Source organism: Phyllopteryx taeniolatus, chromosome 1 (assembly GCF_024500385.1).
Source record: "Phyllopteryx taeniolatus isolate TA_2022b chromosome 1, UOR_Ptae_1.2, whole genome shotgun sequence".
Lineage (NCBI taxonomy): Eukaryota > Metazoa > Chordata > Actinopteri > Syngnathiformes > Syngnathidae > Phyllopteryx > Phyllopteryx taeniolatus.
In genome coordinates this window covers 31996601-32063676 of record NC_084502.1, presented here as the reverse complement: position 1 = coordinate 32063676, position 67076 = coordinate 31996601, and the positions used below count along the sequence as shown (strand labels likewise).

At 42.9% G+C, this 67076-nt stretch overlaps 1 protein-coding gene across 1 annotated transcript; it reads left to right on the top strand.

The window, feature by feature from the left end:
* The first annotated feature begins 6492 nt into the window (after positions 1 to 6492).
* Positions 6493 to 63336, top strand: ntsr1 (neurotensin receptor 1 (high affinity)). The gene is made up of 4 exons (XM_061789428.1): positions 6493 to 7229; positions 38788 to 38989; positions 46493 to 46577; positions 59794 to 63336. The coding sequence occupies exons 1-4, from the start codon at positions 6498 to 6500 to the stop codon at positions 60047 to 60049; spliced, it is 1275 nt and encodes a 424-aa protein (XP_061645412.1). The 5' UTR covers positions 6493 to 6497; the 3' UTR covers positions 60050 to 63336.
* The last annotated feature ends 3740 nt before the right edge of the window (positions 63337 to 67076 follow it).

The window sequence follows — 67076 nt, the reverse complement described above, 5'->3', positions numbered from 1 at the left end:
TTGTTCATCTACTCTGCCTGTGTGCCTGCCGCTTGGCTCCTCCCCTTCCTTGTTGAGTCCACACACACTCACACACACAGACACACCTCACCGATCGTGCGGCATTCTCAATAACGTTCGTCAGGCAGAAATGAATTAAGTTCAGCTCACATTCGCCCAAAATATGAACTAGTTCATGAACTTTTGTTCATTGAACTCATTCAGGTACAACACTGCTGTCAGCATCCATGTACGCCATTATACAACATAATGCAGCGTTTTAAAGTTATGTAAATTGCATCTTTGTGACAGAAAGATACTGCAAATGCTCCACATGAAAATCAGTCCATGAGTGATGCCTTCACTTACAAGCTGTGCACATCAAAATTAGACAATACAACATGAAACCTAAAGTATGTGAGGTGACTGTGAACAAATAATATTCTAACAACTCTTTTATGAACAGTACGACCATAACAATTTCTGAACAGTCATGTCTCTCACATAACACCACTCCACAATTAATCCAAGATTTATATACAGCATGCCACTTTACTTCATATTGCCATGCAGGATTTGATGGGGCCCATAAATTCACAATGCCTTCATAAAAAAAAAATAATAATTGTTCCCACTAATGTATTTAGTAGTAATTTGAATTATTGTATATTTTGAAAGCAGTTACACTATTAAAATCTATAGTCCCGTGTATTTAGTCAAATAACCTGATGCATGTTTTGATTATTTAAAAAAAAAAAAAAAAAAAAAAAGTCAACTCTTACACTTTTTAATGCTTGCTTTAGCATTTACTTTGTAGTTGTTTGCAAATACCCAGCGGCTACAAATGGAACTTTTCAATAGTTGGACTGGTTAGGACTGGTTATTTCATCTCGCTTTAATCATCCATCCAGCCATTCTCTGCACCGCTTATCCGTCTGACGGGTCACTTGAGGATGTGCTGGAGCCTATTGCAGCTGACTTTGGGCGAGAGGCAGGACACACCCTGAACTGGTCACCAGCCAATCGCAGGGCACATATACTGTAAAAACAAACAACCATTCCCACTCACTTTCACACGGGTAATTTAGAGTCTTCAATGAAGCTACGTTGCATGTTTTTTTTTAACATGGGAGGAAACCGGAGTACTTTTAATCATTTTAAACATGATTATCAAACAAAAATTTGCGACTACTAAAAATGCCGAGTGGCTAGTGACTCTGGGAAGCCACAATGGCTGGTGAGCAAAAAAGTTAGTGTCAAGCCCTGGTGCTGGAGCACACTCGGTCTTGACTGCAAATGAGGTTACCGCTGGAAATGTAAGTTTCAGTTGTTGCTGCGCACAAGCTCCAGCCACAGTTTAACCTGGGTGAGGTGAGATTATTGGTACTAGGGGAGGAAGACACATTTGAGCAACAGGGCTGATAAAATGTGGACAATGGCGAGACGACTGATGATCACGATCACCACTTGGGCTCTATGTGCCACCGCAATCTGGGCCCATATAAAAGGCCCAACAGAAACCTGAATAAGAGTTTGACTAAAATGGCTGAGACTGTGACATATGCGGATGGGGGAAAAACAGCCTAGAATAAATGGTGTAATAGAGGGAACAATCTGGAGACTAAATATGTGTCTGAAGAGAACTGATATCAAGAGTCACTTACTTAGCCCATCCATTTTCTATAACGCTATAACGGGTTTGAGTCTATCTCAGCTGACCATGGACTGTTTGTTTAAGTATTGGTTTTTTTTCGGTGCAATTAGTGTGTTTGCACACGCAGTTAGTTTTGTTTGTTGAGTGTGAATCTTGAATGTGAACACAACCATATCGGATATGTGTCACTTGAATGGACCTTCAAATAAATAAATAAAGGCATTAAATCGTACTTGGACCGGCGGCGTAAATCCAACCTCAGTAAAAACCTCACGTTTACACGACACTGTTACTAACTTCAAAATGATTAAAGCAACAGTTGTTTGTGTCATAATCTGTGTTTTTGTGGTTTAGATTATATTTCGTTTTGTTTCATTTTGTCTCTTCTTGTAACCTGTTCATGTCTTGTTTTGCTCGTTAGGTTTTCATTGCCAGCTGTACTCATTACCCCGTTCCTTGTGTCTCCCAATCAGCTCCCTTCAACCACTCGTCTCTTGTCCAGGTGTGGCTCGTTGTCTCGTCAGTTAGCCTGTATTTAGTTCCCTAATTTCTTTTAGCTTGTTTCTGTTCATTGATGTTGCTGTCATGTATCCCTGGTTTAGTCATGTATTATGTAGTGATCTTTTGTTTATTAGTGTTTCTTTGGTATAATGAGTCTTGATTTTTCCGAGACTTTGTTAATTTAGTATATAAATTTTTCTGTGATCCTTGTTTTTTTGTTTTTTTTTGCCTTCTTTGTTTTTGTAAATAGATACTTTAAAGACTCATGAACTCCCGCCTTGCCTCCCTGCCTCCCTGCTTCCCTGCACTTGGATCCACAACCTTTTGCTACCAACCGCCATGCAAACCTGCTGACTCTGACACTGTTAGTTGTGTCAACCAATCAGCTCCCTCCAGCCACTCATCATCCAGGTGTGCCTCATTGTCTCGTCAGTTTGTTTTTATTTATTTCCCTGGTATGCATATTGAAGGTCAGTTTTGTCACATTCTCATTCGAGAAACTTTTTAAAATGCGAAGAAAAAAATGTTTCTACTAAATTGAGGTTTAAGTGTTTATGATATACCACTTACCCTGTTCGGTGTTGTCCAGAGCTGAAGCCTATCCCAGCTGACTTTGAGCGAAAGGCGCACTACGCTGGACTGATCGCCAGTCAGTCAGAGGGCAAGAATAGAGACAGACGAGCATTCACACGCACATTTACACCATCACTGGGTGAGAAGCATCAGTGACTTCAATCAGCATTTTGATGAATGCAATCATCCAACCCATCATGGCATAGACATAAACATAAAGCACCCGTGACACTTTTGTAATTACATGCCCAGTATCAATTAAACATGAGTCGCAGCCCACGCTTGTAAAGTCCATAACTCTCCTCACATCAGTTAAAAGGCTGACAAATATAGACGCTGAGCAAAGATGTAAGAAACAATGCTCATTAACACACGCAATGGAAGTTGTGTCGCTTAAAGGGAAACGTTGTCTAGATGGTGAGCTTCCCCGGACACTCAAGGGGCAACTAATGACAGCCATCTACAGTGCAGGAGTGATTATTTTGTTTAGCAGTTTAACCTCAAGGATCAACACTGGTACTCATGTCTGAAGAACATTTGAGGAACACACACAGTTACCTCACAACTGTGTACCTGTAGATTGGTCAGTTAAGTAATTGGCAGGTATAAGACGTACTGCGAACAAAACATGCCAGTGAGCTTATGAGGTCCATACAGTGTTTGGCGCACACACCAGAGCCACCAATCTAATGCATGTGCAGTGGAACCTTTTCACCAACATCTGGTTTTCAGCGCTGATCTTTGGAACAAATAACAATTATGGTGGAACATCTAAAGCCAAATGCCCCCGAAGATGTGCAATTAGGAATTCTGCCAGAAAGCTAAAGTACAATACTCCAGAGAGCACAAAGTCAAACAAGGCCTCAGCAAAATATCGCAATAGTTTTGGCCAATCTCGAAAGACAGGACAATTTTTGTTTGGCTTTTGTGTGATGTCATCACAGGTGGGGTACCAGTGAGGGCAAAGAGTAAAAGTTTAATGATAATCATAGAACAGGAACCTTTTGTGATAAAGGAATCTATCCTCATTTGCTAGACCGGGTCATCTAGTGACCGAAGGGTCGGTGGTTAGAACCCCGACTCCTACTGTCTGCTGTTAAAGTGTCCTTGGGCAAGACAGTGAACCCTAAATTGCTCCCACTAAGCCTGGCAGAGCCTTGTATGGCAGCAGCCGCCAATTGGCGTATGAGAGGACGGGTAAATGTGAGTCTCTGTAAACCAGTTTGGGCACCATGATGGTGTAGATAAAGCGCTATATAAGTGCACTCCATTTATCACATTTGCTATTTTTGTAATAGGGTCAAAGGCATGTCTAATATAAAGACATTTCTTTGGCGCCATCTGGTGTCATCTTAGTGCAATGCAGCTTAGATGTACTGAAGGGAGGAGCCTTATTTAGTCAAAAACCGACATCAATAAGTAAACGATATCATCACATGGGCTCAGAAACACTTCAGAAAACCAATGTCAGTAAATATAGTTCCCTGTAAGTGCAACTTAAAACTCCACTATGCAAAGCAAAAGCCATTTATCAACAGCACCCAGAAACGCCGCTGGCTTCTCTGTGCCCGAGCTCATCTCAGATGGACTGATGCAAAGTGGAAAAGTGTTCTGTGGTCCGACGAGTCCACATTTCAAATTGTTTTGGGAAATTGTGGACGTCGTGTCCTCCGGGCCAAAGAGGAAAAGAACCATCCGGACTGATATGGACGCAAAGTTCAAAAGCCAGCATCTGTGATGGTATGGGGCTGTGTTCGTGCCAATGTCATGGGTAACTTACACATCTGTGAAGGCACCATTAATGCTGAAAGGTTCATACAGGTTTTGGTAAAACATATGCTGTCATCCAAGCAATGTCTTTTTCATGGACGCCCCTGCTTATTTCAGCAAGGCAATGCCAAACCACATTCTGCCTGTGTTACAACAGCGTGGCTTCGTAGTAAAAGAGTGCGGGCACTAGACTGGCCTGCCTGCAGTCCAGACCCGTCTCCCATTGAAAATGTGTGGCGCATTATGAAGCGTAAAATATGACAATGGAGACCCCGGACTGTTGAACAACTGAAGCTGTACCTCAAGCAAGAATGGGAACGAATTCCACCTACAAAGCTTCAACAATTAGTGTCCTCAGTTCCCAAACGTTTATTGATTGTTGTTAAAAGAAAAGGTGATGTAACACAGTGGTATGCCTCTGTCCCATGTCCCTGTCCCAGAACGTGTTGCAGCCATAAATTTCTAAGTTAATGATTATTTGCTAAAAACAATAAAGTTCATCAGTTTGAACATTAAATATTTTGTCTTTGTAGTGTCCATCCATCCATTTTATGAGCCGCTTCTCCTCACTAGGGTCGCGGGAGTGCTGGAGCCTTTCCCAGCTATCTTCGGGCCGGAGGCGGGGTACACCCTGGACTGGTTGCCAGCCAATCACAGGGCACATATAAAAAAACAACCATTCACACTCACATGCACTCCTACGGGCAATTTAGAGTTTTACAATCAACCTACCACGCAAGTCTCAAATTAATTATTTAAATAGACCACAACAAGACAACGATTTATTTTGAAGATTTTCTGTTCACAAATTCTGCACAAACAATATTTAAAGAACTATGGGTGGTCTCGCACACCCTGCCATTCAAGCTAGGACCGCCACTGCACACACGCACTGCTTTTTTAAAAAATAAATTATTTTCTGCTTGCTGAATACTGCCTGACTTTTTGAACTTTGAAGTCATGATGACTAGCTCAGTTCAACTGGTGACTGTTTTGTCCGCTTCTGGACATACCTGGCTGTGTGTCGTCACGGACGTTTCGTTTTAGGGTCGCCCAGTATCAACATTGTTGACCACGAGGACTTGGGAAGAAGCATGAGTTTGCTGAGTTATAGCCCATGGGAATTACCGAGATGTACCTACCTTTCCCATTTTGTCTGCATGTTTACAATCTGCGGCGCACATTTTATTATCATAGTGCTTTATGACGCCTGGTAATGTCTCTTTTATAAGCGTCTCGCAAAGATGCTTGCTTGATTTTATGTTTTGCTTCTAAACTGACATTAGATAGAAAAGTATGAGTTTGTAAGATTTTTTTTTTTCTCAAGTTTGAAACCGTCGATAACCTCTTATGAGTTTTTGGATCCTCGGGCTAAGATAGGCTCAACTTTGCAAGTTTCCATGCATTCTGCCTCTCTTTGTTTTTTGTGTTTGTTTTTTCTTTGGTTCAAATGAAAAGAAATTAGATCAAAACGTAAGTTCACACGTTGAAAGAATATCACGTATCAACATGCTCACTCAATGCACGTTTGACATCCAAATTATATTTTATTTATATGCATTTGAGGAACACTTCAAATATTTTGGAGCATCTTTTTAATTTTCGGTTTATTATGTCTAAATATACTTTGTTGCTGCAATATTCTTATTTCTTTATAATTAAGTGCATTTTAATGTAGCTCACGCTAGTATGTGTGCTTTTTCTCAGTGTGCGCGCGCGTGTTTGTGAAGGAGGGGGTCTGGCATATGGTACCAGTTAAGATTGGACCGCCACTGCTACATAATATAATCACGTATACACGTATGACATCGAGGGGGGGAAAAAACACCTCCATTACAAGTAAATGTTTTATGATTTTGGTTTGAAATGTGTACTAAGTTGATGGAGAAAAAAACGCAAATCAAAAGGCTTGACTTTTGCGTCATAGCAGCAGCGCCAATTGCATACGGTGCACGCCTCCTGGTTGCAAAATATAAAAGCTGATCGCCTCTGTCGTCCCCACACAGATCGTGTCCATCTGATGTTCAGGTCAAACGTTGTTCGGACGTCCATGTTCCTGAATAAAAGTGTGCGTCTGCATGCGCGTAGAGGCGACATGGATTTCAACTTGACACGTTTTGGGCGCGACGCGCACGGCCACGGCGCACTGGCGCAGCTACTTTTGGGGAATCACTCTTTCCTTTACAACAGCACAGCCGACCTCGACCAGGAGGACTTGGAAGTGAACACGGACGCGTACTCCAAAGTGATCGTGACCATCATCTACCTGCTTCTGTTCACCGTGGGCTTGCTGGGCAACTCCATCACCTTGTACGCCCTCCTGAGCAAAAAGAGTCTGCAGAACCTGCAAAGCACCGTCCACTACCACCTGGCCAGCCTGGCCGTGTCCGACCTGCTCATCCTGGTCCTCTCCATGCCCATCGAGCTGTACAACTTCATCTGGTTCCACCACCCGTGGGTGTTCGGGGACGCAGTGTGCCGCGGCTACTACTTCCTCCGGGACAGTTGCTCGTACGCCACCGCTTTCAACATCGCCTCGCTGAGCGTGGAGCGCTACATGGCCATCTGCCATCCGTTCAAAGCCAAGAGCATCATGTCCCGCAGCCGCACCAAGAAGCTGATCAGCGGCATGTGGCTCGCTTCCTTCGCGCTGGCCACGCCAATGCTCTTCATCATGGGCCAGGAGGCGCGTCAGGGCGAGAACATCTGCACCGCCACCGTGGCCCCTGTCACCATGAAGACGGTGCTCCAGGTGGGTGACGCTCGCTCTCTTTGTTTTTCAACTAGACTTTGACAGTTAGGCATTCCATTATTTGGCATTTGATGGCAAGATGAAGACAATTTGCTCATAAATGTTCGTTGCCCCCCCCCCCCCCCCCCCCCCAAAAAAAAAGTTTATTCTCTCCTACTTTTGAAAGGATTCTCCCTGCTTAGTTTTGCTGCTGGACTGGCGTGCAGAACAGGAAACCTCTGCATTCAAAAAGCAAGCTTTGTGATTGGTTTTCACCAGTGGCCCAAAATAAATGTACTTCAGTCGACCTATCTGGTATTGACTTGAGTATATATTTTTCTGACCACTCTTTGCTTCTCCTCCTTATATTTGAAAACAGTTATCTTTACTTTTTACTCCATGTCAAAATAAGCTTGTTACTTTTTTCAACCTCTGGATGATGACACATTGTTATAAAATAAATAGAGAAAAAAAAGAGAAAGAGGTCAAGTCAAGAACGGTTCAGATCTTGAGTGATTAAGATCTTGGGGTCTTGTAAAGCAGAAATCAGGGACACCAGCGACACAAACCCACAACAGATTCAGAGAAGCAAGATATTCCCCATCCATGACCTTTTTCAGGAGAATTGTTTGTTGTTGTCGGAAACAAGAATGATTCATGGCATAGGTGTTTCTCGCCCATTTTGGGGAATGACGAAGCACCCTTAAAATTAGAGAAATATATTTTTTAAACTGTCATTTTTAACCTAGAGTAGTGGAAAACCATGGAACTTGGGTGTAACGTAATATATTAACAACCTATTGCCTCAAAAACGGTTTGCTCCACCCGCTCCCTCCCACAGTCCCACCTCTCTCCGTCTGGGGTCTGTCCTGGTCCCTTTGCAGAAAAACAGCCCCAAAGCATGTTTCCACCCCCATGCTTCACAGTAGGTATGGTGTTCTTTGGATGAAACTCAGCATTCTTTCTCCTCCAAACACGACAAGTTGAGTTTTTTACCAAAAAGCTCTATTTTGGTTTCATCTGACCATATGACATTCTCCCAATCCTCTTCTGGATCATCCAAATGTGCTCTAGCAAACTTCAGACTGGCCTGGACATGTACTGACTTAAGCAGGGGGACACGTCTGGCACTGCGGGATTTGAGTCCCTGACGGCGTAGTGTCTTACTGATGGTAGCCTTTGTTACTTTGGTCCCAGCTCTCTGCAGGTTATTCACTAGGTCCCCCTGTGTGGTTCTGGGATTTTCGCTCACCGTTCTTGTGATCATTTTGTGAGATCTTGCGTGGAGATTATCAGTGGTCTTGCATATCTTCCATTTTCTAATAATTGCTCCCACAGTTGATTTCTTCACACCAAGCTGCTTACCTATTGCAGATTCAGTCTTCCCAGCCTGGTGCAGGTCTAAAATGTTGTTTCTGGTGTACTTTGACAGCTCTTTGGTCTTGGCCATAGTGGAGTTTGGAGTGTGACTGCTTGAGGTTGTCGAGAGGTGTTTTTTATACTGATGAGTTCAAACAGGTGCCATTAATACAGGTAACAAGTGGAGGACACAGGTGCCTCTTAAAGAAGAGGTAACAGGTCTGTGAGAGCGAGAAATCTTGCTTATTTTTAGGTGACCAAATACTTATTTTCCACCATAATTTGCGAAGAAATTCTTTAAAAATCAGACAGTAATTTTCTGGATCCCCCCTCCCCCTCACTTTGTCTCTCATAGATGAGGTATACCTATCGTGAAAATTACAGGGCTCTCTCATCTTTTTAAGTGGGAGAACTTGCACAATTGGTGGCTGACTAAATACTTTTGTGTGTGTGTTGCTAAAGTGCTTTAGTGACTCATTATCCACTAAAAGTACGAGTCCTGTCTTGGTGCTAGCCAATCAGAGGAAAAATATGGCGGGTTATTGTTCCATAAAGGCAATGGACACAAGACTTTTTCCGGACTCGATAAATTTGCATTGTTGTGGTGACACCTGGCGCCCCACTCACAACCCAGCAAGCTGCTGGCGGAACGGTGTTGGCTCCGTAGATTCAAACAACTGGGACATTTTAGGAAAAGTTAACTATTTATTCCAGTCGGTAGCCCACAACTTAAGTAGCCAGTGTGCTGAGGAGCTAAACGACTTGCCGTGGCTCGCTCGATTGTGGCGACATCTGTTAAAATAGAGATCACTAGCTGGCAGACCCAAACGGAACCACACCATAGCCAAAAAAGGTTATGATTCAAGACATACGGGGTGCTTCGATTTGAAGCGGTGCGACATATTTCAGGCTTTACGGTAGTGATGAACTGTACCGACCAATCACATGCGAGTTCCGCCACCCTTTCGGCCAATCAAATCTGCATCGCAGGGGGTAATCACTGAAATGACTGACTGCGCGCAGAGCAGACAGCGACAAGGAGAGAGCGAAAGAGAGAGAGAGAATGCGTAAGTTGATTTAAAGATGGAGTAAGATCAGAAAATGAGTGACAAAGGAAGACAAAATGGGGAACAAATGGTGCTTAAAATGGAACAGGCTGAGTCATTTTTGTTTGTACTTTCCAGTGGGAAATTCCCACTAGGAGGACTTAATAAAAATGCATTTATGTGAAACGCCATTTTGAAACAAAACTAAGGTATTGAACATACATATCGTATAAAATGGTTCAGTTAAGATATCCTTCCATCCATTTTCTTTACCGCTTCTCCTCACTAGGGTCGCGTGCTGCTCGAACCTATCCCAGCTATCTTCGGGCGGGAGGCGGGGTACACCCTGAACCGGTCGACAGCCAATCGCAGGGCACATAGAAACAAACAACTATTCGCACTCACATTCACACCTACGGGTAATTTAGAGTCTTCAATTAACCTACCACGCATGTTTTTGGGATGTGGGAGGAAACCGGAGTACGCGGAGAAAACCCTCGAGGCACGGGGAGAACATGAAAACTCCACACAGGCGGGGCCGGGATTTGAACCCCTGTCCTCAGAACTGTGAGGCAGATGTGCTAACCAGTCATCTACTGTGCCGCCTTAGAAGGAAATATTTTCCCAAAAACTTTTACAATATTGTTTGTTTGTTTAATGCCACTGATATAATGATATTTGAGCATAGTAAAGAATTGTATACATCTTACAAATTCTGCCCTGGTAATCAAATGAACACAACTGTGTAATACAGTGTCATTTATGAAATAAAAGTCGGGTTGTTTCTTTATGTGTGCCCTGCGATTGGCTGGCAACCAGTTCAGGGTGTACCCCGCCTCCTGCCCGATGATAGCTGGGATAGGCTCCAGCACTCCCGCAACCCTAGTGAGGCTAAGCGGCTCAGGAAATGGATGGATGGATAGGTTAAATAACTAACAAACTAACTATATATCACCCAGTACAGCACAGACCTCTGCCAAGGCCGAATTTGCCCTAATTTGGACCATCAATGTGCTGCACACTTTCATAGATATCCAGCTCCTGCCTACAGTTGAATTTTGGTCATGAAATGCATGAATTACTCCATCCATTTTCCGTACCACTTATCCTCACTAGGGCTGCAGGTGTGCTGGTGCCTATCCCAGCTGACTGGGCGAGAGGCAGGGGAAAACACTGAACTGGTCGCCAGCCAAACACATGGCACATATTGAGAAAAACAACCATTAACACCTACGGACAATTTAGACCAGTGGTCCCCAAACTACGGGCTGCGGGCCGGATACGGCCCGCCTCCACATTTTGGCCCGGCCCCCTGAACAATACCAGAGACGAGATTTTTTTTTCAGTCAGGCCACGCAATTGAGACTAATACACGAATAGTACGTGTTATTATATTCCACCCTTCTACAGTCTGTGCCCCTATCTGAAACGCCCCCCCAGAAAAAAAAATCCTAGACTCCCCCCTATCACATAGAACAGAATAATGGCGAAAAGGTTTGGAAAGAGAAAAATTTATTCAGAATGCAGAGTATTTAACCTGCAGTGGATAAATTATTTGTTCAATGCAATGAAAAGGCTGTTTGTCTCATCTGTCGAGAGGCGGTGGCAGTATTCAAAGAATACAGTCTGCGCCGACACTATGAATCCTGTCACAAAGACAAGTATGATAGCTTGCAAGGCCAAATGCAAGCAGACAAACTCTCAAAGCTAAAAAGTGGACTGTTAGCTCAGCAGAATACATTTGTACGTATTTCCTGACTTTTTTTTTCTGTGAAGATCCCGGAAAGGATTATTAATATTTGGTTATGTGTTGCTTTCTGGAGAACAATAATTGTTTATGTTTAGGCACCGCTGCGATCGTCACACTTTTTCTGTTACAAACTGGCCCCCCATCAGAGAAGGGAAAAGTTATGTGAAAAAAGTTTGGGGAACCCTAATTTAGAGTCTTCAATTAACCTAACATGCATGTTTTGGAATGCGGGAGGAAACTGGTGTACCCGGAGAAAACTCATGTACACAAGGAAGAACATGCTAAGTCCACACTGGAAGAACATGCTAAGTCCACACTGGAATTCCAGAGCCCGGATTTGAACTCTGAACTGTGAGGTGGATGTGCTAACCTGTCGGCCACAGGGCTGCCACATGAATATGTCATTAAAAAAATTAATCCAACTACCAGTTTGAAAAATGCAGTCACGGATCAGTATCAGTAATGAATGAGCTCATGTCACCCTACATTACACTTAATCCTTTATTCGATAAAAAGCCTTAATATTGTCACTTCTTCAGAGGGTTTCAGGAAATCAATTGGAGGCTTAATTACTACCAACGAAACACTGCACATTTTACATGCTACATAGAATATGCATGCTAAAATAACAGTGTGAATGAATTTTATTTACCCCTCTCTGGCTCACATAACACAGTACAATAGCTCTCTTTATAGCAAAACAAAACAATATTTCTGAAGAACATTCTGTCATTCTGTGTCCTTGATATAAGTTGAAGTTGTGTAGAAATGATAGCTCCAACTTCCCTGATATTGTTTCCAATGCACACAGTTGGCATTGACTCAGTAGCCCAACAAGATTTGTGATAATCGAGGAAATAATGATGTGACTTGTTCTACGGATGCTTTGTCACCCAGTTGGAGCCTTGGAATGAGGCGAGAGAGTCAGGGATGGGACATTAACTCCCAGGCTCGCTGCCAAATGGTTTGTTGGGGCAATTTTCATCACTAGCGTCTGCTGCAGGTTTCCTGCTATCGTAAGTTTTTTATTTTATTTATTTTTTAAATGTATTTGAATTTTTTTTTACATCCATCCATCCATTTTCTGAGCCGCTTCTAGGGTCGCGGCCGTGCTGGAGCCTATCCCAGCTATCATCGGGCAGGATGCGGGATACACCCTGAACTGGTTGCCAGCCAATCGCAGGGTACATACAAACAAACAACCATTCGCACTCACATTCACACCTACGGGCAATTTAGAGTTGTCAATTAACCTACCATGCATGTTTTTGGGATGTGGGAGGAAACCTGAGTGCCCGCAGAAAACCCACGCAGGCACGGAGAGAACATGCAAACTCCACACAGGTGGGGCCGGGGATTGAACCCCGGACCTCAGAACTGTGAAGCAGACGCTCTAACCAGTCAACTGAAGAAGTAAAATACTATCTGAATGTTGGTAGAGCAAACCTTACAGATTATAACAGATTATTCATATTTCAATTACAGTGGTACCTTGATTTGAGTGCCCCAATTCACAAGTTTTTTAAGTTACAAGCTGTCGCTTGGTCAATATTTTTGGCTTCGTTATTTGATCCAAAATTTAAATTAAGAGTGAGCTTCAGCTATGCAGTTGCTCGAGTGAAAAATGAGAAAAGAAAGCAAGAGTCGCCGATGCAACATCAGACACATACATTCAAATACACAAATACAAAATGAAAACACTTGCAAGGAGCATGGAGAAGAAGGTAACACTGAACAATCACATGCTAAATTGCCAACCGGAGCTGGAGTCAGAGCTCCAGTTTACTTCGTATGGAAAAAGCCAATGAAATTTTTTCATGTCAGCCATGCCCACTACACGGTTTGAATGACGAACTAGGGACTGCTGGGAATAGGGAGACAAACAGACATATACTGAGCACAGTATTGCAAAAATCCCACCATGAGGGTGATGAGACGTTTTGTGATGCACATTCATTTCACAATGAAATCCATACTCTTAGAAAAGCTACAAGCTTTTTTTTTTCCACACAATCGACCCCAATTTGAACTCGCCACTGCTCATCACTCAACTGGCGCAGTATACTGGCTAACAATTTGTATCCTCTGATGCTTTTTAGGAAGGCCATTGGCTTCAGCAAATACTGTAGCCAGTATCTGAGGGGAGGCATTTTTGACCACACAAGACTGTTTCATGCAATTGAAATAATTATAGATGTTATGTCCCCAACTCTTTATAAAATCTCTTGGGCTTCATTCCAGTCTGGGGACAGTCGGGCATCGGACCATGGTGGCAAGCAGGAAATGATCAAATCGGTGCAATAACATTTTAGAAGCGAGTCAGAGAAAGGAAGCTGTGTAAGCTGGTGTACGTCCCCCAAAAACTCCAAGCATGTTTTGTCAACCTCGAGGGACACTGGGGGAAGATTGAACTACTGAGGAGTGAAAAGGCAGCGGCTAACATAAATAATTGGAAAACCTTGTCAAAAGACCATTAACTTTTGCTCCCATAACGCAATAGATGTGCTCAGAAAGTCTTTTATCGTAATTTATAAAATTTTCCTCAAAGCAGGAATAAAGTATAAGGTGTGTCCGAAAAGTTCCAGCAGTAGTGTCACAAAATATTTATTTTAAATCCATCCATAAATACAAGTTTTCCCCTTTGAAGTAATCCCCCTGGAGTTGAACGGCATTCCCAGCCTTATCTGGCACGTCCTTACGCACTCCTGGAAGGATTCTTCTAGGAACCTCCGCTGCTCCGTCATCACGGCCATGTTGATGTCATCCACATCGACAAAACAGGTCCCGTGATGACCACCATGACCTTGGGAAGAGGAAAAAAATCACTCTGAGCCAGATCAGGGGAGTAGTGACTCAAGGTTGCTCCAGAATGGCGATGTTCTTGGCCAGGAACTGTCGCATCCTCAGGATATTGTGAGCAGGTGCGAGTGGTCCTGCCACAACACTTGCCTCTTCCCGCGGACTGAACGAAGCAAACGGGGCACAATCTCTTTGTCGACGTGCTGGTTGATCATCTGACACACACTGAAGGGGGAAACTTGTTTGTTTTTTCAGTTTGAAATAGAATATTTGGTGGAACAGTGGACGACTGGTTAGCACATACATCTCCCTCGCAGTTCTGAGGACCTGGGTTCAAATCCGGCCAAGACTGTGTGGCGTTTGCATGTTCTCTCCGTGCCTGCGTGGGTTTTCTCTGGGTACTCCGGTTTCCATCCCCAAAACACGCATGCTAGGTTAATCGAAGACTAAATTGCCCTGCGATTGGCTGGCGACCAGTTCCGGGCGTACCCCGCCTCTCGCCCGCAGCTAGGTGGGATAGGCTCCAGCATATTATTATCTATTGTTTTGGGAAAATCTTTTTCTGACAGAATAAGTAAGGAAGCAATCTTGTCTTTGTGGGTTTTTATTACAAAAAAGAAAATCCTTGCAAAAACAGGAAAAGGTACATGTCTTACATGTTGTTGCTCCTTACTGAAGCCCAGACTAAAATCCCCCTTGTTATATCGAAGTGAGACAGACAGAGAAAGAAAACAAAACAATTATGTCGATCGATCGATCAACTTGTGCTTCTGCCAAAGGAAGTATACCTGTGATCAGTTTTAAAGGATGAGATTCTTTATAGAACATATCGCAAAAAAAATACACAGTAGTGTGTAAAGCTCTTAGCTACCGTATGTTGTTTACCTTTATCCACATAGTTTTGACAAAATAAAACAGGATAGTAGGACAAACACAGACGAAGGTTAGCAATGACTAATTATTCCTTTGCATTTACATTTTACTATTGTAAATGTGTGTGTGATTTTTTTATTTTTTTATTATTATTATTGTTATTTTATTATTATTATTATTATTTTTCTTTAGTGGAATGTCTGAGGTCGAACACAATCCATTCTGGGACACAAGTCGCCCTCTAAACAATTTTCCTCATTGGAAAGGACACTTTTTTCTTTTTTTTAGTCTACAGGTAAAAGTAACATTTCAATATTCTTCTCATACAAGGTTAAGAATAGGTTTACCACTGCTCATATTAATAAAAACAATAAAACATAGTCTAATTACTAATGCACAGATGATTTCTATCACATTTAACAGATCTTACTTTTCAACATTTTTAACTGTCACACAAATGAAAATAGAAGTAAACCACTGTAAAACATTAAAAAAAACACAACAAGTGAAGACACATGGTGTTGATGGAAACTTACAGCTATAAAAGTGAGTCTGCTCACTACATGTAACTTCATGTTTATTATTTTCTCCGCTTTTGGCAAAGTTGATGCAAAAAAAGCCAAAGAAAAGCAAAATATTCATCTGTCGCTCCTCGTTGTACTGTGGTGTCGTGAAGTACGTTTTCAACTCTAAAGCCTTCAGCAGCATGCTTTTCCCAATAATTTTGTTTTAATTCGACATGCTACAAAATGAGGTGTGCTCCACTTTGGAGGTTCCTTTATAAATATTAACCTTTTCATTTTACAGTCTTATTGGAATGCATGAGGTATTTGTATGTATATGATGAATAAAAGTGCAAAATTAGGGGAGATCACACTGAATACTTGTCTTTGGCCATTTATAGATGTCTTTTGTTTTTTATGGTATTCTAATTAACAGAATGAGTCATCATTAGGATATAATAACCATTTTATGATTTTTTTGGGGGTGTTGTTTGTCTTTTATTTTTTAACTTAACTCTAGTTTATGGCGATACAGTTCCCTGATTAAATTAATTCATCCATCCATTTACTGTGTCAGAGCCTATCCCAGCTGCCTCTGGGCGAGAGGTGGGGTACACCCGGAACTGGCCGGCAGCCAATCAGAATGCACAAATAAACAAACAACCATTCATACTCATATTTACACCTACGGACAGATTAGAGTCTTCAATTAACCTACCATGCATGTTTTTGGGAGGAAACCGGAGTACCCGGAGAAAACCCACGCAGGCTCGGGGAGAACATGCAAACATCACACAGGTGAGGTCGGATTTGAACCCGAGTCCTCAAAACTGTGAGCCAGATGTGCTAACCAGTTGTACACAGGCCGCCCATGACCGAAGTCTTTAAAGATATAGTAACAACCCCAAAAAATTTCCGACAGGGCGGCTGTTAATATTTTCCTCTTTTCATAATGACTGAGATGACTTCCCAGAAGATGGAAGACATAAACCAAACTGGGGGAAGAAGGCTGCAAGGGGGCTAATTGAATTCCTGAGCTAGAGCAAATCTTTGTTTTTTTTCTGCAGGCTACAGGATGTGGAGAAACTATAATGGAATTTAACTCAGTGCTGTTGACTCTGCTAAATTAATTCCAATAGATTTACATGTTGTCACTGATGGTGTGGTGGTTCACTAGCCTGAATTTGGTGCTGACAGAGTGGGTTCAGTTCACACTCAGTGACTGTGTGCATGTGCGCGTGAGTGGTTGTCTGTCACCATACAGTATGGCTGATCGGCTTTAATGTCATAATTTGCCGATCCGATCAATGACGTCATTGATCGGCTCCGCAAAAGACATTTACTCCGCGTCGCCATCGTGCACAGTATATTTGACTCCAAAAGCTAGTTTATTTTTTAGCCTTGTCGCGTGTCTTTTGACGTAGTACTGTAAATATCTGACGGCCAATTAATTTATTTCAAAAAAACAACCAAAAAACATGTTGGCGGTGTGGAACAGACAACACGTCGGAGACAGGAAACACGTAATGCACGGATTAGACTACAAGACAAATTTGCTCTTTCACGATTGCACTGTCAGACTACTGCAATAAAATCTTGTATTCCGATTCCACCGAATCCCGTTTTTTACGATCATTGGGCTTTATCTTGTCCACTCAAATGCGACCGGATACACTCGTTACCGTGGCGACGACAACAAGAGTGGAGCGAGGCGGCTCGACTGTATTATAAGGACAAAAAGGGACAAAACATTTGTTGGTGGTCACCGGTGCTCAGGACAGGAGAGGACGTTCGTTTAAGGCATGTTCACTTGAGGTATGTTCACTTACTTTTAATACGATACGGCTCGCAAGCAGGCAACAAAATGTAGCCTAGCAAGCTAGTAGTAACATGAACGGATGGACGTAAACATGCCGCCGTTCTGTCGAATCATGCTCTAAAGTTGCGGTGTGGGTGAAGTAATTTAATTAAAAATAAAGTAATTACAGTAAGTTAGCACCCATTATTTCTGTCATGTGATGTTGGTTTGACCTGACTGATTAGAATACACGATCTGACGAGAGCGGTGATCTCCAACCTTTATGGAGCCAAGGAAAATATTTTACAATTGAAAAATCTCAGGGAACACCAACAAACAAAAATGTCACAAAATGTGGCTACATTAATTACTCCATTTACTTCCTGCTATCTAATAGAAGACCATTTATCATTTGTTCTGTCTGTCACTATGCCTCACTGGCATAAATAGAGGAACAAAGATACATTATTTATTTAAAATAAATTTTTTCGAGCAATTAAGTACACAAGTATATACAGTAAATGAACAGGTCATTAAAATAGACACATTCCTCCATCTTGTGATTGGATCGGTTATCGTTTTTTTAAACTCGCTGATCGGCGATCAGCCCCAAAAATCCTGATCGTGTAAAGTCTATTGGCAACCAGTCCAGGGTGTAATCTGCTTTACATCTGTGATCATTTGGGATAGGCTCCAGCTCCTTCTGATCCTGAACAGGATAAGTGCTATATAAAATGGATGGATGAATATTTACATTTTGCAAGCGAGGGTTGCTGTGTGCACTAATGGCCTAGCTGTCCACCTTCAGGCAGGTTTGTTGTCATTGCACAAAGTGGACTCCTGCTGTGTCTACACTTCACTTTGTAAAAGTATGAATTTCAATTGCAAAACATTTTTAGATGTTGCTTATACTGCTTGCTGAACGTCTATTTTGTTTTTATTCACACATATGTGAACTTTAGGAGTATGCAGTTTAGTACAAAGTTTTGTTTAGTTCCCAGTTTTAGATAACGTTCTCGGAACATTTTCACGACTTGTCATCTGTCTCTGACATTAAGCGCATTTAAGACCCTCTTAAGACCCATGAAAGTTTCTCAGCAACTCACTGCCTTGTTGCAGGCTCTCTGAATCAGGTCAACAGTCCAATTTTCCAAGTTCCATTCCGTGATGGTTTGCTCTCAGCTCACGTTGGCGATCCGCGATGAACCTCATGAGGTGATAAATGTGTGACCCAACTCACAAGAAGAATCAGTGGCAGTAATTGGTATGTGCAAAGTGTGCAGCATGGCTGGGGGAGCAGCAACGATGACCCCTGCCCAAATAAAATGCTATGGGTAATGCCATGACATATCTGTAAAATATGTACATATTTGTAAATAACTAGAGCCCAATTAGTACACTATGATACAATCCCACAGTCACAGTACGGCAAGCGAGCAGGGACACTCTTGGAAAAGTGAATCCACAATACATTGCAATGCCACTCATTGCGTTCGTATTGTGGAATCACCCATGAACTGGTCTCAGAATTGCTCTCATGCTTCCTGCCACAGTGGATCAACAAGCTTTATGTCTCATCATACATCTGCTTTTTGTCTATTGACTGAGAATCTAGAAATGTCAGTTTGTAGACATAAGGCTGTATTTTCGTAGACGCCGCATCTGTGGTGGGGCGCAAATGACTGCATATCCTGATTTTTGGCTCCCTGTGCATGTTTGGCAATTTGGCAGACAAGTCTGTGCCAAGCTGGGCATTCTGGAGCAGCAGAGAGAGTGTCCTTGGACATGTGCTTGGTTGAATGACAATTTGGTGGCAGAAAGTCGATGTAAATGTAGCCCAACTCAGACCATGTCTAAATCTTGGCGCAAGGGAGACCGCTGTGTAAGACTATTTTGGTAAACTGAATTACGCTGTTCACGAAAATAGAGGCCATACGTCCTATTAATTGTTTGCACATTTGATGTATTATGACCTTATAACCATTTTTATTTATTTTTTGGGGATTTATTGCATGCACTTTGTGTTGTATTAGTCTAGGTCACAGGTGGTGCACAGCCTGTACATACTGTACATACCCATAGCAATAGACACATTGTATATTATTCCATACCTTGCATTCTGTGTATACCTGTATACCAGTATAGATACTTATTATACAGTGGGTACGGAAAGTATTTAGACCCCCTTAAATTGTTCATTTTGTTATATTGCAGCCATTTGCTAAAGTCATTGTTCATTTTTTCCATATTAATGTACACACAGCTCCCCATATTGACAGAAAAAAACGGAATTGTTGAAATTTTTGCAGATTTATTAAAAAAGAAAAACTGAAATATCACACAGCCATAAGTATTCACTATTTAGTAGAAGCACCCTTTTGAGCTAATACACCCACAAGTCTTTTTGGGAATGTTTTTCACACCTGGATTTGGGGATCATCTGCCATTCCTCCTTGCAGATCCTCTCCAGTTCTGTCAGGTTGCATGGTGAACGTTGGTGGGCAGCCATTTTCACGTCTTTCCAGAGATGCCTAATTGGGTTTAAGTCAGGGCTCTGGCTGGGCCATTCAAAAACAGTCATGGAGTTGTTCTGAAGCCACTCCTTCGGTATTTTAGCTGTATGCTTACGGTCATTGTCTTTTTTGAAGGTGAACCTTGGGCCCAGTCTGAGGTTCTGAGCACTCTGGAGAAGATTTTTGTCCAGGATCCCACATCCCAAAAACATGCATGGTAGGTTAATTGACAACTCTAAATTGCCCGTAGGTGTGAATGTGAGTGCGGATGGTTGTTTGTTTGTATGTGCCCTGCGATTGGCTGGCAACCAGTTCAGAGTGTACCCCGCCTCCTGCCCGATGATACCTGGGATAGGCTCCAGTACGCCCGCGACCCTAGTAAGGAGAAGCGGCTCAGAAAATGGATGGATGGATGGATGGAGGCCACTCTGTTCTTAGGAACCTTAAGTGCAGCAGAAATGTTTTTGTAACCTTGGACAGATCTGTGCCTTGCCACAATTCTGTCTCTGAGCTCTTCAGGCAGTTCCTTTGACCTCATGATTCTCATTGGCTCTGACATGCACTGTGAGCTGTAAGGTCTTATATAGACAGGTGTGTGGCTTTCGTAATCAAGTCCAATCAGTATAATCAAACACAGCTGGATTCAAATGAAAGTGTAGAACCATCTCAAGGATAATCAGAAGAAATGGACAGCACCCGAGTTAAATATATGAGTGTCATAGCAAAGGGTCTGAATACATATGGCTGTGTCATATTTCAGTTTTTCTTATTTAATAAATCAGCAAAAGTTTCAACAATTACGTTTTGTTTCCGTCAATATGGGGTGCTGTGTGTACATTAATGAGGAAAAAAATTAACTTAAATGATTTTAACAAATGGCTGCAATATAACAAAGAGTGAAAAATCTAAGGGTGTCTGGAAACATTCCCTACCCACTGTATATTCCCGTGAGGAAATTTTAACGTCATCTATTTGTACTTTATGGCAACAGGTAGAGGACAGTGGTTGTGCCAGCCTACACTACCATTTAGCAATGATGATGGGGAGAAAGATGAGGGGGCTGGGGGGGATTAAGGAGTCTCACACAGTGCCCCATTCAATATTTCACCACCACTGGGACGAATACTGCAACAACTAGAGATAATCACTGCTTGCACCTGCTGCATGCTGTCTGCACATGGATATTAAAAAACACACACATTTATTTAGAAGAACACACCACAGAGGTTTCACTCCATTTCATGATAATTTCGTATAATCGATGCAATTATTCCTTCCGCAAGCTAGGACAACTGCCAGAATTTGACTTCTCAACACAATCACAGCTACTGAATGTGTGTGGCTGTTGAGTGTATAAACATCACAATCACCTAAACTAATAGCCCCTGCTAAAATGATGTCTTTCTTTGTTGTTAGTCTAAAAAGTAGTTGTTCAACATCATTCCCGACTGCATGATGTCCGGTCACCTCGTGTGTGGTTATCCTTAACAGGAACCCAACTCGACCACATTGGATCACAAAAAAAAAAACAGATGAATCCCCTCAAATTAATTTAATTGGAGCCAGAAGGAACTGTTTAATAACTATGTGGATGCTACACTGGCTTGTAATAAGGAGAATAACATCACTGTAATTGTTATGGTAACCTAAGAGCACCAACTTTAATGATCTGAAATTTTGGCGGACCAGCTTGGACACTTGCATGTTGTCTCAGGTTGTACATTCATTTCCCCAAAACACTCTTAATACTGTCTTTTTGTGGTGACTACAGTCACTTTAGAAGCAAATACACCTTTTCTATGTCCAATTCAAGGAAACATTCCTTTTTTACAATTGAAAACAATTCCCAGGTGCCTTAATAATGTGTGTATAACATGCTTTCATAAAAAATACCCCAAGTATTAAGAATTACTAATTAATTTCTCGTCTCATCCCACCCCACATCCTGCTGGGCCAATGGCTTGGTTATCATTATGTATCATTTCGACCAGGGCAGATTTTGAGCTTTCACGGGCAAGTGTACGCATAACAGTAGGCTGGAAACTTGCCAGCAAGTGCGTGTGTAACAGTGGTTGATATGTCAACTGTGGGGGAAAATAATCAAGCAACCATAAAGAAAATAAAAGTATTTTAACTCATGGAAGCAGCAGTTCAAACACTACACTGTATATATGTGTGGTGTATGGACACATTTTCCACAATATGTCCACTTTTAATTCCCAATTATTTGACCTTATTACTAGGCATAAAATAATATACTTCAAATAAAAAAACAAACAAGGGGTGTCGTTAGCAGTGAGGGTTGGACTGTGCCAAGTTTGTCCTTTGTCATCGATTATTCTCATAACCCTTATGGACAGAATTCCTAGGTGCAGCTAAGACGTTGAAGAGGTCCGGTTTGGTGACCTTAATATTACGTCTGCTTTTTGTGGATGATCTGGTTCTGCTGGTTTCACCAAGCCACAAGCTTCAACTATTGCAGGAGCGGTTCACAGCTGAGTGTGAAGTGGTTAGGATGAGACTTGGCCCGTCCAAATCTGAGGCCATGGCCCTCAGTCAGAAAATGGTGGCGTTCCCTCTCCGGGTCAAGGATGAGATCTTACCCCAGAGGAGGATTTGAAGTATTTTGGGGTCATGTTCACGAGTTCACGGAAAAATTGAGCGAGAGATTGACAGGTGGATCGGTGTAACATCTGCAGTGATGTCATAGTGAAGGAGTTGAGATGAAAGGTGATGTTCTCACACTCACCTATGGTCAGAAGCTGCGGGTCGTGACAGAAAGAAAAAGATAGAAGTGGCTCTCCCTTAGAGAGAGGGTGAGAAGCTGGTCATGCGGGAGGGGCTTGGAGTAGAGCTCCTCCGCATTGAGAAGAACCAGATAAGGTAGCATCTGGTCACAGTGCCTCCTGGACGCCTCCCCGGTAGGGTTGGGCATCGAGAACCGATTGGAACCGGTTCTGGTTCTCCCCAAATTGTTAAAATTGGGTTGGCTGGGGGGGGGGGGGGGGGGTTGGCTGGGGGGGGGGGGGGGGTTGGCTGGGGGATGGCATTGGGACCCTGAGGCCCCCTGAGGCCCCCACTGGGTGGCCAGTTGTCGGGACGCCTCGGTGGGGCCGGCGGACTGCCCTGGGTCTCCATCGGGCTTCTCTCGGGTGGACCCCTGGGCCTGATCCCACCCCTCGATTGATTGGGTGGGTTCCCCAGCCACCGCGGTGCGGGCACAGCAATTACAGGACACTTCTGTCAGTCTTTGTGCATGTAAAACGGTGTCAATTCCCTTGCATGTGTCCGCAAGCACACACCCCTAGGACTCTTTCACTGGGTGTGGGGTGACGCACTTACTGCGACAAATAACTCATGAATATGCAAATTGCTTTAGTTGCAACCCCTGCAACAAAATGGATGGATGGATGGATGGCCACAGCCCACAACAACTCCCAGTTGCAGGGGGCTCCCTCTGAGGAAACACTGGAAACTGTAAAATGTTACTATATTACTATATTCATCAAACCTAAAAATAGTCTAAAATGATAAAACAAATAACAGACCTAAAATATAATATAAAAGCAGCAAAAGGATAGATAAAATAAATATTAATGAAACAAAAATAAAATAAAGCAACATAAAATAAATTAAGTAAGGTCCATCTATCCATCCATCCATTTTCTTCCGCTTATCTGAGGTCGGGTCGCGGGGCCAGCAGCTGAAGCAGGGAAACCCAGACTATCAGCGGCTCGACTCTGAGCCTCTCCTGGATGACCAAGCTTCTCACCCTATCGCTAAAGGAGAGCCCAGACACCCTGCGAAGGAACTCACTGCTTGTATCCGAGATCTCAGCTCGTTCTTTACCATGACAGATAGAGTCCGCATCACAGCAGACGCTGCACCAATCCGCCTGTCGGTCTCCCTTTCTATTCTTCCCTCACTCGTGAACAAGACCCGGATATACTTGAACTCTTCAACTTGGGGCAGGATCTCCTCCTCAATCTGGATAGGATACTTCGCCCTTTTCCAACTGAGGACCATGGTCTCAGATTTGGAGGTGCTGATTTTCATCCCAGCCGCTTCACACTCGGTTGTGAACTGCTCCAGCGAGAGTTGACAGTTGAGGGTGTAGAGCTGTCCACTGTTCCACGGTCAGGACGAAAACCACACTGCTCCTCCTGAATCTGAGACAGGGCTCGAAGTGAGCCGATTCCCGATTACCCAGGGCAAGTCAAAAATAGTCACGGGCTAGTTAGCAAAACACACAACAGTCCCGAACGGGCAAGCGTATGAAAAAAAATATTGTCATATGTGGGAATGTCACAATATTCATGACAACACCAAATTAAAAGTGCATCAATATTGTCCTGGCCTTGTCTCGGCATAAAATAATGAGCCGTTGTGCTTAAAATGTAGTTTTCTGCCAACTATACAAAGTGAAGCTGCTTTGCTAGGCTGCTAGAGCACGAGAGAGCGATGGATGTATGGACATTTTTCAAAATATATGTTACATTATTTCATATGATAATCTGATACATAGTATGGAAGTATGGATGTCTAATTTAGTCTTTTTAGGGCACAAAATGAAACATGTAATGTCAAGACAATTAATTTAGGAAGTTCATTCCTGAGTGAAATTATAAAAATATGTTCCATATATTAGTATTGTTATGTGACAGAAGAGTCTCTGCTAGGATGAAGGGCAAAGTTTATAAAACAGTGGTGAGGCCAGCCATGATGTATGGATTAGAGACAGTGGCACTGAAGAGAAAACAGGAAGCAGAGCTGGAGGTGGCGGAAATGAAGATGTTGAGGTTCGCTCTCGGAGTGACCAGGTTGGATAAAATTAGAAATGAGCTCATCAGAGGGACAGCCAAGGTTCGATGTTTTGGAGACAAAGTTAGAGAGAGCAGACTTCAATGGTTTGGACACGTCCAGAGGAGAGATAGTGAGTATATTGGTAGAAGGATGATGAGGATGGAGCTGCCAGGCAAGAGAGCTAGAGGAAGACCAAAGAGAAGGTTGATGGATGTCGTGAGGGAAGACATGATGGCAGTTGGTGTTCGAGAGGAGGATGCAGGAGATAGGCTCTCATGGAAAAGGATGACGCGCTGTGGCGACCCCTAACGGGACAAGCCGAAAGGAAAAGAAGAAGAAGAAGTTCCATATATTATTATAATTTAATATAATTATCTTACATTACGGCTGAACGGTGGATGACTGGTTAGCATATCAGCCTCACAGTTCTGAGGACCTGGGTTCAAATCCCGGTCCTGCCTGTGTGGAGTTTGTGTGTTCTCCCCGTGCCTGGGTGGGTTTTCTCCGGGCACTCCGGTTTCCTCCTACATCTCCAAAACATGCATGGTAGGTTAATTGGCAACTCTAAATTGTCCGTAGCTGTGAATGTGAGTGCGAATGGTTGTTTGTCTATATGTGCCCTGCGATTGGCTGGCAAGCAGTTCAGGGTGTAACCCGCCTCTCGCCCGAAGATAGCTGGGATAGGCTCCAACACGCCCGCGGCCCTAGTCAGAATAAGCAGTACAGAAAATGGATGGATGGATGTTTCATAACATTTGATAGTACACTCGCCAGCATGGGTTCCGTTCCCATTCAGTGATGGTGTGAATATGAGTGGGAACGGTTGTCTGTGCCCTGAGATTGACCAGCGACCATTCGATGGTGTACCTGTAGTCTGCCTCTTGCTCAAAGTCTGGTTCGACGTGTGACGCTGAACAAAAAGTTGAGATTTTCCTTTGAAATTCATATTCATTGTATTAAGTAAAGATGTTATGCTGTTAGAAATGCATATTGGTCAAACTCGGCAATCAATGGTCGGTACCAAAGAGTGGCGGATCTATTGGTCGATCACAACAAAAGTACATGAACAATAACGGGTTTTTTTCTTCTTTTTTCCACAAGAATCATTGACAGTTCATTTAAGTTTCATGAGGAGTTGTGTCCTGTGTGTCACCCCAAAACATCGACATATTTAACGCCGTTATTGGTGTTGCAAACGTGTATGGTTGCTTCAGGACAGAGGAGGTGCCCCAGTGCTCTTTCAACAATGCAGAGTGAACAGTGAGTCGGCCTATTATGGAATTTTTAATGACATTCTGTCATGAACGGAACAGAGGATAAGACCCAAAAATGCACAACTCCAAAACAAAAAACAAACACAACAACAAACAAAAAGATAGGTTTAATATATGGGCAGGTCGGTGCACAGGCAGGCAATCCAAAAAAGGCAACAGCATCCAAAAACGTGAGGCAAACATGCTAGGTCGATAATCGGAATAGGGTCTAGTCTTACTGTGAGTCTGTGACGTGGAAACAAGGAATGCTGGAACGTGACAATAAGGTACAACGAACTGGTGACTAGAAAGAATGAGACATGAGGTAAAATGCAAGGGGTAATTAGGGTGAACGAGGCACAGGTGCTGAAGATGCTTTCAGGAGCAGGTGTGTACGAGACAGGGGGAAGACAACAACCGGAACACACACCCATGACGGGACTCCACCCGGAGTGGAATATGCTTGGTGGAGAGCCAAACCCGCTGACCCACTTTGTAGTTCGGGGCCGGTGTCCTCCTACGGTCAGCTGTGGTCTTGTAGGACCATCCCTGGCACAGCAGCATCTGGCGGGCTCGCTCCCAGGTCCTCCTGCAGCGTCTCACCAAGGTCAATGCCGCTGGAACTGTGGACTCTGGGGCTATGGCAGGAAATAGAGATGGTTGGTAACCATGCACAACGTGAAAAGGCGATAGACCAGTGGATGCAGAGGGGAGGGAATTGTGAGAGAATTCGGAGCCCAGTCTCCAGGTCCTGGTTCAAGCCTACGGAAATGTCTGACCAAGGACGTTGTGGTATTTGCAGGGGTCGCAACTCTCCAGAAGGACATTTACGAGAGGACTTGTTAGCAGCACATACCTGGCAAGCATTGACATAATTGGTAACATCGCTTCTAACATTGGGCCACCAAAAGCGCTGTTCGACCACAGATTGAGTCTTGTCAATGCCTGGGTGACATACAGTCTGGTTAGTGTGAGCCCAGTGGATGACTCTTACCCTTAAGGTCGGAACCACATAAAGCCTGTTTTCAGGTCAATTTTCAGGGCTAAGAGTGCTCTTCGGAGCCTCCTTTACCGCAGTCTCAATGTCTCAAACAAAAGCAGAAACGAAACAGGACTTGGGCAAAATGGTTTTAGGGTTGGACAAAGAATTCTCTGCACAAAAAATGCGCGATAAAGCATCTGGCTTACCATTTTTAGTGCCCTATTATTCCACTGACTGTCAGCTGCTAGAATGCGAAACTCAATCGCGTAATCTGAAACCCTGCGCTTACCTTGGTGTAAGGCGACAAGGGAGCGAGCTGCCTCACGATCTGATGTGGAAAACTGAAAAATATGCTCCATAGTCTTTACGAAAAAAGCCCACGAATAACACGCGGGGGAATTGCGGCTCCATTCAGCAGTAGCCCACGCCTCCGCACAACCAGTCAGGTGGGAAATGACGAAAGCGATTTTTGCCCGCTCGGTGGGGAAGGCAGCTGCCTGCAGCTCAAAGTGGAGTTCACACTGAGTGATGAACGGCTTAATATTCCCAGAACCTCCAGAGAACCTCTCCGGTCGAGAGAGCTGTGGGCAGACAGCAACGGAGGTGGCAGGTGGTTGCATGGTAACTGCTTCACATGAAAACGTTGGTACCGTGGCGGTATCGGGTGTTGTGCCAACTGGTTCCTTCTTTTGAATCATTTTCAAGAACTTCAAACTGTGAGGCCACCTGTCTCATCATATTGTCCTGATGTTCTGATAGTCCCTCGAGATAAAGGTGGAGGGCAGCAAGCTGCTCATCCTGCTTCGAGAGGTGTTGAACCTGCGCTTGAAGGGCTTTGCGCACCGGGTCTGAGTCTGCTGGGTCCATGTTATGGTCAGTTCGTTCTGTCATGAACGGAACAGAGGATAGGACCCAAAAATGCACGACTCCAAAACAAATGGACAGATTCAAAAAGAGAGGTTTAATATACGGGCAGACGTCGGTACACAGGCAGGCAATCCAAAAAAGGCAACAGAATCCAAAAACATGAGGCAAAAAGGTGAGGTCAATAATCGGAACAGGGTCTAGTCTTACTGTGAGTCTGTGACGTGGAAACAAGGAATGCTGGAACGCGACGACAAGGTAGAACGAACTGGCGACGTGAAAGAATGAGACACAAGGTTAAATGCAAGGGGTAATTAGGGTGAACGAGGCACAGGTGGTGAAGATGCTCTCAGGAGCAGGTGTGTACGAGACAGGGGGAAGACAAAAACCGGAACACACACCCATGACACATGCAGCAACAGATCTTTGAGTTAGTTGATTTTGGTGGGGGGGGGGAAACACAAAATTAGTTCTTGCACTTTGTGGTTGGTTTGCTGTTCAGCAATTTTGTGCCCTCTTTGAATGGTAATTTTTATGGACAAAAGCTCTACACTGGGGGGGGGGGGGGGGGGGGGGGGGGGGATCACGTGGTTTGCTGTTTGCTTAAAACCCTTTGTTGTTGAAGAGTGGATCTTTTATACATGCATTTGAACATGAAATGTATTAAAATAGTGTGATCTACATTGGTTAAAAAAAGAAAACATATTTCGTCCAGATTTAAAATGACATTTTTGTCATACATTTGGTCTCCATCTTCATCATTTATGTTGCCCACCACTGGCCTACTCACTCTGACATCAGTCATTTATCTTAGCCCACTCTTATCTATACCATTTGCTATTTTAATTGATTAATTAATTTATTGCATCATTGATAATTGATGTTATTTTTATTGAACTGCTTATTTTTCTTTTACTGTTTGCACGTTTTCCTTGAGTGCCCTGAAATGTGCCAATAAATAAAATGAATTGTTATTATCATAATCCAAGTCACTGATGGTGTAGTGGTACACTCACCTGACTTTGGTGCAGGCAGCGTGGGTTCAGTTCCCACTCAGCGACGTTGTAAATGTGAGTGCGAATGGTTGTCTGTGTCTATATGTCCCCTGCGACTGACTGGCGACCAGTTCAGGGTGTAGTCCGCCTTTCGCCCGAAGTCAGCTGGGCTAGGCTCCAGCGTCCCGCAACCCTAACCAGGATAAGCGGTGTTGAAAATGGATGGATGGATGGATTATCATAATCCTTCATTGAATGTTCTCCATCACTTGCACAGAAGTTTAGTAGATACAACAAGATGTCAGCCTGGCAACTAATCTGTCGCTGAGATCGGAAACGGTTGTGGAAATGACAAACCTGCATCCAAACAGCACGGAGATTGCCAAATGAGGGAGTATAGCTTGGGTTTAATTAGTGTTACTTACAAATTAAGTCCTTTTGAATGAAGGTGCAGTTCATTGTGATTACCGGTTGTCGCGCTCAAGCCATTCCCAAAGCGAGGGAGACTGTCATTAAAAATGCAAGACCCAATGTCATCATCTTCAATGAGTAGTTGTCACAGATGTGCGCACTCATGCTGGATAGATGTACCTGATTTAAATGAAAAAAAAAATATTTCCAACCTATCAATGAAATGTAATTATCTCATAAGCTCAGAATCTCCAAATACCATGAGACATAAAGTATTTCAACCTATTGTGTGTGAAAACACGACATTAATGAGGTTGATGTTGCTCTTGAGTCAAATGGGAGGATGCATGTTTTCCTCTCCATCAAAAATCTTTCATTTGACATCATCCATTACTTCTTGCAGACCAACAAGAGCCAGATGCATTAACATGCTATTGCTTTTATATGCAGTAAAACCCTGTGGCCGACGTGCTATAACAGTCTATGCTTGGCCTTTGAATAAGCAATGTCAAGTTGTGCAAATATTTGCATTGCTCCCTGCTGAAAGTGAGATCGATGTTTATTTAGATAAAAACAACCGGCAATTATGAGAGCAGGCTGCCTCAGGAAAAGATAAATAGGCCCTCTACTGGTTGTTAATAGCATGAAAACACCCCCAGCCAGGAAGTTAGACATTTAAGAGAGCTACACCGTAGGAATCTTTTTTTTATTATTATTTCTTCATTAAATAAGGAGCTCACAGAGTCATATTCTTTGCGCTAGTGAAGCTTTGAGGACATTTACACACATTGACTTTATGAAGGACGATGACGGTGAAATCCCTAACAGAAAATCCCAAATGCAGTGGCTTGCTTGCACAGCTGTCCCCCTCTCCACTCTGACCTGCTTCTGCTTCTACTAATGCACTTGTGGCCCACCACACACTTGGCATTTTCCATTTGTCCCTTATCATTAATCATGCCTCTTATCTTATGGTTCTGACACCAGTCGCGTCTCTTCCAAAGCCAGCCACTTCTAGTGAGCAAGTCGCGGTCTGACCTCAAAAGGTTCCCATCAAACATAAACAAAAACAAACAAACAAGGGATTTGACGCATTTGACATTATTTCCTTGATCGACCATGGGGAAAATTACTTTTTCCAATATTATAGGATCACTTTTTTTCTATGTCAATGTCATATTGCTTGGAACAATAGTGCACGCAGGAGTTGCCACAGTGTGGATGTAGCTCTCCTTCTCATAGCTAATATTATGCTGCTCTTTGGATTGCAAAGAATCAACAACTCCGCTAATGGTTTTGGCCGTTAGCCTACACCTCCAATTTTATCCCATTGGTATTAATATTTCAGAAATCGGTTGTGGGTTCAAATCGGCGGAGTCCAACCCTCACCGGGAACGAGTCCGACTTACTGCCGGATATGCGGACCAAACTCTGACTCCGGTCGTACAGAGACCGAACACCCCGTATCAGGGGATTCGGTACCCCGTACTCCCGAAGTACCCTCCACAGGACTCCCAGAGGGACACGGTGGAACGCCTTCTCCAAGTCCACAAAACACATGTAGACTGGTTGGGCGAACTCCCATGCACCCTCGAGCACCCTGCCGAGGGTGTAGAGCTGGTCCACTGTTCCACGGCCAGGACGAAAACCACACTGCTCCACCTGAATCTGAGATTCGACTTCCCGACGGACCCTCCTCTCCAGCACCCCTGAATAGACCTTACCAGGGAGGCTGAGGAGTGTGATCCCCCTGTAGTTGGAACACACCCTCCGGTCCCCCTTCTTAAAAAGAGGGACCACCACCCCAGTCTGCCAATCCAGAGGCACTGTCCCCGATGTCCACGCGATGTTGCAGAGGCGTGTCAACCAGGACAGCCCCACAACATCCAGAGCCTTGAGGAACTCCGGGTGAATCTCATCCACCCCTCGGTGACCTCAAACTCAGCAAACGTAAACATTTTGTAAACATAGGAGACAGTCTAGAGCTCACTGTGAAACTAACATGTTGCAATTTTTTGAAAATAAATAAATAAATTAATTTAAAAAAAGTCATTGATCACTTAAAAAGGAGTGTTGAGAATACACATAAGTGCATTGAATGTACACAACAATGTTAAATAAAAGCTGACATGCTTTTTATTGAACAGCAAAGTATCAGTTTTAACGTGAGGTTGCACCATTGGCTACTTTCTTATAAAGAGTATTCTTATGTTTATCACTGTTATTTGCTTATTCGGGATGAGAATAGGGATTGTGCGCATTAACAACCGTCTGTATAAATTAGAAAAATGTAAACATGTCAGACTGTGGAGACACTTAACTTTTGTCGACACACCAAGGCACTTTGTCTCTGCAGCATGAGCCTCATTGTGCAGCAACCATCATCGTGCTTTAGTGGTCAATATTCAACATGTAACAGCTGCTCAAAGGGTTAATTTTTTTTAAAACACTTCAGTAGAATACGACAACATTTAATCTCAATTTCCACTTTGTGCTAAATGCACTTTGTCCAATTTTTGTTCCAATTGTATAATGACATATATAGTGGAACGAAATAAGCCCTAAAATTGTGTGCGTCACCACCCATTTCCCGGCTGTTCAAAACAAAGTGTTAATATTCACACAACTTTGTCCATCTCTGGACACCTCAAAGGCATGGAAGCAAGTGCGCTCATACCAAGCTTACACGCAGCACCCAATTCCCCCCCCCCCCCCCCCCACACACACACACACAATGAGAGTTGTCAGCCTGATCCAGGGTGAAAGAAGAGCTGAGTGAGGGCAACATCTAAAGAAGGTGTGAATCGCTGTGATCAACACAGCTTGTGGAGGTCGAGCATGAGTGTTAGCCTCTGGCAGCTTTTGTCTATTATGTGCGTATGCTGCCAATGTGTTTGTCATGCTCACATATATTGTATATGCATGTACAAATGTACATACGTAGTGTTTCGATATCAAGAGGTCATCAAGACCCAACAGGTATCATGGTGTGCAGCAGGTGCCAAGGTCAAGCAGCGAGGATGTCAAAAAAGACATGAGGAGCAATACGTATATAAATTGTGTGTGTCTAGTGTTGGTATTTTCAACACACTACTGTTTTCCAGACAGTAGTGCTGGTTTCTATGATTATTTTAGTTTGTTTAATTTCTGTTTAGATATTCCATTCTATTACCATCTTTTTTTTTTTTTTTTTTTTTTTTTTACACCGGCAGCACATTTGTTTGCAACAATTGCTATAGTAATAAAAAGACTTAGAAAACAAACATAGAAGGATAAGGGGAACTAGAACTGGAGGAAAATCCAACAGGTGAGAACTAATGGAGACAAATCAATGGCTTCACTTTCCACCAGTCTGTACTGTAGGTTATTGTTACTGTCAGAATGTTGACGACATTGGCTCCATCCTGTGAATATACCAGTAGAAATGTATTTGAAGTTGTGACAGTCCTTATTTAGTTTAACTGACACAATGCTTGCAGGCTTCTGCACTTCCAAGTCTACCAAAGGAAATACCAGGTTCTGAGATTGATCGTAAAGAACCCAGGAATTTCCCATGATGATTCCGTCATAGGGGCAGCACAGTGAACGAGTGGTTAGCACTTCTCCCTCACATTTTGAAAAATATGTTGTTTTATCAATCAAAAATCATTGTAAAACTAGAATTTGACGTGGTTTCACATTGGACATCGGCATGTCATGAGATCTCAGCACAGCTAGCATCAAGGACATCAGCATAGAATGCCAGACCACAGCATACTACACGAGCTATTTTCTGGCAACATCCAAGGATAAATGCATTTAGGGTTTCATTTTTCCTTGGCTTTTCGTGTCTTTTTTGCCACACTTATTTCAAATGAAGGAGCTGCCTCAACAAGGAGTGTCACGTAATTGTCACTCAGTGCAAAAACCTATTGAAATAGGACGAAAACAATACTTGTCTTTATGAAAAAAATCTCAATACAAATGATGGAGAGAATACTCAAAACCAGATGTGCTTCTTGTTTACAAATAATGTCAAGATGCAGCTCTTTTGTTGAACTTGTTCACTTACACTGCATTGCGCAGCTTTGATGACGCAATATTTAAATTGTTGATGCCATTATAGCCATCCTGCCTACACATCCAACTGGATAATACAAACCACATGGGCTGAGCTTTCTAAACCAGCTGAACTTGACTGGACCACTTAGGAACCATAGCTTTTGGTTCATTTATAAGAAATGTTAAGCTGTTTGAAAGGATGGACAAACTCTTTATACTTTATACTTTTGCATGTAACAGTAGGAGTCATAGATCCCGAAAGCAAAGAAAACCGGATGTTTGATCAGGTTATACAAATACATAATAAACATTTTGTGGGGGGAAAAGACCAACAAACAAATGATGTGAACTGACTGTCTTTCATAGGCCGTTTTTCACGCTTGCATAACAAAGTTGTGCTAGTTAGTGCTTCCAGCACACTTTGCAAGAGAAGTCTGTCATCAATCAGAACCTTGGTGCCGCTGTTGCATGATACATTTGAGGTTTATTTGAACATTTACATGATAATACAATTCATTCGATAGCTGCTATATAAATCTAAGCTATTATTATTACTACTGGATAAGTATTATCCATCCGTTTTCGAGACCGCCTATCCTGTTCAGAGCTGCAGGGAGCTGCAGCCTATCCCTGTCGACTTTGGGCAAAAAGCAGACTACAACCTGGACAGCTCGGTCACCAGTCAATCACAGGTCACAGACAACAAAGAGTGGTATTTGAACAAACACTGCTCACAATTACACCATCAGTGGCCACAGTCCAAATTAAACTAATAAAAACATCCATGTGTTTCTCTTTGGGGTTTTGAAAATATTTGCATAGAGATGTCAAAATGATCAAAGTTCACACCTGCAAAAACTGAAAACACAATAATATGCATGCAAAACCTTCTGATGAAGGTTTAAAATTTGACGTACTGTATGTAATAAATATGACTCACTGAAAAAACTGACAGACAATTAGTGGTGTCGTGAATGCACACCTTTTTGTCGTAAAAGTGTGATAAGCACGTCTGAGTGGTCCAACATTGCCGTTTTGGTTTTGACATATTCGTGCATGCCTACACTGAATATTTAACACACATCCTCCGTGAGCGCACATTTTTTTCAGTTTGTACAAGTAAACAATGTAATTTTTAAAAAAAATTCACTTTGAGACTAGTTTTCAAAGGAAAAAAAGCTGCCCTGTAAATGAAAGGCCCCAACACTTTTAGCACTTGAAGCCTTGTGGAATACATTTTGTAGACGTTCATCCATCCATTCTCTTACACCGCTTATCCTCACTAGTCCAACAACAACAAAAAGATGCTGGAGAACAAATCGTTAATTACTCCAAGTTTCTAATTACAACTAGAAAAATCTCATTTAACTTGAAGTGTGCTCTTAATCTGATTTGGAGGATGCTAGAAGAGGCACCAGCAGTCAGTCATAAATCTTCAGACAAGAAGGGAAATTAGACAAAACAGGCCTTTGCACTTCATCAACATGTTCGAAGCCTGTGAAATTGGGACGAGTGTGAAGGTGCAGCTTGACCTTGACTTTACCTTGATGTTGTGTTTTTTGCCTAAATGTCAATGCTTGACACCATTTGTCTGAACCGCTCAAGCATTGTAACTCAAGTGACAACATATCATTTGTTATTCTAAACCCCTACTGTGGCCAGCTTTTTGACTGTAAATTTCCCTTTCCAACCAGAGGTTTCATCTCACTGTGACGCCAACGTTTGTCTTGCTGCTTTACCCTCAGCTTGCCCCTTTCAGCTTCAATCAATCTTCACCTCCTTGGAGTCAGAGAACCTTTCCAAGTCACCCTTCCCATTCATTAAAGCCATTAACTTTTTTTGAATCCATGATTCCCTGCGGCACAGCGCTGCATGGTTTCTTTCTGTATCAACATCCCTCACTGGTCACAGACATTCTCCGCATTGTCACTGCAGATGCAAGTAAGTAAGCCCAAGCAAATATTAACTTTTGAAACCTTTTGTAAAGGTTTATCCTATCACCCCAATCACACAATTTGTAAAACTGATTTATCTTCGGGATGCTGTCAGCCAGGGCGGCACGGTGCGCGAGTGGTTAGCACAACCACCTCACAGTTCTGAGGACCGGGGTTCAAATCCCGGCCTCACCTGTTTGGAGTTTGCATGTTCTCCCCGTGCCTGCGTGGGTTTTCTCCGGGTACTCCGGTTTCCTCCCACATCCCAAAATCATGCATGGTAGGTTAATTGAAGACTCTAAATTGCCCGTAGGTGTGAATGTGAGCGTGAATGGTTGTTTGTTTCTATGTGCCCTGCAATTGGCTGGCGGCCGGTTCAGGGTGTACCCCACCTCTTGCCCGGCAATAGCTGGGATAGGCTCCAGCACGCCCGCGACCCTAGTGAGGAGAAGCGGTACAGGAAATGGATGGATGGATGCTGTCAGCCAGCTCACTCGCCCAACTTCAATAGGAGTCCATTGTAGGTGTAGAGAGACTGACCCAGTTGCCAGAACTGCATTCTTCCAAGCAGCCCTGCTGTGAGACTGCCCCAAGGACTCCTTGTGGACCCTAAACTAATTAACATCTACCGTCAAAGTCTGAACTCCCAAGCATCAAAGGCCAGATGTTTCCACCGGGCCACCTGTCGGGGAATAGTAGGAACAATTGCTGAGACAAAGTGACACCCGCTGGCGTCAACAGGAAATGCAAAGTCGTACCGGGGGGACTCTCATTTGATGTTTAACCAAGGATAAATGTCTGTTTTGATATTGTACGAACTCTGCAGAAATTTTCCAAATGTATGCCTTGATGTCTGTGTCAGTGAGTCAACTTTACAAGTGCAATTGTGAGATTTTGAGAATTGTTTGTCTTGATTTGACTCCCAGCAACATGAAAGGTGGTTTGAACCGTAAGCAGTTGATTTGCCAAAACTAAAGTATAAACAGTCAGTCTGATATGCTTGACCTCTGAGTAAAGAGAGTACCAAGTTGAGGTTATTTTAAAATAATATATGATTTTAAACCCATTTTATTAAATTTGTAGACAAGATTCAAGATGATGGGTGTGGTCTTCTCCTTCCCTCTTCGACACGCCCCTGGGGTACTTAACCCTGACGCTGGTGTGTTTTTACTCTCTGTGTTTTTTTTTTCCTCTCCTCTTGTCTTGCTGGCAGCTCGCCAGCCGGGCTGGCCTCGGCCACCCCTCCCCCCTGACCTTTCTTTGTTCGGGCACACAGCTCATTAACCGCGAAGGCCCGGGATGAGAACAGACTCGGCTTCCCAGGCTATCCGTGGGCCACGGCTAGGCGATCAGGGCAGCTGCTACTAAGGTACCAGGTACGCTTCCAGCCAAGCGTGATCGCTCTGGAATTGCCAGCGAGCCACAAAAAAAGGCAGGAAGAGAAACGGTCAACGGCCAACAAGGCGTGATGAACAACACGAACAATCTCTCTCTCGCTCGTCTGGAATGGACGGTTTAAACACTCTCGTTTTCCACTCCAATCCAACACACGATGTTCTATTTCCCTTTTCGTAAGCCTCTTTTTTGCCATTATTAGTGTTCTTTTCTTTCTTTAGTTGTCTAACTAACTTTGTGTTTCCCTCTAGATCCCTTGTAGATGTCATTAAATATACCATAAACTACCACTCTTGGTTGTATTTTGTGTGTGTTCTGAGTTTAAGTCAGCCTCTGTCATCTAGAACTCAAAATTTCATAGTGTAGCAACATTCAGATTACGAGACTGATAAAAAGCTTTCTCGTCACTTTCCCTAAATTTTATACATATAAAAAGTGACATGGTTCCCCTTTATGAGATAAAATAGTTTGATTTTAATGATTACATTTAAAATTACGCTAAAACGGAAGTAACGCAGGCATCGCTTCCGGCTTATTCTTCTCTCCTTAATTAATTACATTTTTATTCGACCAATATATGCTACAGAGATATTATCGATTTTTGTCACGATTACACTTGCGCAATCTAATGGCATTCCGTAGATCAATGATAATAACATAGCAGCGACACTTTTAGAGGGGTATTCATTAAAAATACTGCATTTTTATTGTTGTTGTTGTACAAACCCCAATTCCAATGTAGTCGGGACGTTGTTCAACAGTCTGGGGTCTCTGTTGTCGTATTTTACGGTTCATAATGCCTTGACTGCTGGCAGGCCACTTTAGTACTCCCACTGTTACTACGAAGCTACACTGTTGAAACACATGCAGAATGTGGCATGTCATTGTCTTGCTGAAACAATCAAGGACATCCCTCAAAAAAGACGTTCCTTGGATGGCAGCATATGTTGCTCCAAAACCTGCATGTACCTTTCAGCATTAATGATGCCTTTGCAGATGCGCAAGTTACCCATGGCATGGGAAATAACACACCCCAATGCCATCACAGATGCTGATAACAATTTGGATGGTCCTTCTCCTCTTTGGCCCGAAGGACACGACATCTATGATTTCCAAAAACAATTCAAAATGCGGACTTGTCAGACTACAGCATGCGTTTCCACATTGCATCAGTCCATCTCAGATGAGCTCGGGGGGTTCTTGGTGTTGTTGATATATGGCTTTTGCTTTGCATGGTACAGTTTTAACTTACATTTGTAGATGTAGAGCTGAATTGTGTTAACTGACAATGGGGTTGGACTCTCTTCCATTTCGGAGTTGCCCACGGTGAGAGGCGCCAAGCAGGTGTGGGTATACTTATTGCCCCCCCGGCTCGGCGCCTGTACATTGGGGTACACCCCGGTAGACGAGACTGTGGCCTCCCTCCGCCTTTGGGTGGAGGGACAGGTCCTGACATTGAGTCCGAGTGGACGTGCCTCCATTGCTGAGTCGGCCGACCGGAGCTGTGCCCGTAAGGTGGTTGGTGGCTGTCGTGGCGGCAATCCCCGAACCCATTGGTTGACACCAACGGTGAGGGATGCCGTCAAGCTGAAGAAGGAGTCCTATCAGGCCTTTTTGGCCTGTGAGATTCCTGAGGCAGCTGATGGGTACCAGCTGGCCAAGCAGAATGTAGCTTTGGCCGTGGAAGAGTGGACCAGCTCTACACCCTTGGCAGGGTCCTCGAGAGTGCATGGGAGTTCGCCCAACCAGTCTACATGTGTTTTGTGGACTTGGAGAAGGTGTTCGACCGTGTCCCTCGGGGAGTCCTATGGGGGGTGCTTTGGGAGTATGGGGTACCGAACCCCTTGATACGGGAGCCGCTGCTCCTCCGCAGTGAAAGGAGCCAGATGAGGTGGCTCGGGCATCTGATTAGGATGCCTCCTGGGCGCCTCACTGGTGAGGTTTTCTGGGCACATCCCACCGGGAGGAGACCCTGGGGACAACCCAGGACAGGCTGGAGAGACTGTGTCTCCCGGCTGGCCTCGGGATCCCCCCGGAAGAGCTGGATAAAGTTGTTGGGGAGAGGGCAGTCTCGGCGTCCCTGCTAAAGCTACTGGCTCCGTGACCTGACCTCGGATAAGCGAAAGAAAATGGATGGATGGATGGATGGATGGATGGAGGCCTACATGCTATTGAATGCCATTTTTGCGTTGTGGTTGAAGATAAAATACAGATGGAAAAACAGTTGAGCGCTAACCTGGTTATGTCTCTTTCTGAATAGGTGAATGCCTTCTTGTCCTTTGTGGTACCCATGGTGGCCATTTCCGCGCTGAACGGGATCATCGCCAATCAACTGTTGCGAATGTTCCATGAGGCAGACCAAGACAACCGTGTCTGCATCGTTGGTGGGAATCCCACAATGCTCAACGTCTCAGTGGAGCCCAATCGTGCTCAGTCACTTCGCCATGGGGTTCTTGTTCTTCGTAAGTCTTTGTCTGTATTGATGCTCTGTGTTTATTGTAGTCTATTAACTATATTACTTACAGCCTAGCGTAAAGGCAAGAGGTATTGTTTTGATCACCACTGGTTTGCGCAGCAGTTAGTTCTGCGGCATTAAGGAAAACAAAACTTCAAAACTATTTGTCCACTGATAATATCCACTGTTATTTATTGATGTTGAAATGTTTCATGTACAAACATTAAACATTATTTAATTTAAAGGTCTGAAAAAAGGTTTGGATTTAGATATCGCTTCAACCCCAAAATGACCACAGGATTGTCCTGGTGGCTTAATAAAGAAAGGAAACTCGTTAAATGTTTGTGTGGGTCCTGGGAAAACTGCTGAACGTTCCAGTGAACACGGTTGGGGCCATAATACGTAAGTGGAAAGCCAATCATACCACAATAAATTTGCCTTGATCAGGTGCTCCTCGCAAGATTTCTGACAGAGAATTGCAAAGAATAATCAGAAGAGTTGTCCAAGAGCCAAGGACCACCTGTGGAGAGCTTCAAAAAGACCTGGAATTAGCAGGTACTGTTACAAGGAAAACAGTGAGTAATGTACTCCGCCACCACGCTCACCACGCAAGACCCCATTGCTGAGGGAAAAAAAGCATGTCAAAGTTTGCTGATCAACATTTTGACAGGCCAGTTAAATATCGGGAGAATATAGTCTGGTCTGATGAGAGCAAAATTGAACTGTTTGGATGCCATAATGCACACCACGTTTGGAGGAGAAATGGCACTGCACATCACCCTAAAAACACCATACCAACAGTGAAGTTCAGAGGTAGGAACATGATGGTGTGGGGCTGATTTTCAGCAAATGGTACTGGTAAACTTCACATTATTGAAGAAATGATGAATGGGCAAATGTACCGAGACATGTTTGACAAAAATCTGCAGCCATCTACGAGGATGATGAAAATGAAACGAGGGTGGACATTGCAGCAGGATAATGATCCAAAACATACTGCCAAGCAAACTTTCAATTGGTTTCAAAGAAAAAAAGTAAAGCTGCTTGAATGGCACAGCCAATCACCTGACTTGAATCCAATCGAAAATCTATGGAAAGAACTGAAACTCAAGGTCCATAAAAGAAGCCCACTGAACTTTCAAGATCTGAAGACTGGTTGTGTGGAGGAATGGGCCAAAATCACACCAGAGCAATGCATGTGACTAGTTTCTTCATACAGGATGCATCTTGAAGCTGTCATTGCTTTTGTACAAGCTTTTGTACAAAGTATTAAATAAATACCAGTTGGCATGTTCAATTCCTTTTCCCTGTGTCATTTCAAAATTTTACACACAACTTAATTTCTGATCTTATTTGACCTACTTTCTTTGTATGTATGGATTACTTGGGTTGTTCCCAACATCTGGTGAAAATTTCATGTCAATAACACCTTTGGAAATATATTTGAGAAAATTGGTGACGTGTTAAATACTTATTTCAGCCGCTGTATTTGCTAAACAAACTGTGTAGTATTTGGGATGAAATATTGTCTCTATGGTGCCTCAGTAAACATGTGAAATATGAATTGAAATCGTCCACGCATTCCTGAGTTCCAGACGGTTTTCTGTCGAGAAGCCTGAAATCAGGTCATTAGAATTTCTCGAGCTTATCTACGTCACTAGCGTAGATCTCCTCCTCCCTCTACGCTCCCGAGTCAATGCTGTCAAAATAACAAACACGTGTGCCCTCACAAATGGGTTTTCTACACAGAATCAACCAATCATAGGAAAGGGGGCGGTCTTACCCAACTATGGACAAAGCGGATACAAAACTGGGTCAAACAGAAGTAGCTTTCAGAGGGGCCTTTTATGGACACGTATGACAGAAACAAAGTTGTTTTTTTTAAACAAAAAATGAAATTGACACTTTTACACACAAGTCCATGTTAGAGTCACTCTATGGAGGTCTAAATAGCCCAAATACAGGACCTTTAAATTGTCAAAACATTTGCCACGGCTGTCATGGTGTGGATGAGAAACCTACTCGGTTGAAAATGGGGTCCACGCAAACTAAATCATTCCCAGGCTAGCTGTGAGACAAACAGTAGTAACTTCTGCGTGTCCTAGCTCTGCTCTGGGGTCTCTACCCGGCTGCACATGCCCAGAACATGGGAGCCATCCGGGCATCTGAAATGAACGCACAATCCACCTCAACTGGCTCCTCTCGATGTGGAGGAGCACCAGCTTTACTCTGAGTCCCTCCCAGGGACTCAAAATCTGCACAGGATTCTTAATTAAAGTGTACGTACACACAATAGCTGAAAAAGGCATACTAATCTTCAGTATGCACACAGGCACACCTGTAGGGAAAAGTAAAATAAATAAATACATAAATAATTGCCATCCATCGACAGTGTTACCGCTGCTGCACTGGAAAAAAAAGTCCTCAATGTAATACAGTAATATAATTTTATTATTTTCAAGGAGAAAAGGGGAAGTCAGGCGGCACGGTGGGCGACTGGTTAGAGCGTCAGCCTCACAGTTCTGAGGACCTGGGTTCAATCCCCGGTCTCGCCTGTGTGGAGTTTGCATGTTCTCCCCATGTCTGCGTGAGTTTTCCCCGGGCACGCCAGTTTCCTCCCACATCCCAAAAACATGCATTAATTGGAGACTCTAAATTGCCCGTAGGTGTGACTGTGAGTGCGACTGGTTGTTTGTTTGTATGTGCCCTGCGATTGGCTGGCAACCAGTTCAGGGTGTACCCTGCCTCCTGCCCGATGACAGCTGGGATAGGCTCCAGCACGCCCGCGAACCTAGTGAGGAGAAGCGGCTCAGAAAATGGATGGATGGAAAAGGGGAACTCACACCAGTTTACCACATTTTAGTCATGTGCAACCGATGATAAAATTAAGGGCTTTGTTTTTCAGTGTGGTGGCGTAATGCACAAATCGAGACAGCGACATGGCTGAGATAAATGAAACCGAACAGCACTGTTCAGTCTTTTATTGCAAATAAAATACCGTATGTGAACAAATAAAAAGTGATTTATTACTTATTACTTCATTATTACCGTTGGAAGCGGTCGTTGAGAGGTCCTGGAACGCAACCAGCCAGCCCCCTCCTCTTCCCCGCACACAGCACACGCCAAATGCAAGTTTGGAATCAATATGCAACAATGTTGGGAACGACAACGACCGGATATCCATTCGTAAAGGCGAGAGAGATGACAATAGCAGACTCTGTTATCGATATAAAATCCGCCAGTAATCCTTAGATTACGGTTGTAGGGCTGTGGACCGGATATCGTGTGGCTAGGAATCAGTTGCCTGAAGGTTTATGGTTTTCATCTCGAAAAACAAGCGTCCTCCGCAGGTAACGTTATGTTTACAGCCAAACACAGCAGTGGTGGATACTAGCGACACCTCTAGCTTAACTACATTTCTCCGTAGTGTCACTATTTCATCATCAAATAGCTTTTCAGTAGTTAAGCTACTTTCGTGGTCACGGCGATAGCAAAGTAACGTTCCCCCAGGAGTTGTAAACATTGAATGCGACGTCACGTTACGTACCTTATTTCAAGTCTGCCCTCGACAAGGGCTCACACTCAGTGTAAGGATTTGCGTGTATCACAATGGTCTAAATTTAAATGTACAGGCGAGTTACTCATCTTGAGTTAGTTTTTTTTGGTATCATGAAGTAGTACAAAATCAGATTTAATAAATCGCCTAACTCTAGGGCTGCACGATTATGGCCAAAATAATAATCACAATTATTTTGACTCAATATTGGAATTACGATTATTAATCAAGATTATTCCTCATGTTGGGAAAAATCATAAATTTTATTGCACTATTTTTTAACAAACAATCTGTAAAACCTTTCAGTTCAGAAACTTTTCAGTTAAAAAAAATAAAAAATTACCCAAAATGTTACTTTACCCAGGGTTAACTGATTTGTAACTTAATGGAAATAAATACAGTTGCATAAAAGGCACTAACATTAGTCTGTTTCATTTGAAAATACCCACCGTCAATATAATGAATTGTCAAGGACGGGTACGTCTTGGTTGTTAAGCTTGGTCAGTTGTGCACTGTCACGAACAGCAAAGAACTCAACAGTTGTCATTTCCCTCTCTATTTACTCCTGGGTTTTATTTTCATTGCGGTCAGGGCAGCCGAAAAGTTGAAGTCAAGGTAGCCGCAACAACGATTGAAAATAGTGTCTTACCGTGTCACGACGCCTCTCCGCCAACATGCTGAGAGGTCCAACTTCAAAATAAAAGCGACATAGATTGCTACATTGGACATTTTGAAGTTCCCACATGCCAAAAACATGCATAGTAGGTTAATTGATGACTCTAAATTGCACATAGGTATGCATGTCAGTGTGAATGATTGTTTGTCTTTGTGCACCCAGCAATTGGCTGGTGACCAGTTCAGGGTGTACCCTGCCTCTCCCCCAAAGGTTGCTGGGATAGGCTCCACCACACCCCGGCCCTGATGAGGATAGGCGCTACGGAAAATGGATGGATGGATGGACCACAAATTCTGAAACAAACACAAATGCTGATTAAGCCTATCAGCTTCTGAAACAGCTTTTTGTCTTTTTTAATATTTTTTTTTTATATTTAGTGACTATCCTAAACATTACTGAACTCGATCACTTGGTGGCGCTCTACAATTATGTTATGGAAATGCCGTATTTTATATAAGAACGGGCAGGCCCATATATGGACAGCACACAGGTCGACTGAGCCATAGAGAAAGGAGAAAGCATGCGGGTTTGGAAGAAGGAGGGGGAGGCCGGACACGCATTTAGCCTACGTCATATCGAAGCGATGAAGGCTTTGTTGCATGCTGAATTCCAGCATTTGGGGGTGCCAGAAATCGCAGATTTTAGCTTTAATTGTAACAAGTGCCAAGATTTATGCTGGTGCTTGATTCTTACTGAAGTCTTCCACTAGTCTGCTTACGTCATGACTCACCTTCCTACGTATATTCTTTTAACACCTCGAGTTGAGGCTGCTCCTCCGTTTGAAATAAGGGTGAAAAAAAAGCCAAAGATAGTCTGCACGAGGAGAGAAGGTGTGTGTGAATGTGATGACTGGCTGGTGGTGAAAATCGGGAGAGGCTGAGCGTGGAGCTGCCATTCTGCAAAAGGTTGCAGAAAAATGAGATCCCCTCCTGCCCCTGACTTAATAATGCAGGTCTGGGGAGAGAGTAAACACACACCAGACCCATTTAAAACTCATTCTAGATCACTTTTTGGACGATAAATTACAGTTGAAGGGTTTTCAATGCAACCCATCACACATATCTAAGATAGACAGACGGACGGATGGACAGGTGATAGATAGATAGATAGATAGATAGCTCAATAGATAGATAGATAGCTAGCTCGATAGATAGATGGATAGCTAGCTCGATAGCTAGCTCGATAGATAGCTAGCCCGATAGATAGCTAGATAGATAGATAGATAGAGTGCCATGAAATAGTATTTGCCTCTCCTTTCCCCAAATTCTTATTTTTTTGCATAGTTTCCCCACTTTGTTTAAAATCCTGAAATTTTTTTTGAAATCAAATAAAGATAACTCAAGTCAAAATAAATTGCAGCTTTTAAATGGTGATTTTATTTATTAAAGGAACAAAATAAATTCAAAGTTACCTGGCCCTGTGTGAAAAAGTAATTGCCCCTATAGCTGATAAGTTGCCCGGGCACCTGCCCTTTTGACCTTGATGCCCAAGGTGCCCCTATGTCAGTTTTTTTTTTTAATGCATATTTTTATTATTTTATTTATTTATTTATTTTTAACATATGCGTGAGTGCATGAGGCCTTTCATCAATAAAATTTTACAAATAAACAATAAAATGTAATACAAGCAATGTAACTGTGCTGAACAGAACGCATTAACATATAATAGCTATGTAGCTATTTTAATGAAACATAAAAAGCCACTGCTTTGCACATATTTATGGAACATCCATCCATCCATCCGTTTTCCAAACTGCTTATCCTCACCAGGATCGCGGGTGTGTTGGTCGCCAGCAAATCGCAGGCCACACATAAGCAAACAACCATTCGCACTCACATTCACACCAACGGACAATTTAGTCTTTAATTAACCTACAATGCATGTTTTTGGAATGCGGGAGGAAACAGGCACACAATCACACGCAGACACAGGGAGAACATGCAAACTTCACACAGAGAGGCCGGATATGAACCCAGGACCTCAGAACTGTAAGGTGGATGTGCTAACCACTCAACCACTGTGCCACCCATTTATGGAACATTGTTATGAAAATGATTGATCACAGCATCACATTAGAGTTTTGAGTTAGGGTTTTGGTGGGCCTTACAATTTCAAATTGGGCTCCTGACTGGCACTCTTTCTTGGGGAATGATTGGGTTAGCGTTTGATTCAAAACATGTAAAAAAAAAAAAAAAAAAAAAAAAAAACAGGCAAAAATGTTGATCACTTTTCCAAAAGCTGAATGTCTTGTTTTGTTTGAAACACAAAGGTAACTTGTTTGCTTTGACAGAGGAATAAGGAAATCAAAAAGTCGTCAGATTTGGCTAAAAATCTTGAGGGTATTGACTCTTCTAAATAATTTATTATTTGTATTTTTTATTTTTATCCTTTTCACTTCCTTTCCATCATGTGTCATCATTGGACAGTTAAGCCAGTTGTGATTTAACATTGTACAACATTGTATTCTAACGCAATAGAAGTTCAATTAGCATTAATGCATTTTCCTTTTATGATGATGGTCTGGTAAATTCAGTACAGATGTTATGAATGTATTGTTGAGATATTTTATTTACTGACCTGCAGAAGGTGCTTAATTAATGCTTTGCTGTGGACAGCAAATGTGATGAGTCTAACATCAATTTCAAAATTGTGTGTTTTATTGAAAGCAAAAACAGTTCAAGAGAATAACTCCACTAACATATACAGAGCTCCAGGCATGACATGGGAATTTTATTTTGGCCACAATATAGTTGTGACATGCACACAAAATGCTAATATATGACCACAAAATAGGTGAAATTTGTGCACAAAATACTAATTGGTGAGTTTGTTATCATTCCCATTAACAACTAAGCAAATGGTGGACGACACCTTTTCTAGAAACTACAATTCCTGGTGTCCTTAAGGCAAGTGTCTTTTCGTATTCTGTTTTCATGAATAGCCTGCAATGCTATGCTAAGTCGTTTCAAACTCTTGTTCCATATGCCCCCCTTTTTTGAACAGTTCTGGGGGTAAGCGGGCTTGGAAGTGGTCAGTGAAAATGAACTCAGCTTCATAATATTTGATTAGCCACAGTTAATTCATGATCTAACAAGAAGGGCAATTACTTTTTCTCACAGGGCCAGGTAGATTTGAATACTAGTTTTTTTTCCGTAATAAAATTACCATTTTCAAAACTGCATTTTATGTTTAGCTTTGTCTGATATTTACATTTGTTTGATGATCTTAAACATTAAAGTGGGGAAACTATGCAAAAAACATGCATTCTTTATGTTTAGGAGCAGTGGTCATGGCCTTTGTGGTCTGCTGGCTGCCTTACCACGCCCGCCGCCTCATGTTCTGCTACGTCTCTGACTGGTCCGAGTGAGTAATGGCTCTTTCTCTCTCAGCATCTCCTTGAGTGTCACCGCGCACCGCGTGTCTGAACACGACTATGTTATGTACAAACACATATTGGCTGTAGTTGCTTCTTGGAAGGCCATCAGTTAAGAGAATCTGCCAATGGGAAGATTCATCTTGTTGATTGGATTACCTCCATTTAACATTCTCATCATGCCTCCTGTTTCTGCTCCTCCATTTAATGATTAGCATTTGTAATCCTCCTGTTACCTTTAAATTTGTTGATATCTTTTATCCTTTGGGTCAATTTGATCTGACCAAACCTGTGTCAGGTACCTTTGTTTGTTGTTGATCTAAATATCACATTCAATTTAAATAAAGCACACACACCACCACCAACCCTTGTACGACTTACTGCTCAACCCCATGTAGGGTTGTATCTGGGTCACATTCAAGTCTTGGCAGCTGTCCCCATTCGTGCACATCCCCTCTAAATGTGTTGTCTCTATTAAAAGATTATTGGTGTGATGAGGATTTCTAATGCTGGTTGTGTCTTGGACAACTCTACCTGGCCGTTCATTAGGGGTGACATACCACAAAAACTTTCCATTTTTGGAAAGTAGTGTGTTTGCTGCTGGTCAAGAGACAATGGGGGGTGGGGGCACAGAGGGTATCAGTCTCAGAAGAGGATGGCTTATCAGACACAGTCTCCTCTAGGTCACTTTTGCTGTCAAAAAGAGGTAACAGCACCTCATTGATTTAAAAACAAAAACACTTTCCTTAGAAGTCATTTGCACTTGAGAGAGAGAGCAGAAAGAAACAGCAAACAGCACCAAGACAAATTATTTAGAATTGGTCAAGCAACGTGTGAACCAACATAGTTCTTGCACTACTACAGTTATGGTTATGTTACTTTTAGGACCAACAACCACAACAAATGTGTGTAAAATATTGATATTTGTGGTATGTTTTATACCGCCTGGGGTCAAAATGAGCCAAAAGAGCGCCCATGCGTACAACATCTGCAGTCCCTTCTAAAGCGACATGCGTCAATCAACCCTTCACGATAAAGTCAACTCCTGACAAGTTCAAGTCTGTTTTGTGGAAATTGCCAGTCGAGGGAGATGGCCGCTCCACACTGAATGTTGGGTCTGCTTGAGGTTTCTTTGAAAGAGGGAGTTTTTTCTTGCCTCTGTTGCCTAGTGCTTGCTAATGTGAGGTTCAGTTGGACTTTTAATGAGTGAGGAGTGTGATCTTTGACCTGCTCCATGTGTAAAGTGCCCTGAGAGAACTTCTGTTGAGATGCGATTCGATGTGATGTGTGTGATTTGGCACAATATAATTAAATTGAATCTGTACCGGACATTATAGACATACCATGTTAATTTCTTTGTTTACTTAGTTGTCCCCTCTAAAGTATGAAAAGCCATGATGTGAAGCAAAAAAAATATGTTAATCATAGTAGTACCCGCACTCTTTTACTACGAAGCCACACTGTTGTAACACGTACAGAATGTGGTTTGGCCTTGTCGTGCTGAAATAAGCAGGGGCATCCATGAAAAAGACGTTGCTTGGATGGCAGCATATGTTTCTCAAAAACCTGTATGTACCTTTCAGCATTAATGGTGCCTTCACAGATGTGTAAGTTACCCATGCCATTGGCACTAACACAGCCCCATACCATCACAGATGTTGGCTTTTGAAGTTTTCGTCCATAACAGTCCGGATGGTTCTTTTCCTCTTTGGCTCGGAGGTCACGACGTCCACAATTTCCCAAAACAATTTGAAATCTGGACTCGTCGGACCACAGAACACTTTTCTACTTTGCATCAGTCCATCTTCGATGAGCTTGGGCCCAGAGAGGCCGGCAGCGTTTCTGGGTGTTGTTGATAAAAGTAGTCAGATTTGACTAAAACTCTTGAGGGTATTGACTCTTCTAAATTAGTTTTTAAAAATGGTTCCATTGCTTTGGCACCCACCTGTTCCCAATTAGCCTGTTCACCTGTGGGATGTTCCAAACAGGTGTTTGATGAGCATTCCTCAACTTTCTCAGTCTTTTTTGCCACCTGTGCCAGCCCTTTTGGAACATGTTGCAGCCATAAAATTCCAAGTTAATGATTATTTGCTAAAAACAAAGTTTATCAGTTTGAACATTAAATATCTTGTCTTTGTAGTGTATTCCATTAAATATAGGTTGAACATGATTTGCATATCATTGTATTATGTTTTTATTTGTTTAACACAACGTCCCAACTTCATTGGAATTGGGGTTGTATATTTAGAGACGTTAACCAATAATAATGAGGATTAAACTACGTGTTGTTTCTAAATTTGAATTTAATTTTGCACTACATCTTTTTTTCTTCTTTATTGTCATCCTTTTTATAAAAAAAGAAGTTAACAGCTGTTTAGTAATAGCAGTAATTTGTGCATCCACCTGATGACACGGGTCAAATGTGTAAATCTGACTTTGTGGTGTGCATACCATTCTTATTTTTAATATCATTGCCAACTAGTATTGGGAGTAATTTATTTTGACAGTAACACAAGTTCAGCAACTAGCGCTTTTTTCTGTAACGCATTACTAAACTCATAGTATTTTGGTAATATTATTTCTCATTCACACGTCCAGTATTTTAATCTTGTGGTTTCCAAACATGTCTACTAAAATGCTTCTGATAGCACTTTAACATGATTTGCTTCTTCCTTCTACACTTCACTGAGTTGGCACATGTTGCTCCTCTCGCCATGACTGAGGTTTCTGTTTAGCATTATTTATTTTAATATGTGGTTATAAAAAAATGAACTGGTAATGTTTGATTTTGTAAGCAACACAAAAGTAGTGTAACGCAATGTGTATTACTCATAGAATGTATTATTGCAAGAGTAATGTTACATTTTGGAAGGAGCTAAATGCCACAATGTTCGCTTAGTCATATTGTGCTAAGCGACCAAGACTACTTTATCGCAATTCACCCCAAATCATTTAAAGCTCTGTGGATGTGCAGAAGGCCACAATGATTTTGGGTTTTTTTTTGTTGTTTTTTTTTTTTTTTTTTTGGGAACCTTGGGGTACAATATCTGCTCCATATAAACCAATCTCATTTTATTAGTACTGCCCCCTCTGGAGTAATACGCCAAATCTTGGACCCCAAAGCAGCCTTCAATGTTTTTTATTTTTTATTTTTATTTTTTTATCTGTTTGTTTTTTTGTCCTGTTCGGCTGCTAGGTCAAGCAGAAAGGAGGATCTGTATCCATTTTATTCCGTAACAATTTTACTGTGCCACAGTGGCGTTTTTAAGGTGCCACAGTGGTTCTTTGTATTCTGATGAATTTGTATTGAAAATTCAGTCGGACAGAACAAAGTTTTAAAGGGGAGTGACAGAAAAAACAAAAGGGAGGGACAGTGAAAGGATAACTAAATAACATAGGAAGAGAAGACAACAAAGACAGGACATTAGCTGTCTGAAAAATGAGGAAAATAAATAATTATATGCCTAGTACAATGACACATTAAATGAGAGTATTGTATGGGTCAGTAGTGCTACACCCTGTGTGGGAAGGACAGGACAATATAGGACAGGACAAGGACAGGAGGGGAAGCCTGTTGGGCATAGGTAGTGCACACGGCTGCACGGCTGAAGTGTGGTGGGAGTTGCTATGTAAATTCTAAATATCTATAGAAACAGAGTGCAAGGGAGAGGATACCCAGGAAGTTCGCATAGTTATAAGAGTTATACAAGTACCTTTAACACAACGTCCCAACTCCATTGGAATTGGGGTTGTATATCGTAATGAGTCCCAGAGGTGAGTATCTGCGGACACATGCAAGTGAATTGACACGGTCTCGCATGCACAATAACCTTCCGAAGTGACATGTATTTGTTGTGCCCGCACCGCGGCCCGAGAGTGGCCACCCACACGGAGCCACCCAGGGCGGTCCATCAGCACCACCGCGGCACCCCAAAACCGGCCACCCGCAGGAGGCCGCAGGGGCCCAAATCCACCCCATACACAGTTTTATTGAACAGAAGGAGCATGTAAATGCTATATACAGACGCAAACCACTGACAGCAAACATTGACAACAAACAATCAAAAAATAAATAAATAAGGTAAACAGTAAAAATTTAAGAGATGGAAAGAGCCACAGCGGAAGGAAGATGCCAATAAATAATCAAGAAAAAAATCTTCACCACACAAGAAAACAAAACCTAGCACAACAGAATGAACTAAATATTAACTACACAAGTTAACATGAAAAGTACTATTGACAGGAACAAAAAAAAAAAAAAAAAGAAAGTTTGTTGCTAGAACATGGACGACACAAAGCAAACTATCAAAACTGGAACAGGCAAAGGTGACAAGTAAGCAACAGTCTTCTTTCCTCTTTTCTCCTGCTTAAGAAGCCGGGTGATTGACATTGACTCCAAGTGTGTGCAGGAGACTCCGCCCATCCACATTCACTGAGGCGACTGGTAAAACAAAGCACAACAGATCAGAGCAGAGAGATAATTGGATCATGACATCTAGTGTGCATGTCTTAAGGCTGCCGCACACCGAGCAACACTGACAAACCCTACTGAACTGTCGCACAGTATGCGTAGTTTGGCAAATGATTTCATGAATAGCCGATCAGTTTGCCACAGTTTTTGCCGCTATTCAAAATTTGAATCGCCGGCGCACATTGTCGCAATGTTGCAGATTTCCAGCCAATCAAATGATGGGTATGTTCAAACAAATGGAGTCAGCGAGACTCCTTCAAAATATCCACACACACTTGCTTTTATTCTCAACCACATCCACTCTTCAGCAACCCGCTTCTTTCTTAACCATGAATCTATCTTTTTTTGGTTGAAGAAATGTGATCAAGTACAATATAATGTATATACAGCATCAAACGCCTATACAGGCTCGCTGTTCGGGCATCCATATATCTACTCGCTCAATGTGCGGTGGGGGTGTCGGCAACTCTTATTTTTATGCGATGGTCCGTTCCAATCGGGTTTGACCGGATCGTGCAGTGTGCAGTAAGCCTTAGCCTGACGGTGGCAGTACTGTTACACAGGTACAAGCATAAGCATAAGCATAAGGAGACTTAACTCCAGCAGTTTTAATTGCTTCCACTGAAGAGACAGAATACAGTTTATGCCTGAGAGTATTGGTGAATGTTCTATTTGCCCATGACTGTATGAAAAGACACATTACACCTTTTTTTCTTGACTGTCTGACATAAAATCTGACTAAACTTTTCCTGTTTTTGGTCAATTAGGATTAGCAAAATTATTTCTATTTGCTAAATTCCAGAATAGTGAGAGGATGGTTTTTTAAGACAAATATATCTAAAAGACAATACAGTCATGCTAAAAATATTGACACCCCAAAGAACACTTTGCCTTTAATTTAGAGAGCTGTTATATATCTTACTAACTAAACACTGCACATTTATGGAGGGCACAAACAAATACGAGAGAAAACAACAACTGCCAACCTCACTGTAGGAAATAAATAACTGGAAACATCACAAAGTAACACAGCAAATATAACATCATCTTTTCGGAAAGATGGGGGTGTGCGCTTGAGCAGAATTTTGACAAGTTAACATTTCAACTTGGAGTAATGAAACTAATTAAATAAAATCTTCATCCTTTGGGGGAAATACTGCAGTTGCAGTACATAGTCCGAACTGTAATCGAAGACTCTAAATGTTTAAAGGTGCGAACGTGAGTGGGCATGTTTGTCTAAATGTGCCCTGTGCCTGACTGGCGACCAGTCCAGCGTTATCCTGCCTCTCGCCCAAAGTCAACTGGGATAGGTTCCATCTCACCTACAACCCTTAATGAAGAATAAGCGGTATAGTAAATGGATGGCTGGATGGATTGAATTAATGGTTTCTGGATAAATGGCAGAATGTAAAGCTGGACTAGAAAATAATGAGACTGCACTGAACTTTGTCACATTGAAATGCACAAATCCAGTGGAACGTCAAGTCAACTGACTGCCAAAGTATCAAAATGGTTTATTCTTTTATGGCTCCATTTTAAAAAACGTATTCACTGTAACATAACATGCTGATGCTAGCAGGTGTAATTCCACAATTGACAAAATAATTAAGGATCAACATTTGTTTAATCATGCTTGTTTCAAATGTAGTCGTAATTGTCAGTTTTGTAGCTAATGATTCATATTCTTTCAAAGTTCTTCCAGTGCTAATGGTGCATGTGTCCACCTCCCTTCCATGAACAAAACCCAGAAAGTATATATTTATAATGAAACGGTCACGCTCAAAACAATCCCTGGTTTCTTCCTCACTGCTGTACTCATTCATCCTTAATGTCGCACCCGTATGCTGACAGCCACACGCATCATTGACTGTATACACCTTTGTACAAGACCCTTGTCTCCGGCCTCCATCTCTACGAACACAATTGATCAATAGAGTGGACTCATAACTGAGATGATGTACCGCCACAACATATCGATGTGTTATGACTTGGAGTTTAGCCTTACCTATATTGCATGTTTATTGCCTGTCTGTCCCATGTCACACAGTTCCTCCATGGAGTCCCAGTTGGATTATTAGAGAAATAATTGTCCACATAAGATTTGCCACTACTATTAAAGAGTCATTAAAATGCAGCCCTATGGGGGGCACAAGCCAGTGCAAACTGTAGGCCGGTCCCAAGCCCGGATAAATGCAGAGGGTTGCATCAGGAAGGGCATCCGGTTTAAAACTGCAGCAGGTTAGGGTGATTAAGGATAGAGATGGAAATATATTGACTGGTGCCAGTAGTGTGCTAGATAGATGGAAAGAATACTTTGAGGAGTTGATGAATGAGGAAAATGAGAGAGAAGCGAGAGTAGAAGAGGCAAGTATGGTGGATCAGGAAGTGGCAATGAATAGTAAGGGAGAAGTTAGAAAGGCATTAAAGAGGATGAAAAATGGAAAGGCAGTTGGTCCTGATGACATTCCTGTGGACGTATGGAAGCATCTAGGTGAGGTGGCTGTGGAGGTTTTGACCAGCTTGTTCAATAGAATTATAGCACGTGAGAAGATGCCTGAGGAATGGAGGAAAAGTGTGCTGGTGCCTATTTTTAAGAACAAGGGTGATGGGCAGAGCTGTGGGAACTATCGAGGAATAAAGTTGATGAGCCACACAATGAAGTTATGGGAAAGAGTAGTGGAGGCTAGACTCGGGACAGAAGTGAGTATTTGCGAGCAACAGTATGGTTTCTTGCCTAGAAAGACTACCACAAATGCATTATTTGCCTTGAGGATGTTGATGGAAAAGTACAGAGAAGGTCAGAAGGAGCTACATTGTGTCTTTGTAGATCTAGAGAAAGCCTATGACAGGGTACCCAGAGAGGAACTGTGGTACTGCATGCGGATGTCTGTAGTGGCAGAGAAGTATGTTAGAATAATACAGGACATGTACGAGGGCAGCAGAACAGCGGTGAGGTGTGCTGTAGGTGTGACAGACGAATTTAAGGTGGAGGTGGGACTGCATCAGGGATCAGCCCTGAGCCCCTTCCTGTTTGTAGTGGTGATGAATAGGCTGACAGATGAGTTTAGACTGGAATCCCCGTGGACCATGATGTTTGCAGATGACATTGTGATCTGCAGTGAAAGCAGGGAACAGGTGGAGGAACAGTTAGAAAGATGGAGGCATGCACTGGAAAGCAGAGGAATGAAGATTAATCAAAGTAAGACAGAATATATGTGCATGAATGAGAGGGGTGGTGGGGGAAGAGTGAGGCTACAGGGAGAAGAGGTAGCAAGGGTGGAGGACTTTAAATATCGCACTACTCGTCACTTTAAACCGCATACACTCCTTGAAGTCTCAGCGCCCTTTGCACAATGGTCATTGCACCGGACTATTGCAATATCAGTCATTCGAACTGCTCTAAGTGCAAGAGGACTCTGCATCTTTTTGCACAATTGTTTTTTGTCAATTTCTTTGTCTCCAAAGTGTCTGTTGTACTAGAGCGGCTCCAACTACCGGAGACAAATTCCTTGTGTGTTTTGTACATACTTGGCAAATAAAGATGATTCTGATTCTGATACTTGGGGTCAACCGTCCAGAGCAATGGTGAGTGTGGTCAGGAAGTGAAGAAACGGGTCCAAGCAGGTTAGAACGGGTGGAGGAAGCTGTCAGGTGTGTTATGTGACAGAAGAGTCTCTGCTAGGATGAAGGGCAAAGTTTATAAAACAGTGGTGAGGCCAGCCATGATGTACGGATTAGAGACAACAGGAAGCAGAGCTGGAGGTTTCGGAAATGAAGATGTTGAGGTTCGCTCTCGGAGTGACCAGGTTGGATAAAATTAGAAAGGAGCTCATCAGAGGGACAGCCGAAAGAACAAGATCGAGGATACAAGCGGCCGAAATATGTTTCTTCCACAGGGTGTCCGGGCTCTCCCATTGAGATCTTCTGGGAGGGGTTCAGAGTCGAGCTGCTGCTCCTCCACATTGAGAGGAACCAGATGAGGTTGCTCAGGCATCTGGTTAGGTGCCTCCTTGATGGCTCTCTGGTGACGTGTTCCGGAGGAGGAGGCCCCTAGAATGACCCAGGACGATGTAAGCCTTTTGTGCTGGAACAGTTTTGCTGTGCAACAGGGGAGTTATAAATACTCCCTCTGCTTAGTTTTTTTTTAAATTTTGATGTTTGTTGAAAATGGAGCTGGACAGAAAATGGTTTTAGGGGACAGACAGAGGGATAGAACGGACAAGGGGAATAGGGGTTCGAACTACAGCAGAACAATAGTAAGGCAGTCTCGATATTTGACCACAAGTAACGTTACAACAGTCAAATCGTGTTCTTATTTGTGGATGGAGGGGCAGGGGGTGCACCCGGTGCGGACATGCAACAACAAACCAATAGGACAAGATAATAGAGGACAGAAAAGGGGAGGACAAGACAGGATGTGGGAAATGAGCAAGGCAGTGCTACTGATTAGTGGTATGGTGGGACGCTTTTTATTGTGTCTAAACACCTGTAAGAACCTGTGAGCTGATATCTTTATATAACCTGTGTTATTGTTAGTTGTCGCAGCATTAGCAATTCAAGCCTATAGCGTGTCTATGGAACTTATTAGTGAATGAACACCATATCACATGCATGTTAGTAAACTGGTGTATGGAGTTGCTGAGCTGGCATATTGAGGAAAAGTGGGCCCAGCCCGCCCCTCCATCCGTGAGGGGGGGCCAAGCCAGTGAGCCCTTCCTGCGGGGGACCCAGCCAGGGCGACGCCATCCACTCCTCATGACCCAGAGCGGTCCCTTAGCCTAACCGAAGCGCCCCGCCCAGCCCCCAAGTGAGGCAAAATAAGCTATCTTAATAGTCAAGTCACTGTTCTGTTATCAGGCCACAATCACAGTTAAATTAAATGGCATGACAAAATGAAATGTATATGTACAGTATGTACAGCATATTGACATAGGCTGCTTTAATCTGTACAACTAATTGCAGGAATTGCATGATAACGTTCTTTTTAAAACCACTGGTGGTGGTCAGCTGACCTTTTTCTGTCATCTGGCTGTATTGTTTAGAATAAATTAGACGGTGATGAACAGAATCAGTGATCCGGCAGAGAACGAGAGGGTACATGAAGTCAAACTGATGTGTTCATTGGGTATTTAGAGAATTGAAGGAAGTACACATGTAGGCACCCTTTCGTTAAAGAAAGAAATGAACACTATGGTCACTGAAATTGATACAAGTAATAATGAATAGAAATATAATCAACATTAATGAATGAAAACCAGACATTGATTTTTGTGGTCCAACCCAACTATTAAAATATATATATAACTAAATTGGCGCAAGTAAATAAAAAAGAGCAAGTAAATAAAAAAGAAAGTATTACGTGTGCAAATAAAGTACAGGAAGTCCTCGAGTTACGACGCACTCGACCTACGACTTTCGACTTTACGACGCCCGTGCTTCGTCCGCCATTTTGTCCCAGCACCATACTTAGCCCTTTTTTCACACTCTCAGCAGTAATGGTAAATGCAGCATTTTTTTAATGTATTTTAGTTTCTTTATACGAAGTGTTAACCTTTCCTGCTACAGTCACCTGACCGTGGTCGGGAGACGCTCTCTCGTTGCACAGCTGAGCTGGGTGGTGGCAACAATAAAGGCACGAAGCACCGATTTGCTGCTTTAATGGCTTTATTAGCTCCTCTACACATTCAACGTTAACGGGTCCTCTGCTAATCGCTACTCTTCCCCGGTCACCGTCACTACACTTGCTACTGTACACACTCGCACCGGCGCGCACTCCTTACTCCTTCACAGTCCCGTCGGATGATGCCTGCGCAGTCCCGTCTCACTCAAACATCGACGGCCACGCACACTGAGCTTGCTGTCACAATCACGTGGGACAATACCCGTAACAGCAATATTTCGCCGTAAATTTCGACTTTAACGGTGAAATCCGACTTACGTGGAATTTCGTGTTACGTCGCCAGTGTAGCAACGGAACTCGTTCGTAAATCGAGGACTTCCTGTACTTCACTTCAGAAATTACGGTAGCTTGATACCAGTACTAAAACGATACCACGGCACAAATCTCAAAAATTAGTAAAAGCAGTGGAATGAAAACTGACAAAATAACTTAAAATACTTTTATATTTTTATTAATTCAAAAGATTTCGATAAATTTGTAAAAATTATCTAATAATGGAATTAACCTATTCTTAACCTTTGTCTTTTTTTATTTAACAAATGTATACACCTATATGCAGTATATGTAATATATATGCCAAATATTACGCCACTCTTGTTCCTTCAATTTCCTGTTCATCTTAATGCCTGGTAGCACTCAATGCATCTTACCTGAAAAACACATACACTTAATTGTATTATTAAATATGATTTTGGTTATTATCAAGAAAATCATTGAAAATTGCTAGACCTTGATACCAGCCCGTACATTAAACTTTTAGCTATTTTGATTGTCAACATTATATTTATCCAAACAAATGTATTTTTAGTTACACCTGGCATTAAAAATTAACGAGAAACTAACAATGGATCAAAACAAATTTCCATGACTACTGTATATTAAGTATTTATATTTATACGTAATGTACTTTACTCATACATAATATTGTACAATCTTTTAGTGTGGAGTATTCTTGTATTTGACTGCATTTGATTTCTCATGTTATAAACAATACACTGCACCCACTCAGTGCAGTGCTGTTATTCATTGTGTACGGATTCACGACACTTTCAAAAAGTGGACCTTTTTGCTCCACTTGGATAATAACTGATTTTCCTTTTCCATTTTCTTTTTTCTAGGGCTGCCTCCCTTTTCTCTGGGTTCTTTCAGCCGGTCGGACCGGGCTAGTCCCGCAGCGGTCTAACCGCTTACTTCACCCACTCTGAACATTTTTATTACTCATACTGCACATATTTCACACATTGAGCACATTCACATCTCATTCAGGGTCCCCTGGGGGGCCGGATGGTGGTTCAGTCTCCTTGCCCCTCCCTTGGGGGCTGGTCTGTGCGCTTCAGTTGGGCTGGGGGACCGCCCTGGGTCCTGGGGAGTGAGTAGCGTCCCCCTGACTGACTCCCCCACGGGATGGGCACGCTGGTGCCACCCCCCACCCCCACCCTTCCTTGTGGGTGTAGGGTTCCACCACACCACTCATCAGTAGCACTGCCTTGCTCATTTCCCACATCCTGTCCTACCCTGCCCTTTTCTGTCCTCTCTCATCTTGTCCTATTGGTTACTTGTTGCATGTCATCCCCGTGTGTCCCCCAGTCCACAAATAAGAATACGGTTTGACTTTGCAATGTTACTTGTCGTCAAATATCTAGACTGTCCAACTATTGTTCTGCTGTGGTTCGCATCCCCATTTCCCTTGTCCATTCTGTCCCTCAGTTTGTCTCCTAAAAGTATTTTCTGTCCGGGTGCATTTTCAACAAACATCAGAATAATTAAGAAAAAAATAAATAAACAGAGGGAGTATTTCAAACTCCCCTGTTGCAGAGCAAAACTTGTTCCAGCACAAAAGGCTTACAGATTTTGCATGACCATGCAGCTGAGCAGGACAGGTTAAAACATTTTTTTTGTCATACTCAAAGGTACCTTATTTAATGTTGCACATATATGACAAAAGTTCATTCATCCAGCCATCCATCCATCCATTTTCAGTACCGCTTATCCTCATTAGGGTCATGGGTGTGCTGGTGCCTATCTCAGCTGACTCTGGGTGAGAGGCAGAGTACACCCTGAATTGGTTGCCAGCCAATTGCAGGGCACATATAGACAAACAACCATTCACACTCACATTCACACCTACGGACAATTTATTAGGTAATTAACCTAGAATGCACGTTTTTGGGATGCGGGAGGAAACCGGAGTACCTAGAGAAAACCCACGCAGGCACGGAGAAAACATGCTAACTCTACACAGGCGAAGATGGATTTGAACTATGAGGCAGATGTGCTTACCAGTAGTAGTCACTGTGCCACCCATGACAAAAGTCATTAAAGCAACATCCCAATCCTACAGCCACTGTGGTTAATGCAAATAGAAGGTGATGATTTGTTAGACGACTCAAACATGAATAAAGGCCGTGAAATTAATGTAAAGGCAATAAAGGTAATGTGGCCGCTGAAGTGGAAGTTTTTTTCAGCTATACTGTGATCTATCAAAGAAGGCAAAAACAAGGACTTAACCACGAATTGATATGAACTGAGAATTTACTAAATTGCTGAGTTGCAGTTACAAAGCTAACACCTCAGAATCAGAATCATCTTTATTTGCCAAGTATGACCAAAAGAAACACAAGGAATTTGTCTCCGGTAATTGGAGCCACTCTGGTACGGCAACAGACAATACATTGACAGAGAACACTTTTGAGATATAAAGACATTGACAAAAAAAAAAAAAAAACAGTCACTGTGCAGTAGTACGATAATCTGGGATGATGTTGATTGTGCAAATGTTGCAGATACTCCTCAGTCAGTGTGCAAATGGAGCAGATGCTACTCTGGCATGAGTGGCCAGTATTGGTCAACAACAGATATGCAAATAGTACACCTTGTATATCTGCAGGCTAGTAAACCAAATGGACGGAACAAGTGTTTTGGTTGAGTGTTGAATAGAATAATTATGTCATCAGATGTGAGATGAGATTAACTGTATACATTTCCAATTAAAGCCTTTAAAATGGAACGTGGGGGATTTCCATTAAGTAACAATGACTCCTTTGTTCCCTCCCAGTAACTTGTACGACTTCTACCACTACTTCTACATGCTGACCAACGTCCTGTTCTACGTCAGCTCGGCCATCAACCCCATCCTCTACAACTTGGTGTCAGCCCCCTTCCGCCAGATCTTCTTCTCCACGCTGCGCTACTTCTGCATGCCCTACCGTCACGTCCCCAGAAGGCACCCCGGCCCTCTGACCCGCCACTCACTCAGCATCTCCAGCAACCACACACTCTCCACAAACATCATCAAGGAGACGGCCTACTGATTCCATTGGAACACATCGCAGTAACACCACCACCCTTTCCCATTTTATGATTACTAGTCATCTCTGTCATGGATTTGGAGATAATCCACAACTTGAACCCTTATTGCGAACAGTTGTGAAATAAACATCTGCTCGCTTTAGTGTGTTGCTTACAACTCTGAACAGGAACGTTAGCGATGATGCTAACGCGACAACACCACTGTGTCCTGGCTGATCCACTAGTTGTATAAACCACTAAAATTGGTGATCAAGGAGTTGCAATGACAAAGGCGCTCTTATTTTTAATTTTCATTGTCAGTGCAGCATCTACATGATATACATTTTCGGACAAATTTATTACACATCATTGTAGCTTAACCATCCACACTTTTGTTTACACATTATCAGAGGTGTGGACTCGAGTTACATGACTTGGGCTCAAATCAGACTCAAGTCATGAATTTGATAACTTTAAACTCGACTTCACAATATGTTACAAGACTTGCAACCTGACTTGGACTTGAACAGCAATGACTTATGACTTCACTTGGACTTGAACCTATTGACTTGAAAATACTTGCTGATTTAACCAAAGCACTGAGAAACCAAAATTCATAACTTCTCTACACTATATGTATCACTTATTGTTATACTACAGCAAAACATGACAAGTGACAAAATAATGCTGCGCATCTTACTGATAATTTATTAGGTCAGAGTGTACCATGCTATCATTGCTAAAATTTGTTCTTATTATCTTCAGACAAGTTACCGCCCTGATGGGCATCCATCCATCCATCCATTTTCTGAGCCGCTTCTCCTCACTAGGGTCGCGGGCGTGCTGGAGCCTATCCCAGCTGTCATCGGGCAGGAGGCGGGGTACACCCTGAACTGGTTGCCAGCCAATCGCAGGGCACATAGAAACTAACAACCATTCGCACACACAGTCATGCCTACGGGCAATTTAGAGTCTCCAATGAATGCATGTTTTTGGGATGTGGGAGGAAACCGGAGTGCCCGGAGAAAACCCACGCAGGCACGGGGAGAACATGCAAACTCCACACAGGCGGGGACGGGGATTGAACCCCGCACCTCAGAACTGTGAGGCTAACGCTCTAACCAGTCGGCCACCGTGCCGCCCCCTGATGGGCACTCTCTTGTAAAAAAAAAAATAATAATAATAAATGATCAAGAGGTCATTCTCTCACACAGTCTTCTTCTTTCCCATTCGGCTTGTCCCTTTAGGGGTCACCACAGCGCGTCATCCTTTTCCATGTAAGCCTATCTCCTGCATCCTCCTCTCGAACACCAACTGCCCTCATGTCTTCCCTCACGACATCCATCAACCTTCTCTTTGGTCTTCCTCTCGCTCTCTTGCCTGGCAGCTCCATCCTCATCATCCTTCTACCAATATACTCACTATTTCTCCTCTGGATGTGACCAAACCATCGAAGTCTGCTCTCTCTAACTTTGTCTCCAAAACATCGAACCTTGGCTGTCCCTCTGATGAGCTCATTTCTAATTTTATCCAACCTGGTCACTCCGAGAGCGAACCTAAACATTTTCATTTCCACCACCTCCAGCTCTGCTTCCTGTTGTCTCTTCAGTGCCACTGTCTCTAATCCGTGCATCATGGCTGGCCTCACCACTGTTTTATAAACTTTGCCCTTCATCCTAGCAGAGACTCTTCTGTCACATAACACACCTGACACCTTCCTCCACCCGTTCCAACCTGCTTGGACCCGTTTCTTCACTTCCTGACCACACTCACCATTGCTCTGGACGGTTGACCCCAAGTATCTAAAGTCCTCCACCCTTGCTATCTCTTCTCACTGTAGCCTCACTCTTCCCCCACCACCCGTCTCATTCATGCACATATATTCTGTCTTACTTCGGCTAATCTTCATTCCTCTGCTTTGCAGTGCATGCCTCCATTTTTCTAACTGTTCCTCCACCTGCTCCCTGCTTTCACTGCAGATCACAATGTCATCTGCAAACATCATGGTCCACGCGGATTCCAGTCTAACCTCATCTGTCAGCCTATCCATCACCACTGCAAACAGGAAGGGGCTCAGGGCTGATCCCTGTTGCAGTCCCACCTCCACCTTAAATTCGTCTGTCACACCTACAGCACACGCTGTTCTGCTGCCCTCGTACATGTCCTATAGTATTCTAACATACTTCTCTGCCACTCCAGACTTCCGCATGCAGTACCACAGTTCCTCTCTGGGTACTCTGACATAGGCTTTCTCTAGATCTACAAAGACACAATGTAGCTCCTTCTAACCTTCTCTGTACTTTTCCATCAACATCCTCAAGGCAAATAATGCATCTGTGGTACTCTTTCTAGGCATGAAAACATACTGTTGCTTGCAAATACGCACTTCTGTCCTGAGTCTAGCCTCCACTACTCTTTCCCATAACTTCATTGTGTGGCTCATCAACTTTATTCCTCTATAGTTCCCACAGCGCTCCACATCACCCTTGTTCTTAAAAATGGGCACCAGCACACTTTTCCTCCATTCCTCAGGCATCTTCTCACGCGCTATAATTCTGTTGAACAAGCTGGTCAAAAACTCCACAGCCACCTCACCTAGATGCTTCCATACGTCCACAGGAATGTCATCAGGACCAACTGCCTTTCCATTTTTCATCCTCTTTAATGCCTTTCTAACTTCCCCCTTACTAATCATTGCCACTTCCTGGTCCACCACACTTGCCTCTTCTACTCTCCCTTCTCTCTCATTTTCCTCATTCATCAACTCCTCGAAGTATTCTCTCCATCTATCTTGCACCAGTCAACATATTTCCATCTCTATCCTTAATCACCCTAACCTGCTGCACATCCTTTCCATCTCTATCCTTCTGTCTGGTCAGCCTGTATAGATCCTTTTCTCCTTCTTTAGTGTCGGTAGGATATTCGACATGAAGCTACATTCTTGATTCCTCTTCGTGTCGTGTTCTTCTTCGCCTCTTTTTGACGTAATATTTTTACGTAGTGCGGCCTAGTGTTCCAACTGAGATACCACAGTTGGATAAAATTGTGCCTTTTTAACAAGATGATAAACTTGTGTTCTTTTTTTAAATTGCCTTATGTTTTTGATAATCACAAGAAATGCCTATTAATATTTGTTTGAAATTGCCTCACTAGAAATGTTTGTAGACAAGAACATGGTTCAATGCCCTTGTTTTAAAGTGGCGCACGGTGGACGACTGGTTAGAGCGTCTGCCTCACAGTTCTGAGGACCGGGTTTCAATCCCCGGCCCCTCCTGTGTGGAGTTTGCATGTTCTCCCCGTGCCTGCGTGGGTTTTTTCCGGGCACTCCGGTTTCCTCCCACATCCCAAAAACATGCATGGTAGGTTAATTGACGTCTCTAAATTGCCCGTAGGTGTGAATGTGAGTGCGAATGGTTGTTTGTTTATGTGTCCCCTGCGATTGGGTGGCAACCAGTTCAGGGTGTACACCGCCTCCTGCCTGATGATAGCTGGGATAGGCTCCAGCACGCCAGCGACCCTAGTGAGGAGTAGTGGCTCAGAAAATGGATGGAAGATTTTAAAGTATATTAAATATATGAATGCAGTAAATAATATCCCTCAATTTTCTGTACCGCTTTATCCTCACCAGGGTCGCGGGTGTGCTGGAGCCTATCCCATCTATCTTTGGGTGAGAGGCGGGGTACACCCTGAACTGGTTGCCAGCCAATCGCAGGGCAGATAGAAAAAAACAACCATTCACACTCACATTCACACCTACGGGCAATTTAGAGACGTCAATTAACCTACCATGCATGTTTTTGGGATGTGGGAGGAAACCGGAGTGCCCGGAGAAAACTCACACAGGCACAGGGAGAACATGCAAACTCCACACAGGCGGGGGCCGGGATTTGAACCCCAGTCCCCAGAACTGTGAGGCAGATGTGCTAACCAGTCATCTACTGTGCCGGCAGTAAATATATATAATATATACAGAACTGTGAGGCAGACGCTGTAACCACTCATACACCGTGCCGCCACATATTAATTAAATATTAAAATATTCTATATATTTTTTTTTTATTTTATTTTGTTGGTACATTGACGGCGGCACGGTGGACGACTGGTTAGAGCGTCAGCCTCACAGTTCTGAGGTGCGGGGTTCAATCCCCGTCCCCGCCTGTGTGGAGTTTGCATGTTCTCCCCGTGCCTGCGTGGGTTTTCTCCGGGCACTCCGGTTTCCTCCCACATCCCAAAAACATGCATTAATTGGAGACTCTAAATTGCCCATAGGTGTGACTGTGAGTGCGAATGGTTGTTTGTTTCTATGTGCCCTGCGATTGGCTGGCAACCAGTTCAGGGTGTACCCCGCCTCCTGCCCGATGACAGCTGGGATAGGCTCCAGCACGCCCGCGACCCTAGTGAGGAGAAGCGGCTCAGAAAATGGATGGATGGATGGATGGTAAATTGACTCGAAAGTGTTGGACTTGCGACTTGACTCAGGGCTTGCCTGTCTCGACTTGGGACTTGACTCGGGACTTAAGGGTAAAGACTTCTGACTTGCAAAGCATTGACTTGGCCCCACCGCTGCACATTACAGTATACTGTACATACACATGCATACACATTATTTACCTTTACGTATACTTACAGTATGTCATTTGTAATGTAATGTGTGTGTGAGTGTGTATATATATATAAAATAAAAAATACAACAGAAGAAAGAAAAAATAAAGGCCGTGAATGTACAATTAATTAAATGTAAATGTTGCTTGTTGCTGTGAAGTGTAAATGATTGTCTAGTTTAGTCCAAATCTAACCTTTATTGGGATTCCGTAGATAAACTTGCATTCCTGTTGTTCGTGTTGTCTCTGACACCATACAGAATCAAAAGTGCAATTTCGTCTTGTTTTCTGTCTTGCCTTTGTCAAGAACTTTGTAGTACAGTATATGCTGAAACAATGTATTTTGTTTAATGTATTCACTGCTGCGTAACTATGAAATATTTTGCATCAATATATTGTTCATCAATAGGTAAACAAAAATGTATCATTTCATTGACGAGGTTATTCCAAAAATGCTGTTCATTTAATCACAGTAAACAGCAAATGAGACGTTATTTCTGACCAACCATGTCTGGTCTTTTATTTTAAAAATGTTTTTCTGCTGACAAGCGCTACCTGTGTAATCATATTATTTTATAGATATTTGTTGTATATTTATTTCTTCAATATCACAGAACAAAATATCTTAACTGTGATTGCAATAAAAAAAAAAAAAAACTTGTGATGCTGGAGTCTTACTCGGTACAACAGGGTTTATGCTATGGAAGGGGTGCGACTTCCGGCAAAATATTTTTGCCACTGCAAAAGTCGCCATGGTGCCAGCGTTAGAATTTTATAAACGCTATCTACCAGTAAATGCTACGACATGCTCCCGAAGTAAAATTAAACAGTTCAAGTTTCAGGGAACAAACAGCACTGCTGTCGATAATTGATGTGTGCTTTTGTGTGAGGCTTATATAGTATTAGACAGCACACGATACCGCTAAGTGAAGCATAGGGCAAAATGCAATGAGAAGAACATTTTCCTATCATGTAAACATAATGCCAACAGAAAATACTGCACCACATTGCTAATTTTCATTTGGAGCCCATGGATGATCAAAGGCTGACTTGGAGTTAGTCAGTCACAAAGAGTGGAGCCACGCTAAGAAGTCCCTTAAGTATGACGTAACTCCTTTCAACTCTGCATCTCCGTGCTTTTCCCGGGGTACGTACTGTTCCAAGTTTTAAATGCAATCTTTCGCAGGATGGGCACGTACGATTTAAGTTAAATAAAACTGACTCGTGCGGTTGCTGGCTTCCCCCAAATGATCAGTTTCCTATTTATTTACGTTCTTCAGAATTATGCAAATTCCACTGACAAAATGCAAAAACACCCATTTAAATACGGGATATGACTTCAGAATGTTTAGCGTGCAAAGGTTCAGCGACGACAAGCCTGGAGGGCTGCAGTCTTGCTCGCTGTCCCTAATCAAGTGGCCGGCCTCACAGATTAAAATGGCTTGCTACTTGAAATCACCACAAAAAGGAGGAGAAACAAGACAGTGTTGTGTTGATGTAGTTTGCTTTGCTAAAAGGCATTAAAATGTCAGTGATTGTGTTGTCTCTTGTAGTTCACTAAACAATCAATGCGCTCAATCAGTGAGCTAACATTAATAGCTGTGCTAGCTACGCATTAGAAGATCGGTCCATATTGAGTTCGGAGGGATGGGAGCATGCTGTGACAATACGAGAGATTGCGTGATTTCCGAAGACGAAAAACATGGCGGCGCCCCTTACACAGTCTTGAAAAAAAAACAGCTACTACAAGATAAAATGTCTCTTTTCACAAGTCTTTTTCAACGGCGGCTGGTCGCTTCGTTCTTTTCTTTTTTCCTTCCCCAGCTATGCTAGCAGCGGTAATTTACAGCGAGCCACTTGCTATCCGCGCAGCTACGTCAATGCCAGCTGGTCTCGTCATGGAGGATCGCGTCGAGCTGCCGCTGAAGAGGAAAAAAGCTGATTCTTCCACCTCAAGGGAGGATTTGCTTGATTCGACAGAGATACAGACGAGTGTCCTCTTTTCAATCGACAAGTTATTGTCAATTGCACTTGATTTGCTTTGCCAGGAGATCCCCGAACTCACAAAGAGCTTGGAATTCACGCAACAACAAGTGAATGAGCTCAGATTAGATAATACTGCGCTTCGATCAAACATGATGTCAACGTCAGCAGAACTACAAACTCTTAGACTGGAATGGACAGAATATAAACTCATGAAAGAAACTACGTTGGACATTCAATCAAGAAGCATGCGAGGCGACCTCATTTTCTCAGGCATTCCAGACAATGCTCCGGAAGACCCCGAGGTGCAGATTAAAAAGTTTATGATGTCTGCGCTCAAGATACAGCAACAGCTAGAGATTGTTTTGTTGTTGTTGTTTTTTTTGTCCTGTTTGGCTCTTAGGTCAAGCAGAATGGAGGATCTGTATCCCTCTTATGCCGCAACAGTTTTTAAGCTTCCGCTGTG

What these genes read in the sequence shown, in the direction of transcription:
- ntsr1 (XM_061789428.1), top strand. Translation starts at nt 6,498, where the DNA reads ATGTTCAGGTCAAACGTTGTTCGGACGTCCATGTTCCTGAATAAAAGT. An exon ending in CCATGAAGACGGTGCTCCAG is followed by an intron (nt 7,230 to 38,787) that starts GTGGGTGACGCT and finishes CTTTCTGAATAG; the next exon opens with GTGAATGCCTTCTTGTCCTT. An exon ending in CCATGGGGTTCTTGTTCTTC is followed by an intron (nt 38,990 to 46,492) that starts GTAAGTCTTTGT and finishes CTTTATGTTTAG; the next exon opens with GAGCAGTGGTCATGGCCTTT.